Consider the following 65,410-nt stretch of genomic DNA (forward strand, 5'->3'; position numbering starts at 1 on the left):
TGCAGTGTGTGCCAACCCGGTCAAGAACTACAGGAAACGTATGATCTCTGTAATTGCAAACAAAGGTTTCTGTATTAAGTTCTGCTTTTCTGATGTATCAAATGCTTATGTCATGCAATAAAATGCTAATTAATTACTTAAAAATCATTAAATTTTTGGCTCATTAAATCCTTAAAAATTTTTGTTCTAGATTCCGTCACTCACAGTTGAAGAGTACCTATGATACAAATGAAAGACTTCTACATGCTTTGTAAGTGGGAAAACCTGCAAAATCGGCAGTGTATCAAATACTTGTCCTCCCCACTGTATATAAAAGTGTTCTTGAGTGTGTGCCAATGTTATTGGTGATTTAAGGTCAGGAATCCCCAGGACTAATGCTGCCTTCACATGCATCAGAGTTATTGTAAATACTAGTTTCCTAAATAAAAAATTGGACATGAACTCAGGTCAAAATTTTAATGCAATGAGCAATCATGACTTTAGAAGTGGGAACATTTTCTACCAACAGGAGCTAACTACCAAATCTAACCAGCAACATCTTGGAAATTGTGTTTATATTACTCTAAATGGCATTTTGACAGTAGCAGGCTTTATTTTGTGATACACACACTACTACTACAGTATACTAGATGTCTCTATATCTACGTTCAAGTTTAGAAACATGTAATTGAATTTACCAGGGTGACACAAACATTTAGCTCTTTTTGCTCTCTCCCTTGTACTCCCTTGTGTGTAGTCTTGAAGTGCAGACTTGACTACTTTAAATACAATGTAGATTTTTACTATGTGGTTGCTTTGGCGGTTATAGTGTGTTACGGTTTCTAGGGTGTTTTGGGTGGTTGCTATGACATATGGGTTCTTAGATATGCCAGTTGAGTCTGATGTGTAGTTTACTTGTTTTACAAAAAGCCTATTGTGAGCATATCCTTTTGGAATTTTTTGTCCAGTTATAGCATGGAAAATTATAAAAGGATTATTTAGCTTCTCATATTCCAAAATGGATATCTGGTATCTTCATCATCACAGAGCTAACTGGAAATCAGTGAGTGCCTGAGTGGGAACAATAGTTTGTTAATCTGTCAATCTGCATGTTTAATTGAGCGAACTGACTCTGTAACTATAGCCATTGTAATGTAAACTTTTTAAGGCATTTATGGACTGAGGAAAGTATGATGATTCTGCTCTTCTGTGCCAGAGTAGCTCCACAATGACCTGAAAGAGTTTATTAGGAGAACACAGACTTAAATATGTTGTTTTAAATGGCCTGAGGGATAATGTCTGCTAATGTTTGATAGATGGTCAACAAAGCCCTAAAACGGGTAGAAACACTGGAGCAGTTGTGCTAGAAAGCCATGCTCATTTCCTTTTTTTCGGAAAGCAGATGGGGGTTATTGGCTACTGACTCAAATGCTTTGTGTTGTGACCTTTTGGCATCTACAAAAGTTTCAATAAAGGATGTGCAGAACCCAGAGCTGATATAAGCAAGTTCAGCATACAGTTCTGTTGGTCAACTGAGACAAATGTCAGATGTAGTCGAAAGTATTCATATCTGCTTTACCGCATTAGGCAAATAATCTGATTAGGGGTGTTAGAGGATTGTTATTTTTAACCCTCTTTTTCATAATTGTGTTTTTAGTGGGGCTTTTTGTTTTGTTTTTTGGGCTGCACATTACATTTCAAATGGGATTATATTAAGCAGGGTTTTGTAACACTCAAATGAACACTCAATTTATAAAAAATTAAAATAGAGTTTCGGGTCAAAATGACCCGAACAGAGGATTAAGGTCTTGTTTAAAGGGTATACAAGTATTTCAAAACCACACTGATAAATTTTTTTTTATTCTGGCCAGGTAAATACTACAGAAAAAAACAATGTAATTTACATGAAAAAGTTAGTTCAGGCAAGAATAATAATAAAAAAAGTAAATTCTATATTAGTTCTCAATTCACGCGTGTAGAAATGAAAGCGTAAATATCAACATTATAAAATTAAGTAAAATTACTCAACTTTTCTGATACTGCATCATGCACTGGACCTTGAATAATTAATTAGGTTGATTTTTCACTGTTTTATCAAGATTGCAAAGCCATTGCTTTTGATGTTAGGATTAGTAATTTGCCATTTTGTCACATTTGGAGTTAATTTTCTACTCGAAAATGACACATTCAAACACAAAAACGAGAATGTTACCGTCATTGTGTATTGTCTACCAAGTATTGAGGTCTCTGCGTTCACATTAACTTCTGATAAGTGGATATGGTGTCACACACAATATCTATTGTATTAATTACTTAGATATTTCTAAGTAAAGCATATACTTAAACAGCGTGGTTTAATTCAATGTCATATTGTTTGAGTGAAACATATTGCAAAGGAAACGTCAACTAAATGGATATTACTCAACCTTTTACTAGCCAAGTTAAAATGACTTATTTTCTTTGTTACTTTCACTTAACTTAGTTAAGTAGAGTTTACTTAATTCCATATGTGAAATTTACTTAAAAAATATGCGTGTGAAATGCATTTTTACTTAAAAAATATTTGTGCAAAACCTTGCCAAAGAAATACATTTTACTTACTGTTTTTTTCAGTGCATATGACACCAAAATTAATACAATTACATTTCTAAGACTTCTAAAGGCCCGTTCACACCAAGAACAATAACTATAAAGATAACTATATTAGCATCTACACCAGCAGACGATATCATTCTGTTTATTCTACAGAATTCCACAAGTGTGCTTGTCTGTAGCTTTAAAAGCTCGAGCTCGTTACAGCAGGATGGATTCTGATTGGCTGTCAATGTTTTATCGTTCATCAGCTGGATAAAATGGCTCTGAAAGTGATTCTAACGATTGTTTCTCTGTGCCGTTATTATCATTATAGCTGTGGTGTGAACTCAGCTATTCTTTCATTTTAAGAACGATTTTTAGAACTATATCTTTATCGTTATTTTTATAGTTATCGACCTTGGTGTGAACGGTTTTAAACTATATTTAAAAAAATGTATTGAGAGGATTCTTATTTGTCATTGACCCTACTACAAAACACCTTGCAATTGTTTAATTTCATCTATAATGTTATTAGAAAATTTTAAGATTTATTTAAAACAACTAAAGTTGATAGTATGTTAAAGAGGCTACTTATAGACGCTTGGCCATTTTTTTTGTCACTGGACAATAAATGCGAAATCTACACACCATGAAACCCACCATATTTGAGCTAACATTAGAAATTCAAATGCCAATCAAGCCTGGATTTTTGAATAGAAAAACAGTAAGCACTGAAAATAGGTCAGGATGTCTTCTGAGCTACTGATAAGAACACAAAGTCTGCCTCCACCTTCAGGGCAAGAGCGGAGTATGTCGAACTGACCTGTGCTATGCCTGGGCATGCAAGTGGAAGTGTCTCTTCCACTCACACATCATATCTACAAGGACAGATTATGGTCCGACGAGGCTTCCAGGGGCACCAGCCACTTTGTAGATTCTCTCTTGTCATAAAAATCAAAATCAATACATTAAAAAACAATACTATGACTAATATATAACATCAAAGCTTTAAAAAAGTTGCGGTCACATTTACAGTTGGACAAGTTTTCAGTCAAAATCCACTCATTCCAATAGCAATCCACGCGATCAGGAATTCAATGTGACATTTTGCAACAGGTTCAAAGTTAGTCATGTGAATTCGCTGCACTGACCAACAGAAAGTTACTTGGTTTGAAAGCAACTTCTGTTTGAACTGCGCATTATGAATCGCCACATTATTGACTATAGACAATGGACTATTTTATCCACAAAAGATGGAACTCACCCGTGTGTGCATGATGGGACACCGTCAGTTTACTCATTTAAATAATTTTCCACACACTTGTAGAAAATTTGGGAAAAATCAATCAATTCTGCAGGTTCGCCTGATAAAAATGTGTAATGTGGAAAAGCATAGCTTTACTGATACAATAAAAAATGGAGTTCTAATGGTGCGTAGTGCAGAGGAGTTAATCTGAGGATCAAGATTTCAGTACTGCGATTCGAGTAGGCCTACTTGTCTTCCATGTAGGTCATTTCAAATTAGAAAGCTTCTGAAATCTGGCCACTGTGGTTTTTTGCAGAGAAGTGAATGCACATTAAATGCATTGAATTTTAGGAGCTGCATCCTTTTGTGCAACTCTTGTGGGCTCCATGCAAAAGTATGCACTTGCAAAGATCCTCTGAGTCTTTGTTATTATATACAACTATGAATAATAACTTTGTTATAAGCATATAACAAAAATGTGTGCAAGCATAGCTACCTAATAATGTTGCCCGTCTGCAAATGGAAAGACACTTATGTGGGTTATGTGGGTGTTTAAAATTGCTTCTGCTTATTTGCATTGCAATCCTTTTACAGCACCCATTTGGCTAATAAAAAAAAAAGTCGTTGACATAAACTTTGACCTCACTGGAGACTCGGTGTAGCAGCAGACCTCCAACCTGAACACCCACACAAGTATGAAACGCATTATTATTCCAGAAAATAAAGCCTCACAGTTACATATATGGAACCTTAGAAACTATTATGCGTATGCTGAATGGTCATACATTTTTTTTTTCTCTGATTAAATGGTTACTTATGGACCACAAATAAAGGAGAATTTTCCAGGTTCAATATTTTGGAAAAAAACTAACTAACTAACTAACTAACTAACTAACTAACTAACTAACTAACTAACTAACTAACTAACTTCATTTCTCTCTCTCAACAAATAACACCGTTGGCCATCTCCAAGAAGACAGTTGGGCCCTGACATTAAAAATGTATTGGACAGGAAATGGGTGTTTAGATAGGCGCCGGGCGGTCAGTCTTGTGAAGCACATGTACTGAAAGGAAATCCAATATTATATACAACATTTCAACACACAAATCTAAATTAATATAGATACAATTGACACACACTGCAGCAGATGAGTTGACAGGACGTCTTTATTGTTTGAAAGCAGCATTTGCTTACTTTTAACACAATTGTTTTTCAATATTGGCATAACTCATGTGGACCGTAAACAACGTTTAGCCCCGTTCCTGTTAGATTGTTACATGCTCAAGTACAAAAACCATTACCCAACTGCTTGAGCCAGGAATTGACATGATAGGACACATTTACAACTTAGCGGAGTAAAATGTACTTAAATACCTAAGATCCAGGCTCCCATGAGTTTCATCAATGAATTTAAGTGAATAAAACAGTTGAGGTAAGCTCAGTTTCAGCAGGGCACACACCCTCATATGGCTCACAGGGCAAAACTTAAAATACATAATAGTTAGTGAGTTTCTCAGTCAAAATCAGCTTCAAAAACCAATTACATATCACAGTCGTGCATGCCTACTTACAAACTACAACCTCACTCTTTCACAAAACTGAACAGCACAAAAAGTTGGAAAAAAATTAAGATAATCATCAGCTCCAGCATTTAACACTTTCTTAAGCTTCATGTACGATAAAGATGTGGATTTATGCCAATTAAGCAATGTTAAAAAAATTACAGTAATGTACAGTATGTTGGTCCTTCAACAACCGCATGCTAAGATAATGTGAAACTTCCATCCAGGAATTTAACTTCACTCATCATAAATTATAAGTCTTTCTGCATTGTTACACATCAGCCTTTGAAAAAAAACCCCAAAAAAACAACTGAGGTTAAGTTTGAGTTTGGGGGAATAAAATAAATAATCCTTAGACTCAAAACTTGTCCTTGATAAAAATTATGTCCTTGGCCTTTTTTAATACTGATAAAGGCACTCATTGGCTTAAAGTGTGAAAATATGGTAATGATAATTTCTCAATACTCAAGATACTCAAATGACGGCACACATTTCCTTTGCTATCAGGGCAAACCTCAGTTAAAAACACTCCTGGTCACATTCACCCCAAAATCTAAAGAAAAAAAATGGCCTTTTTAATGACAATCAATACTTCTGGAAGTACACAATTATGTATTTATGCAGCATTATTTGTTGTACATCCGTTCCTTTGTCATTTATTCCCCAAACACATTAAGATAATAAGAATATCAGGGAAAATTGTTAAATTGTCAGTTTTTTTCTTTTCATTGGGGTGAAATGTGACCTGGTTGTTTTTTGTCAACGATTAAATAGCCTGCAGTAGGTCTAGGCCAACTTAGATACATTAATGCACAAAACAGTCTACACAAGAATGTGTACACAACCACTTCTAGCTAAAAATGTCAACGCATTTCATAATCAGTTCCAAGTCCACTTTTTTTGCCACAGAAGGAGCCATAGCGCAAGTTTTCTAATTCTACATTTAGAAAACTGACTGTAGAATTAGATGATGGAACAACAGTTTGAAGAAAATCTCACAAACCAAGTTCGTTAAACTGACGACATGTTTACAGCTAGCTATCTGAATGCTAACACACCTTCTTTAGATGGCAGAAACATTTAAAGGCAACTCCATTGTCCCCTTTAAGAGGAAAAAAACAGTAAATTATATCATTTACACACTTCATGTCGTTACAAACCCTTAAGACAAACCTGAGAGATTTCGGTCTCTTCATTGAAAGTCCAAAACTTGGGCTACCAAAGTACACCAAACTATTTAAAAAGGTCCAAGCGATAACCAATGAGGTTTGTTCTCAGGTGTCAAGAAAGTACCATTGAGTTTCCGTTTATCATATTTGCCATGTTCCAAGCAATGTTCATAAATGAATAAAAGCCTAAATAAAATTATATGAAGCAATTGTGCGTCTTTAGTAGACTTGGATTAAACCACTTGATTGCTTTAACGATCTCTGTGAATATTTTAAAGCGTCAAAGTGGAAGATTCCCTCTGAAAGTCCATTCAAGTTTTTCCTTAGACTTCATGAAATCTCTCAGGTTTCATAAAAAAAACTTCTGTGCTTTGAAGATAAACAAAAGTCTTAGGGGTAATTGATGAAAGAATATTCATTTTTGGTACTGAGGTTTCTGGCTTTATACATTATAGTGCATATTTCCTACAACTGTCTGTCAGTGATGTATATTCAGACTAACCTGGAGTGCATGCATTACAGCTAGCACCTACAAGATTTAAACCTAATTCCCTGTGTGCAGTTTAACACACACACACGCACACGCACACGCGCGCACACACACACACACACACACACACACACACACACACACACACACACACACACACACACACACACACACACACACACACACACACACACACACACACGCCTATTAATAAAGTCAAGGAAACAAGTTACTGGGCAGACCACAAAATGGCTACCATTACATTCAGAGAACTCATGATTCTTGTGGAAACCGTAACAAAACTGGTGATTGACTATTTACATGTTCCAAACCAGGTGTCCAGCACCTTGGCAGGCAAAAAAACGTTTATCGTATGATTGGTGCCCCTTCAACCACGTCACAATGGCTCATTCCACCACTGCGTAACATCAATGCCTGATTACCAAACACATATAACACAAATGATAATTAAAGATGCTGCCACAGGAGTCACCCAGAAGGTTATCGCACTTTCATTGGCACGCGAACCATTCACTCCCTCTTCTATGGAATTTGTGCCTTTCATCCATTGTTGTGGAAGTCTTCAAACTGGACGTGTTCTCTCAACCCATGACTTCCCAATCCAAACATGACAAAACACATGTACGAAATCTCTCACGACCGATCTAGACTGTCAAGATGTTTCTCAGTAGAGGTCCCGTTTCATTGAACTTTAAAAATAAATAAAATCAGAAACACTTACAATAATACATGAACCGGCAGCCTTCACTTTAAACTGGTTTCAGATTTTTGAAACGGGTTTTTAAACGCTGGCTGTACAGCGTTTACATTCAATACCTTTTTCCCTTTTACAGGCTAAACCTGTTTTTACACTGATTTGTATAAATTCAGACACTGCAAGAACGATTTTCACATTATTCCTTTTCCCAGTTCCTCAAAACTCCAAGAGAATCAGTCCAAGTCAAAACAAACATAAATATGCGATCAAAGCATTGCTCTCCTTTTCTGATTTCCCATTTAAAGATCTTAAGACATTGTTTGAAGCAGCCCCTTCCCTAATCTATCTTTACATGAAGTGAACAAATAGCCCCTAGGTTCAAGGGTCCAACTGCTGGTAGATGCAGTTTAAATGCATCTTTTAAATGCATTTAAAAGATGCATTTATATGCACCCCTCCCCCAATCACCCCCGGTACTTCTACAGAAACACAAGCTTCCAGTGAGCGCATACATGAGGATGGGTACGCATGCAAGTCTTTTTCAACAGTCCCTTGGCATAAGAGGGAAGGGTTTTAGTAGCAGTTGAGGGTCAAGCATATATACCCCTTTTCCACCAAGGCAGAGCTGGTGCTGGTTCGGAGCCAGAGCCTAGTTTCAAATCGGTTCTTTGTTTTTCCACCGCCAAAGCACCAGCTCCGAACCAGTAAAACTGGTTCTTAAGTAGCACCAAATCATTGCAGGGTCTAGAACGGAGCCAAGAAAGAACCGCTTGCGTCAGAGGCTGGGGGCGGGGTTACCGTGGCCAACAAGACTGAAGAGAAACTTGTGACCGCCATTTTTAAATAGCAGCTAGTCGAGCTAATAGCAGCTCGATTATAATATCCGTCTATGTAAGTTACGGCGAGCTGCACGAACGCGTTGGATTCGCCGTGTTTGGATGCCGATTTATTTTCGCAAACCCATGAGCATCCATAGTAACGCAACGTCTATTATTGTTGATGCCTTGTTCGAGATGCATCGGAGCAGCGTGGACCGATCAGAGCTGCGGGAGTGTTTGGAGATCATACGACTCCTTGTGCTTTTTGATCGCTTTCGCAGTGCTTTGATTTCATGTGCTGATCGTTCTGCGAGAAGCCGATGCATCTCGAACAAGTCTGGTGTGTTTGTGTTTGGCGCTGCCGCGCTAGCGTTGCTGGGCAACATGATACGTATGCAGTGACGTAAGATATAGCTCTGTTGTGGCTCTCTGGCCGGTGGAAACGCAAACCGGTTCGTCAGTCGAACCAACTCCGAACTGGCAATAGCTCTAGCTCTGAACCAGCACCCGGTTCTTGTTGGTGGAAAAGGGGTAATAGACACCAAAGAGAGGCCCAGATTGGGGGGTGAGGCATCACTTCACAAGCCACAGTATTCTCATGCTAATCACAGGATGGCCGTCCTGTTCCTGTGGGGATAAATGGAGTTGCCCCTGGCAACCCTTCCACTTATTTTTCCCTCTTCAGCTCCTGCCCCTCTTTCTCACAATTGCCGACCCGCATGCGCAGTGTGCCGCTCTTGTGCAAGTGCCAGAGTTGCAGGAACTCCTCAGGCATGGCGTGAAATCTCGAGGATGGGAGAATGTTGTCATAATAGTGGTGGCTGACCGGTCGCTCATTTAGCCCCACCGAAAATGGCCAAAAACCATAAGTGGTCACCTCTTCACACAAGCCAAGGGCAAGGCTCACCAAGAACAACCCCGTGGAGAGCCGTTTGCCATGGACGCCGTGGTTCTTCCAAAATCGACCAACATTTTTAAGGAAGTCTGGATTAGCAAAGAGGACAGTCTGGCTGGAGGCGGAGTCTGCAAGGGTATGGTACGCCCGCAGGGAGGGGTCAGTGCCGGGCTTCATTGAGAATGCTGGTATGTAGATGTAGCTGGAACCATATGCCTTCATGCTCTCTACGAAGGATTTGCGGGACCAAAGCAGGTTCTGAAAGCTGATGAGGAAAAAGAGGAATGATAAGATAAGTCAAAATAGCCATAGAATATAGGATAATAAGAAGATAAAAGGATCCTAATAAGATCATAATATCACTACTTTGGTTAGAGTGGATTTTGCCATTTTTGTGTAATATCCCTGCCAGTGTTTCATGTTTGAAAACTATCCTTTAATTGTTTCATTTAAAGATTTTTTTTATTGTGTAATTTTCACTGTGGCCACAATGGATATGAATTCTTTGATGGGATTTTATTTTTTGATATAATCTAACTGTCGGTCCATGAGCCATGGCTAACTTTAGCTCTTTATTTATACTGTAGGCTATCTTCTTAGACATCCTGTCATTTCTTTGGCATTGAGTGAATAATAAAAGTTATAATAAATAAAGTGCTAGATTATATCAAAGATTATAAATCACAATTATTTTTGATCCAATGTTGAAATCACAATTATTGGTAGGCGATATGATCAAAGTCTTATTTCACAATACGAGTAATTTTTAATATCTGTAAAAATTCACAATTATCGATAATTCAGCAAAAACGAATACTAGGTTACTGAATACTGAGAAAAAGGTCCTCAATTACATAAGACGAGTAAACAGTCAGCAATACAATAAGAACAAAGAAACAAACAAAACACAAATAGATAAACAAATACTCTCCAATAAAAGGAATTTCGGTCACAAGATCCAATGAGAAGCGCTTGAATTCAGCGAAGAACGCAAATGTCTCAGTGATTTAAACCAGTTTAAAGGCAGATGAAACAACGCTGACAAACAGGAGAAACACTGTGCGCAACGATACAGTCAGAAGGCTTTTCCGTCTACAAATTCCCATAATATACCATGGATTTACTGTAACGTTAGCCTAGTAATATTAACCGCACCATGAAATGTGGGAAATACCTATTGAATTGTATTAGGCTATATTATTAATGTAGACAATGTATTAAAGGACCAATGGAATATAATTACAGTATTTAATAATGCATTTAGGCTACTGTTTTTCATACAAATACCATAGAAACCATAAAGTTACATTTTGCCATGATAGTGAGGTGCTATAAGCTATGCCTGGTTTTATCTGTGGTTATCATGATCTAAATGCATGATACTGGATGACCAATGGTTAATTTTAATAAAACTCAAACCAAATAAAAATGAGGTTGTTACATTTTTTAACAGATGTTACTGTTTTTGTTAATGAACATAAATTTAACATCCTAACTCAAGCTAATACTACTGTAAAATATGCATTTCGAGACAAAACATGTAATATTAATATTGCAGCCTGGACTGCAAACTGTGCTGAAGATACTGTATGTGCCATCAAAGTCAGGCAACACAAACCCAGGCAACAAACACAAAGTTTCAAGTCTTGAAACAATATACATTAGCATATGCAAAAACTAAGAAATAAATTTTCCAATAAAGATATTTTTAAAAATTACAAATGTTTGAATGTTCTACCTCAGATTTGTGAAATTTTCTCCTGTTTGGCAAGTGTTTGTCATGATGTGTTCTGACAATAAAGAGTAGTTTAAAACCACAATTAATGCTCTGGTTTTCACTTTCACTTAGGGGCAAAAATCTGCCTTTAAACTTGAAAGAAATAAAGATTTGACATTTATCGTGATAATTATCGATTTCGACTGATATAAAACAATTATCGTGATAATTATTTTTGGCCATATCGCCCAGCCCTAATGGTACTAACACCAATGCACTTGAGACTAGAGATCTCATGCCATTGAGACTAGAGATCTCATGCCAGCTAATGCAAGAAGTAAAAGGGATAATCCACTAAGAAAGGTCAATATCCATCCCTCAAGACATGTCGGCTGTTTGGAGAACTGAGAGTCCTTTTCGGACAATTCTGTCATGCAGTTTGCCGCATGCTATGGACTTCCCCAGAAGCCACAAATAGCTTCATAGAAGAATTATGAACTGTCAGACAACAGAATGCATTGTAATTAAAAAATAAGTTGAACAAGACATGGAACAGTTAGAAAAAAAGTGTGTGAGTGAGTGAAGCATTATTTTACTGAAACAGCTACAGTCTTGCGGGTGGACAAGGACAAAAATAAAAGTTCTGACGTTTGACTTTAGAGATGAAAAAATGGATTTATGTGTGCCCATTAATGATGTCAAAAGTTTCAATACAATGTTAAAACTAAAATAATAATCATAAAAAAGCTAACAAACAAAAGCTAACGATTTCAATTAAACAATTCCAATGTATGCCACTTTGGAATCCAAATCATTGTTATTGTTATCCAATATGGAATTGTTGGTATTGTGATTAAATAATCATATAACCCCCCCCCCCCCCCCCCCCCCCCCCCCCCCCCCAAAAAAAAATAAAGCAAGGAGAAGACAACATACCTCTTTTCAATAATGCTAGGATTTGCGCTCACCAGGTGTGTTCTGGTACCAACATCAGCGGTGTACTCTTTGGACAGAGGAGGAAGGTTACATCTAGAGGTACAGGAGATGAAGAGGGATTGAAGAAAAATGGTTGTTGGGAGTGATGTTACTCTGTCTATGTCATAAAACATGCCATTAAAAACAACAAAGTCTTACATTTATTAATTAAATACAGCAATGAAAGTCACAGGTTTTATTTTGTGTGATTCATCAATGCATGTTATTTGTTAGATTCTTACATTTCTCCTGTTGTGTTCCACAAAAGATTATATATATGGGTCTGGAAGGACATGAGCATCTAAATAATGACAGAAGCATCAGTCTTCAGAATCTAAACACTGCATGAAAAGTGGCCCTCCAGGAGCAGGATTGGACACTCCTGGGTTAGCACATAGCGACACACTCTAGCCCCTGGCTCACTGATACTCTGTGACTATCGGATCAAACTCAGCACTGCCGAGAAGAAAATGGCCAAATCAAGAGACACAGCTGACCTGAACAAGTATCAATCTCTCCTGTCCTCTTCCTTTGTTTCTTTCAGCAACCATCAGTGACCGCTTTTCTATGCCACAGACCCACAACTAACCACTGTTCTTCTCTTTCCCTCATCTCCAATCCCTTAGACCAGATTCTCTCCAATATTCTGCAGGAGACTCCAACGGTCTAGCTCTCACTCATGCAGGGAAAGTTGAAAGTCATGAGAGATGAGGTTATGACATAATTCAGCAGACTCAGGTAACCCACTACTCAAAAAAGTCAACACTTCACCTTACAGCAGACAAAAATGACAGACTACCCTCTCTCCTTCCTCTTCTATCAAAACGCCTAGGTATTTAATCAGTTCTATGTTTTTCTTTCACAAAACAAGCTATTTGATAACCAATCTTGCTTCAAAAGCAGACATTCCACCAAGACCACCTGCTGGGTTTCAATATATTTCTATAATGGCTGGCAAGAGCGAACTCCAGGTCATCTGTCCTCATTGCTTTGCTGACTTATATACTGTAAATCACCAGATCCTCCAGTCCAGCAACTCTGACCTGAACATCACAGGTATGGCACTTTAGTGGTTTCAGTCTTACCTCACAGGCAGATCCTTCAAGATTTTCTGGAGAGGAGGGGTGTCTGAGTTAATCACTGGGGTGCCTCAAGGTTCAGTGCTTGACCCTCTCCTTTTCATGATATACACAACCTCACTAAGCTTTATCATAAAAGGCACATAGCTTTTCCTGTGGAGATGATATGCCTATTGTTCCAACCTGACAACCCCAATGCCCAGCTTCCATCTCTGCATGTCCTTCAGACAACTTGGCCTAGATATAGAAAAAGTTGTTCTCACTCCACTGTCTACTTGTAGCTGCCTAATACAAATTCAAGGATTTGATTCTGGCCTTGAGGACTGCCCTTTCACTCCTCTTACGCCCGTTTCACACATACTGTGCGTTTTTTTTTCTCCATCTCATTCGTGGAGGTGGAAAAACAAGTTCTTTGTGAAATGCAAGATTTATTGTATTAAAATTTGAATGCAAAAGAAAAGGCATGAGAGTCGGCTGTTTTTGTCCATTTTAAGTTTTAATTTAAAATGTTTGCAATTTTAATATAAGTACATGGTTAAATATTCGACCACTTGCTTGAGCAACTTAATATATATATATAGAAGTAATGCATGGAATAATACGTTGTTTAAATTTTAACGTGTTTAAACGTGCATACGTCCATTAAAGAGTGTATATGTGTGCAAAGAGAATCGCAATGCTGACAAAACTTTTTTTTTCTAATAAAAGTTGCTGCATAACTTCTCCATTTGAAATAACAATAGTGAGAATGTGTTTGTTGTACAGCCGTGGATCAGTTACGCACTGCAAATGCAGCATATGTGAAAGCACTATAGCGCGTGCTGCGCATATGCACTGCAAACGGAGTATGTGTGAAACGGGCGTTAGATGGAACGAAGTTCAACGAACTGCCTACCTTCACGCAATTTGCTGAAACCATCACTACTTTCAAGAAACAGTTAAAGTCATTACTTTTCTGCAACCACATTCATAAAGAAATGTACTATTAAATAAAAGATTTACTATTATAAGAGGGTTCTCTGCATTTCACCTTTGCTCTAGCTTGTGTACTCATCTATGTACATGCAAATATGTTTATATATAAACTTGACATGCATGTTCTGCAAATATTAGAGAAGTAACAATATATCGAAATACAAAAACGTGTATCAACAATATGCATCATGTATAGTTCGCACAAAATGAAAATTACTGAGAAAAAAAATTCAAGTTTTCAGAGTTAGTCAGTACTACATTAAACTGCTATACGGTATATAATGTTGAATATAATGCATAATAATGCAATGGGGGAATATTTGTGGGTCCTGATAATGCCAAATGTCTGATGTAACCAGTAAAAAGTGCCATTATTTTAAATATATCTAGTCAGTGACAGAGTGCAAGCATATTCGTCTAAAATAATTCTGTATTTTCAGCTTCAGAATCATGAATATTTTTGTTTTGGTGTCACCATTGTCCTGTGCATTGGGTTTCCAGCACCAAGTCCAAGCCTATTCATTTCCACCTCCAATGTTACACCAAATTTAGCATTTGAACCAACAGTAAATTTTTTGTTAACCTTTTACCATGTCTTCAACATCAGTATCGCAATAATACCGTACTGTGAGTTCAGTATTGTGATATGCATCGAATCGTGACATGAGGGTATCATTACACCCCTCCTTTTTTATATAATTTGACACATTCAGCCAGTCCAGAACAATAAAATATTACCATCTTCTCACCTCATGATAAAGTCAGCTTGGTCAATTTCATTTCCACAACCACTGTGTTTCAGGACCCCTCCATTGCCCACAACCGAACACTTCTTTAGAGGAAGATGCAATGGTGTATCCTAGCAACACAAAAATCGTGGGAGTTACACAAGTGGGTCAAAGAATAAAGAGTCGCACACAAATTACATTTCCATTGTTTTCTTTTGATGAATACATATTCAAAACAAGGATACTTCAATATTCATATACTTCAAAGAGTAGTGAACCTCAATCAATTTCAATCAATGAAAAGACCCTTTGTAAAACCCCTGGTGATCCATTAGCATCACCACGCATACATAATTAAACACTCATCATCAGACATCTGCATTCTAAATGAGTTGTAGGATTTCCTTGGTTTAAATCTACAAATCAAAACCAGATTCTGACATTTTCTGAAAAAAATTGGCTGTTTGCCAGGTGTTAGAGTGTTGTGGGTAGTTGATACACTATCTAAGGTGCCCCGAGTAGTTATTCGTGTATTGCAAAGTGGTTGCTAAGGTTTTCTGGGTAGTTCCTATGGTATTGCTAAGAGGTTTCTTACTGGTCCAAACCAAAAGAGCTTTAGCTTGGGTCTTTTTATTTATAAATGTGTCAATACAGAAGTAATAAGAGGTGCAGCTACATCATGTATTGGCTCTCTCACAGTTGGTATATGGTTTGAAAAGTGGCTCATTTACCGGTAGTCATAATTATGATGCATTACTGTTTGGAGTCTTACCCAATACATACAATAAATCAAGTACAAAACTGGACACTTATAGAATTATAATCATTCAGAGTGTAATTTTGACTGAAACAAATATCCATTTGCTCAGACACAAATACATATACTATATATATTATAATATTTATAGCACTATTACAATATTATATATATTTTGGAAGATAAAGAAAAGTATCTACCGGGCAGCGCAGTATGTGTCCTCCTGCCATCATATGCGGGACAAAGGCTGAACACTCTTTTTCCTTTATAACTGCTCTCTGTATTCATTTACTTAGTCTTTTATGTTAATTGTGATAACATTTATGTATAATATGATTATGTACACATATGTTTTCCCCCCTTTTATTCTAGATGTTCGTATATGTCTATTGCTTTGGCAATATTGTGCTATTTCACACATTCACCCCAATAAAGCTAATTTGAATTGGAAAAAAATATACATGACATTACTATAAGCATATGGTATTTTGACTTAAGCGAGATTATGTGATGAATCACACCTTTAAATCCCACAATCAATCAATAAACCAGCCAATCAATCAATCAATCAATCAATCAATCAATCAATCAAATCAATCAATCAATCAATAGCATTCACTTTGAAACCAGTTAGTCAACATTCATGCAAAAATCCCTCAGGAAAAATAAGCTCTTGTATGATCAAGTGCGTATGCTATGATAAACACATTACGTGTTTTTTTTTCTTCTGCAGATTAAAAGGTTAAATTCAATTACAGGAAGTCTGCCGTATACTGACAATCTTGTTCTTTTGAAACCTAATACTGAGATTGTCAGTGAGCATCGTGTAGAGCGTAAATATTTTAATGGGTTTTCTGGACACAAAATGACCAATTTATAACACATTCTACTAGAAAATTCAGAGGAAAAAAAAGACATTGAGTCCACAGTAATAAGTCCTCATTACCCATAGATCTCATTGAATAATCACAGTGTAACTAGATTAGAACAAGGCGGGGGCTTTTGAGTGTGTGTGTAGGATATTGCTTTGCGCGTTTGTGTGTGAATCAATGGCCACATACACACTGCAGCCAAATTCGGTATACAATTCACCCTTTTGTGCTGTGAACACAAAGTTCAGTTATTTACAGAAGGAACCAAAAAATGCAGGTAGTGACAACCGCATTTACAAAAATTCTGCGCAGTAGGGATGTACTGTCCCAGTCGATTAGTCGATTAATTGGTCGATACGTTCTGGTTCGACCAAAATTCTGATTGGTCGATTTTTTGCCGCGTTCATTTCATCAGTTTTGCCGCGCTGAGGCGCGCTCATTTCATCAGGTGGAAAGCACTAACTGCTAATGGGGGTGTTTTCAGAGTACCCTTGTTTCACTGTAACAGTCTGTCTTCAGAACACCCCCCTTGTTTTCACCTTTTTAGGATTAGCCCAACCCAAGAAAGAGCGATAACTATAGAAGGTTTGATGCTGAATATTATTTATTTAATTGTGAGAGCGTTTAATAGTCAGTCCTCTTCTAACATGTCAACAACAAAGAAATCGACAGTGTGGCAGCATTTTGTTAAAATTGATAACAGGAAAAAGGTCGAATGCAAAGTTTGCAAGCAACAGTTTTCCACAGCTTGACGACAATCATGACATATCATCTAAAAGTGGTAAGCTCACTTGTCTGCGTTAGCTTGCCCTGTCTGTTTTGAGTAGGCAATATGAACATATCAGAATTTTGCATATTTCAATGTTTTAGTGTTATAACCTAACTTTTTTATTTTTATTTGGAGCCTAATGCGCAATTGCGCTGTGCTGTTGGTTGTGTTAGTTTTGAGCCTAGGATGCTTTATTTTTCAGTTATGCACTTTATTTCGTTTCTGCTCTTGATCTGGTTTGTTTAATAAATATTCTTTTTTTATTAAAGTGGACGTGCCTTTTGTGTTTATTAAGAGTAAAAGCTTTAAGTTAATAGTCTATTTGTGTCTCAGCAGCGAAGCTGAGCTCATTTTCAGCCTCACTCGGTGCGAGGACATGCACGGTGAAATGATAGTGTCTGACAGTTATAACTTATTATAACATATGACAAAAATAATTGTCTAAATTATGTTGCATATTCCTCAACAGTTCTTGTGATGATATCACTAGTTGACAACATAGTACTATTTTCGGAAATCATAAGCTATGATATTGCGCAGGTGCACGTGATGCAACGCTGTCAGAGCCGACAGACTCGAGTGTCAGACTCATTTCAGTGCAAAATAATTAGGTCAAAAACGATTTAATATAATGCAAATAGCCTACTAGTTTTTTTATGTTTATTTATAATTCATTTAGGCGGACAACAAGGCTACCAAGTACTGCGCACAGTGCGCATCTAATTAATTCAACGTTTTTTTTTTCTACCGTCATTTTTAGTCGATTTTAGTCGATTTTTTGTCGAAAATTTCAGGACTTCAGTCGACCAAGATTTTCTTTGGTTGAGTACAGCCCTACTGCGCAGTGCGTACGAATTGAACTACTAATTGTTAATGATGTATGATGAGAGAGATGACAGATGAGATACAATGATGCATGTTAAAATATGTATATAAAATAAGAGATGCATCTCTCGTCTGTATGTGCTATGAATCACCTGAGCCTGAATCACGTTGCCAGATCTTGCAAGCAAATCAGCAAAGAAAAAAGCTAAATACCAACTAAATCAATGAAAATACTTTGTTGAAAATAAGACCGAAACATCGCGACCCTTTCCCCGCCATTGACGTAATTTTTCCGGCTTTACATGTTTTCACTGTTATACAGTAGGGGGCGCTATGACACATCTTCTGAAAGAGTACTGAATCTCCTGATCAAAACGCATGCGAAGACGACGCAGAAACAAGCAATAGCATAATTAATCATATGCATATGTAAAATAACGCGATCATCAACAATAAACACTACCTAAATCAAAACTGCCTAATGTTACTGAATGAAATGTTGACTAAGGACGCGGTACAGGACTGTGCTAGATTTGAGGGTGTCGATGGACTCGATCTACTCGATCCACGTTTTGGATCATCGTTCTGAATCCCATCCTGACGTAGTCTGACAAAAAAGTGATTTTCTCAGCTTTTTGCTCAAAATGTTGCCTTTTTTTAATGAAACTCGACCACATTCAAGTGTTGATAAAAAAAAGAATGCATTATGCTAGAATAAAAGGGTCTGTTCTTTCTTTTGATATATTGCATGTTCAGATATTCATACAACAGAATATACTGGGGGCCATAAAAATTGTGAAAATGATCAAAAATGCACTGTAAAAAAAAAAAAAAAAAAAGCGCTGGTGGGGAAAGAGTTAATAACTGCATAAACTGAAGATGAAACAACAACCCCAAAAAAGCTTATAATAAGTGGACACTGTAACACTGCGAGCGCGTTCTGTGAAGCAGCCTCTACAAACATAAAAGACAATCATTGCAGTTTCGGGAGAGTCATGTTCAGCACACAGAATGATAATTTAAGGGATTCAATCCTGCATTTAAATGCGGTTTTCACTCCTGAAACTTTAGTGTGTATTTGGCCCAAAATGAGTGTGGGCTCTGAGACAGTGTAGGAGGAACATTGCGACTGAAAGGCGGCATGGTGCCCAGTACAATCAGGACCCATGCGAGTGTCTCTCCCATGCCTGTTTATTTTTAGAAGGCAGAGTGCAATGCTGAGCCTCATGAAGAGTGGGGGTGGAAAGAAAAAAAAAAAAATCTGGACCAACTGCTTCTCTTCCAAACACTTCCACATTCATAGCTACATTTTATAGTAAAGAAAAAGAAAAAAAAACACAAATTGTATCTGTGTTAATTCAGGTTACTGTTAGAAGCAACATGGGACTTTGATTTAAAACACCACGAGTAGAAATATGCCATTGCTTTTCTAAGCTAGTCATTTTTGGAGGCTCTTCTTTCTATGAAAGACGGTACCTGAACAAATAACGGGAAGGTTTCATTGTTGACCGTGTGGTAATGGTAGATCTCCCCATCATACCACAAGACTTTGCCTATTGGAGAGTTCTCCTTAGTAATCGCAAACATCTTCTTTGGATCACAGCATTCTGTCAGCAGCTTCCTGCCAAACAAGACAAAAAAGCAAACCAAGTGACATTAGCAGAAGGAACAACAGAAAAGGGCTAGTGAAAATGCCCTTTCTAATTGACTGAGAACAAGCACACATTCTTGAAAGCATAAAGTCTTTTATTTAGCAGAACAATGGCTGTGCATTACACAAACTAATTTGAAGACCAAATTGAAAGCAAGCACAAACGGAAATCACACAGGCAAAAGAATATTGAAATGAATCATTTTGGCATCCACTGTCCAAACAGGTTCCAGTAATGTTTCACAGCCGTTTTTTTTTTTATTGTGACCAACAGATTTATTTCTAATTTAACAAAAGCTGTGCGATACTGACATGAATCATTTTACAACTGTTAACTTGTCCCAATAAATTTCAAACCAAAATCTAATGACACGCACACAATATACCAGGTCAGAACATTATAATTTTTTATGTTTTTGAAAGAAGTCCCTTATGCTTATCAAGCCTGCATTTATTTGATAAAAAATACAGAAAAACAGCAATATTGTGAAATATTATTACAATTTAAAATAACTCTACCGTTCAACTGTTTGGGGTCAGTAATTTTTCTCTTTCTTTTTTTTTTGTGAAAGAAATTAATACTTTTATTCAGCAAGGATGTGTTAAATTGATTAAAAAAAGTGTTAGTAAAGATTTATTGTTAGAAAAGATTTCTCTTTTGAATGTTTTGAAATGGCACACGCTATTTTCTGACATTACTTTTATGTCAATTAAGTACATTCCCCAATAATTACTTTTTTTTTCCTATTAATTACCATGTCTAATGGAGTTTCTCATAACTGAAGCCTTTTTATATTTAAATAAACTATTAAATTAGTTCAAATCAAACTAGGGAGCACAACAAATGTTTTAAATAAAGATTTTTGCATTCCAAAAGCTTTTTGCATTCCATTCATGAGAATGATATTTTTGTGTTGTGCATTATGGTAATAAGAATTTGGAGGGAAAAATGTGCCTAATGGTTATGAAATTAAATGCCACACTGCAAAATAACCATGCTTCGCTTTCTTTGTAAAATATAATTCAATACATCAATCATGAGATTGACCAAACAGAATCAACCTATTTATGACGTCACAATGGCCACCCTTTCTGGGAGTTCAGAGCGGGGACAGATAACGTTTCAAACAAATCTTCCCCCTCTGCGCATGCGCGTTCTCATAATCGGTTTTCCTGGGAGATGTCTGCACTCTGCAATACTCATATCAGCATGAAAGCCAGATTACATGTACGAGATACTTAGTGCATTCAATCCATTTACTTAATTACAGTTAAAGAGACAATTGAGATTAAAATGCCATTTAAAATTCCATCACAGATAAGTGGCCTTGCCCATCATAGATGACTGAATAAAATGAAAGCATGAATGTGATATTAAACGAATGGAAATACCTGTACAGATCTACTCCCGTTTGGTTTCTGCTCCATGTTTGTCCCTGCCGCAGAACCTCATCCACCATTTCCTTGTCACTGGGAATCCTATACACGGGGAAGATATAGAGCCACAACAACGCCAGCACTCCCAGAGTGGCCCACATATACCTGCTCCTGTGACATCTCAAAGACACCATTCCGTCGGTCTGATCAGACAAACGTCTAGTTCAAAAGCACGTGCTCACGACCGACAGGTTTATTTTGGTGCCACTGCCAGCAAAAAGCCGCTTGAATACCGTTATCCTCCTATTTCCATAACGCGGCGTTACAGAGGCCAACAGTGGTGCATCAGTGTCAGATTTTCATGCATGCACGCCTCAAATTCCTCCTCATTCCCTGCTGATTTGCTGATGGATGTTCTCACAATCACCGTCAGGATGTGGTGGATGAGGTCGGTTCCGTCTGACCAAGCGGTTGGAATCTCACGGGGTTTTATACGGGATCCAGATATCTTCTCCCCCCATCACTTCTAATGCAAACCGTCTTGAACTCCCCAACAAATCTGATGCCTGCGCTAACCGGCTTCATTTCGCCTTTATCACCGCATCACGGTCATAATTTCACTGTGCAAATTATTTTTTAAAGGCCTTCCCTCCCAAACTGGCCGTGTCTGATGTAATCTTCCGAATGAATGAGAGACAAAGCTCAGTTTGTTGCAAGTGCTTTAGCACGCATCATTGCCCTCATTATTTGTTATGGTGCTGCCCCCTTCTGGTTAATCTAGTCACATGACAACGGATGTGCAGCCTACCTAGTGTATTTACTGATAGACAGTCCAGGCAAAGTAACTCATTTTGGAGCCAAAAATAGAACTAATTGTGACCCTGGATCACAAAACCAGTCTTATGTTGCACGGGCATATTTGTGGCAATAGCCAACAAAACATTGTATGGGTCAAAATTATTGATTTTTCTTTTATGCCAAAAATCATTAGGATATTAAGTAAAGATCATGTTCCATGAAGATATTTTGTAAATTTCCCACTTTAAATATATAAAACATTTATTTTTGTGAATGGATGCAGCACTATCGCCAATAGAAATGGACAACTTTAAAGGCGATTTTCTCAATATTTCGATTTTTCTGCACCCTCAGATTCCAGATTTTCAAATAGTTGTATCTCGGCCAAATATTGTCCTATCCTTACAAACCATACATCAATGGAAATATTATGTATTCAGCTTTCAGATGATGTATACATCTCAATTTAAAAAAATTACCCATAAGACTGGTTTTGTGGTCCAGGGTCACAATTGTAAAATAATTTTTTTCAGCATAGATTATTTCTATAAGCTGTCCAGAACAACATACTACAAGTCCTAAGAAATCCTAGTTGAGGAAATATGTTTAATTCTCATCAATCCAAGATGTGTGCCAGTAAGGCCAGACAACAATACACCCCAATGGGGCAATTTTTTCCCCTTTACTCTTATCAAAATTAAAGTTTATACAATGAAAGTATCCATGAAAAGTAAAAAATGTTGTATTACAAGCTTCTTTGAAAATTAATTTGAATATGCAAATGAGCTATACACTAATCGAATATAGGCTACCCAAAATACACCCTAATGGGCTTATTTTTTCCTTTACTCCAATCTCAATCAAACCTCACACAGTGAAAGTATACATGAAAAGTAACATTTTTGTTTTACAAGTTTTTTTTTGAAAAATCTATTTTAAATATGCAAATGAGCTCAACACTAGGCCTAATTGACTTATGGCCAAGAAGCCATAAGGTCACAAGTAGAAAAAACAGGGGCCAAATAACGAACACATTTATGTCCATTCAGTAATTTAACCTATGCATAAACACGATAAATTTGAAGTCACTTGCCACACTTACCTGGGTCACTTATATTGACCTTAAGAATTGATTGCACAATCTTGCCTCCAGTTGCTTTCTAAATTCTTTTTTTTCTTTTTTTTTTTGCGAACAAGCCTTACCTAATGACATTCCCCCACAGATAACATCAGAAGAAAGTCAGAATAGCCAACTAAACGTTTCACTCTCACACAGAAGACAGATGAAAAACCAGATAGACACACTTTCCAGACATTCCAGCTCTTTAAAATAATTTTGCCAGACACCAAAACTGCTTCAAGTATTTCAGACCAGGCGGGCCACACATCAGGCTTCCACCGTTTGTCAGGGCCGCGGGAAGTGGGGGTGCTGGGGGTGCTGCAGCACCCCCTGTTTTCACAGAATTGTAAATGCAACGCATATGTTTGTTCATTAAAATGTATACATTTTTAGCATTTAGTCATTTATTTGTAATAAACACTTTAAGTGGGCTATTTAAAAATTGTTATTTATATGTTAAATTATCTTTTTAAAACATAAGCGCAGAGTGTTACGTAATATTGTGTGTGTGTGTGTGTGTGTGTGTGTGTGTGTGTGTGTGTGTGTGTGTGTGTGTGTGTGTGTGTGTGTGTGTGTGTGTGTGTGTGTGTGTGTGTCGAAAGAATTTGTCCGCAGCTGCTCAAAAAACAAACAAAAAAAACCCGTCAAAAACCCCACTGTCAGTGTTTTGTAAGGAACAGGCAAATATGTAAAATATAGCAGGAGACATTTTAATTGTTTACTAATAAAACAGTTATTTTTTATGTCAGTGTCGGCTAGACATGTGAAGTTGACGACTCGCGATCTTCGCAGCGCCAGAGAGAAATGCACATTTCATACGAATTACATAAGCAGCGCAGTCTGTTTTCTTTCGTTTTGAATTGTTCTGCTTAAAAGTAGACATTTCAAGCTATCTATATGTCTCGGTCTGTGAGGCAATAGGCTAGCCTACCTTATAGGCCTACGCTGAGTTTCATTATGAGACGAGCTCCAGGTTCGCCAGCGCCTCCGTATCCTGATTATTTATTTTCTAATAGCCTATATTTAGGCTACTTCTTATTAAATCCAGACAATTTGTTGATGAAACATCGATTAAAATTAAGATACAATTAATACAAAACGAAATTAAATTTAAAGACAGGCTTTGTGCTTTCAGTTTGAGGTCTCTGTGAAAGTTTTAAAACATTATTTTAGTGCCGCTTTAGAGCGCTCACGTCCGTAACGGAGAACTGTCTGTAACATTTTATTTTTTATTTTTTGAGAAATAAATTTAAAAAAAAATGCGACTTAGTCCAGTGCGACTTAGGCTATAGATGTTTTTTTCTTCCCCGTGGCGCATTTTGTGACTGATATGCGACTCCGGAGCAATAAAATAAAAGGGACTCCGGAATAAAAGCAGAATCAATAAAGTCAAAAATGTGATGTGCAGTCAGGTTTGAGTGTGTGCGCTTTTTTTGAGGAGTTTTATAGTCTTGATATTGTTTCTTATTCAAAAGTGGTGACGCCCCTATCCCCCCCCCCCCCCAAAAAAAAAAAAAAAATCAGCACCCCCAACCTAAAACCTCTTCCCGCGGCCCTGCCGTTTGTAAAGTAGTTTTGCAGTGTTATGAGAAGCTAGCAACAGCAATATCTAGGCTAGAAACCCAATCTGAAAATTTTAAGTTACCAACTCCTTTTTAACTATTTTACTGTAGACACATTTTGCTTAAGGCCAACACTACTTTTCATCTTGAAGTAGCATCGTCATAGTCTACTGAACAAACTAACAAATTCTATTGGGCCTCATTTCATTGCTAGACAACACTGTTTTCTTTTCTTTTTCATTCAGTGATGAAAACACATCGGTTGTTCTACGAGCAAAAGGCAGAAATGGTGTGAACCGTGCCAGTGCTCAACGTGGAAGTAGCTTAGTGACAATTCCTGGAGACAAAGTACACATCGAATGCCGCCGCAGCTATTGTAAAGCAGAAAATATTGTACGTGATAATGTAATACCATCTTTGCAACAACCACAAATCGAACATAATCTCCGCTCAGAACCGAACTTCAATTTTCAAGAGCATGCTTGTTCTGTGGACAACCAACTGAAATAGATAAGAAAAATAAGCAGAGAGAGAAAATTGATATCTACCCAGTAAGAACAGGAGACTTCCAGGAAATGATTGTGCAGGTTTGCCACTTAAGGAACGATGAATGGTCGGATACAGTTTTGGGGAGAATATCATACCTTCATGACCTTCATGCAGCCGATGCAATGTACCACAACATATGCAACACTAACTTTTGAAATATGAAGAATATACCGAGTCAATTCTCTGCAAACCCTGGCAACAAACCCAAAAGATTCAAAGTCGGAAGACCTGAAGATTATGAAAGAACAACAGCATTCCTAAAGGTGGCAAACTTTTTAGAAGAATACGATGATGAACAAATGACTATTCAAGACTTTATGGTAAAGATGACAGAGTACTTGCAAGACACAGGTTGTGAACCATATTGTGCAAAGTGGATGAAAATTAAAATAAAGGAACACTTTGGAGATAGAGTAATAATGACTGGCCTGGAAAATCAATGTGTGGTCACTTTGCGAGACACAGCCCACTAAATTATTCATGAATTTCACAAGCAACAAAAATCTAAGAATCCAGAAGGCGAGAAGCTGAATATAATTAAAACCGCTGCAAAGTTAATTGGAAGTGATGTCAAATTCATGGAAGTCCTAAACGATTCCTATCCAGAGTCACTACAAGTTCTACTGAGGAATATGTTTGCTGGTAAAAACATTGATTCAAAGGTTGCATCAATCGGACAGTCCATCATGCAAGCAGTAAGACCAAGGATGATGATTGCACCTCTTCAGCTTGGCCTAGGGGTCCAGATGCATCACCATTTTGCGTCACGCTTTTTGGTAAACACACTCCATGAGCATGGTTTTGCCTGTTCCTGTGCAGATGTGATGAAATATGAACAGAGTGCAGCAGTGGCACAAGGGACTGAGATCCCTGGATTCACAGAAGAGCATCATATACAATATGTTGCAGACAACGTCGACCACAATGTGGCAACCATTGATGGTACTGGGACGTTCCATGGAATGGGTATAATAGCTTGTATTACACCAGGAATGCAACAAAACAAACCTGTTCCAAAGATCCAAGTGACTGCTGCAGATATTGCTGCGGTTGGTCACATAAACATTCAGTACTTTAAGATTGTATAGGTTCAAGGTCTATACGTGAACCTATTGTGTATCAGCCACTGGCTCTGTTGCCAGCAGATAACAAAACATCACAGCTGGATGTTTTGTGGAAGACATCCCTACCCCTTCACTCTCAAAGGCCATCATGGTCTGGTATGATGCAAATGCTACATCTAGGTGAACACCCTGGGAGAGCCTCAGTAACATGCCATCTTGATCCCAGTGAGGAATCCTGCATATACTCAACATTGAGGTTTGTGGCAACTCAAGCTCTGCAGTATGATGTGACCCCTGTTCTGACGTTGACCAACCCCTTTTCTGGAAAGCCTTGACCATTATCCAGTCTCAGCCAAGCAACAATGAACTCAAGCGAATAGTCCTCAGGCTTGGGGGATTTCACACGCAAATGAGCTTCTTGGGTAGCATTGGACATTTAATGGCAGGGTCTGGACTGGAGGAGCTACTAGAGGTGGTGTATGCTGGAAATACAGTGTGCCACATGATGTCTGGCAAGGCTGTGTACAGGGCAGTTCGTGGTCACATGCTAGTGGATGCCACACTTAACACCATGTTGCTGGCTGATGCTTACAATGTGCCACTACCAACCAAAGACACAGTAGAACAACCTCCAGTTGAGATGACGCCTGCCGCTGATACTGAGCCAGATGAGGAAGTTCCCGATACCAAAGAAACAGTCACAACTGACTTGAGTATTGCAAGTGAGCTATATGACCAAGTCATGTCCTCTAATATGCTGCAGCGTTTATACGCCCACGTATAAATATAATTAATTATTATTCATAACGGATTATGATCAATAATTAATATTTTAATTATTTTTAATTATTTTCAGAATTTACTGTAGCAGAATCAATTGTATGATTAGTCTATCAGTTCATCCCATGAACAGAAAGCATAAACAGTTATTAACTCTAGGAAATATAATATCTTCCTGGCCAAGAAAGAATTAATCCCCAGCTAACAATAAATTAAGAAATAATCACGGGTCAAAGCATCGGTAGCTTAGATCGAAGTTCAAGACAATAAAATGTATTAAGCAAATTAACACAAGTAATCTCTTTGTTCAAATACAAACAATACTTTATTGATTATATACTAACATAAAAGCTAATATCTAACAAAAACACACACACACACACATTCATACGAGTTGCAGAAGGAAAAAGAGTAAGGAAAGATTAAGTTTTAAGAGTGAGTTTAAGAGTGAGATGATGAAATCACAAGTTTCTGCACTTATAAGGCATGACCTGGAACGAACCTTAAATCATTAATTTAACCCTTCTATCGTTTCTTAGACAGGTTATTCAATTTGTCTCCATACACCAGTTCAGCTCTTAGTCTGGAAATACTTGCTTGTCTTTGCTTTTGGGGATTCCCTTGTATTGCGTGAAAGGGGTTTTCCCGGTCCGTTCTTGGCTGGTGTCCTTGTGCCTGGGTCTGGGGCGGCCAGTCATGTGGTGTGCTGGCGGAATGAAAGTCTTTGTTTGAAGCTGGCTTTGCAGAAGACACGTGGCTCGAAATCTTGTCGCAAAACTTAACTTAGAACCGAGACTCAAAACGGAAAATAAAGGAAAACTTAGAAAAGAAAAGACAACTTAGACGAGAGTAGTAAGATGGCTTGAATAAAACTGTTGAACCCGTTCTTCTGATCTTAATTTGGGTTCTTTGTCTCTGCGTTTACATGGTTACTCGTCTGATTGAGATCTTCATCCTTTTTCTGCCCATCTCTCTTGAGAGTGGTAGCAGAGCGTTTCTTGGGGGTGAACCCAGAGAGCTAGAGTTAGAGAGCAGATCGAAGAGAGAAGAGCAGAGCTCTTCTCTATCAGAACATTTTGAACGAGCAGAGTTGGAGAGCCGAGAGAGCGCCTAGAGAGAGAACTTTGTTTTGGGTCTAAGATTTTAAACTCAAAGTTGTCCAACCTCCAAGGATGAGTTCTGGCCAATTAGACACTGGCTAACTTTAGGAGGTGGCGTTCTTTTCAGTTCTGATCGTAAATTATCTTATCTGGGGGGTTTTCTTGCTAACAGAGAGAACAGATGCCACAGTTTAGACATGATCAGTATTATAAGAATACGAAACATTTTACACAGATTTCAATCAAGCCATCTTTTGAATCAAGAGCATAGGATCATACTGATATGAAACACAACATACTTTCATTCAAACATCTAACAGTTATAACATTACATGAGTTATATGGTATCTAAGCATATTAAACACACATATAAGTTGCAGACACAAAATAGAGTTATGTAGTTGCATGATGTTTGATTGTAAGTCCATTGAAAATTGTTCTTGAACGAGTTTTATGTATACTGTAGGAAAAATCTCAGTTTTCTGGTTTAGAGAGAAACGGACTCTGTTTGTTCATTCAGAGGTCTTAAAGGGGGAAGGGGTCAGGAATGTTGTGGGGGAAAACAACATCTGCTGGTATCGATCCGTCTTGCAAACTATCGAAGTTGACCAATAAAAGTCGTTGGTCCGCAGACTTCCTGGAGACTGTGAATGATTCATGGCTTTCGGTTTTCTAAGTTGAATCTGGAATGTGAGGACTCTTGTGTCAGACCTTGGTCTCTGTCTTTCTCTTAACCAATCAGTAATTTGGCAACAAAGCTAGCATTTGACCAGTTATGTGTTAGTGCTGGGGGCTCTTTTAAATAGCCAGACCGGTCGGCGCCTGGATCCTGTGACAAGATGGATGAGGATACGAAGTCCTGACCAAATCTTCCTCTTGGTTCATCGAGAGTTTGAATTAATATTCTGGATGAAGATTAGTCTGTGTTTGGTTCATACCCATTGTCGCTACAATGCCGATGGAAGAACTTTGTTCTGCTGAGGTTTTGGAGAGAATCCAGAGTGCACTCAACAACAAGAAGGAAACAATGCATATGAGGACAGCACAGCTTTGGCTGCAGTACAATGGACATGATTGATATTCTGAGAAACTTCATCAAAGCTGAGAGGACAGGCAACTGGAGATTGCACCTTCAGTGTGTTCATGATATGCTACCCTACTTTGCCGCTTCTGGACACAGACTATATGCAAAGTCAGCCTATGTATACCTGCAAATGATGACAGCCCTACCTGAAACACATCCAGATGTCCACAAGAAATTTGAGGAGGGATTTCACGTAGTGAGGCGGAGCAACAGGTATTGGGCTGGACTGTCCACTGATCTCATTATTGAGCAGGTGCTCATGAGAAGTGTAAAAACACATGGAGGCTTAACAAGAGGAAAAGGATTTACAGAGACTCAACGCTTGGTGTGGGTCCTCTCAATGCCAGCATGTGCAAACATCAACAATGCTATGCAGTCCTTCACGGGTGTCTCATATGAGACCAGTGACCAACATAAAGACCTGTCCAAGGCAAGGCAGACTAGAGATGTCAGTGACACTCTTGCCCTGGTCACCTATCTCAAAGAGAAAGACCCATTCACTGAGAACCCTTCCCTGCACAACATTGCTAATGGTATGACAGCCCAGCAGGGAGTCAATTTTGAGAAATCAAGGGAAACTGGGTGCAAGATTTTGGAGTCTATGGTAGGGAAACCAGTGGAGGAATTCACCTTCAGGAAAGCTGACCAAGCAGTGACACTTGCATCTAGATCAACTGTCAAGATCAAAGGAGAGACAGTGGTAGTGGATCCACAGCTGTTATTCCAGCGGCTTGTAGCAGTGATAGACCGTTGTGAAGATTTGCCATCACAGTTCAAGTATGAACTCTGCAGTCACCCGCTTGCTTTGTTTGAATCATCAGATGTGCTCATTGTCCAAACTGCCATTGCCTCTGCCAGAACAAAAGACACAGTCTTAGTAGGTGATGACACAGACTTGTTAGTACTCTTGTTGCATCATGCTGATCTGAATGCACAGGAGCTGTTTCTGGCACCAGAACCAAAAAAAGCAACAAAAACAAGACGGATATGGTGCATAAAGCACCGTACTTGGTCCCAAAGTGTGTGACAATCTCCTCTTTATCCATGCCATTTTAGGCTGTGATTCTACGTCTCGTCTATTTGGCATAGGAAAGGGAATGGCACTGAAAAAGTAAAGAATGACACTAGCTTTCTCGAACAAGCTAAGGTGTTCAGCCAGTCACAGGAAAATGTGGGAAAAGGCATCATCATTGCAGCAGGTGAAAAAGCTCTAGTATCACTGTATGGGGGCGAAAAAGATGAATCACTGGATATGATGAGATACAGGCGATTCTGTGATAAAGTAACTCAGAACTCATCTCCAGTGGAACCTCAAACTCTCCCTCCGACGTCAACAGCTGCAAATTCGGGTCTTTTACCAAATGATGGAGTGGAAAGGGGGAAGTGAACGTGTGGACCCAAAAGACTGGGGGTGGCATGTTTTGGATGGGAGATTTATGCCAATAATGACCGATCAGCCTGCGGCACCACCAGAAATACTAGATGTAGTCCGCTGTAGTTGCAAGAAAGACTGCAGCACAAAGAGATGCACATGCAAAAAACATGGACTCCCTTGCACTGCCATTTGCGGAGAATGTCGTGGTACTAGCTGCACAAACTCACAGTTGCCTGAATATGAATATGACCGAGAGGGGAAGAACTAAGCAAAGAACAAACCAGGAACTGATATAGGGGGTGCCAGAACCAAGAGCCACAGAGAAGGGTGGAGGATCCAGGTTGAAAAAAAAGATTTAAAAAAAAAGATAAAAAACACACCAAAAAAACCCTCCCCTGTTGTTGCTACCTTGTCGTGGTGGGGAGGCTTGTGTGCCTCCGTGACCCTGAAGACTACCGGCGCTCGAGCACCTGCCCTTGTGCCCCTTGGTGCCCAAAGTTCCCTTTTGTCAAAGCAAAATTTCCTCTCCTTTTTTTGTAATTAAATGCCCTTTTGTGGATGCCTGCCCAATCTAACTATTAGTAAAATTAACAAATAATAATTTATCGGTAAATAAAATGACCCACATGATGACCTTTCACCTGACGAACTCAACCGGGACGATTCCTCACGCTGCACGCGCATTTTTTAATTTCGCGCGGCTACGCGCACTACCAGAGGATATCTTCAACTCTGCGGCTGCTGGTAAGCTGTGTTTCATTCTCAGCGAAGTGCTTTTGATGTTTGTTTACTTATTATTATTATTTTACAAGAACGACGTGAAGAGAGCATGCATAAATGTTGTTTATATTGCTGTGTGTAGGCTGTAGAAGTAACGTTAGCTTGCTGTTTAGGGAGAAAAGTTTCACGGGCGTCGAGGGGTCTGGTCTTTTTATGTTATTTATACTTTAAACTATTATTATTATTGTTACAATATTTATTTTAAAAACGTAGAGTGCCTTAAAAATGATCACAACACTGGTAAGGCTTACCAGTATCTTATGTTCCCTGCTGAAAAAAACAATAGAAACCATTACAGAATTGCTAATGGTTTCCACTACAAAACCATTACAAACCATCAGCTGTTAACCATTAAAACCATTACCAAGTGGAGTCCATTACGTAGTGTGTTTTGGGCCATATTCCATTAGGATTTATTGGTTTTAAGGGTTTCCATTACAAATTTGTATTGGTCTGTATTTTAATGGTTTCCATTACAGTTTTGTATTGGTTCTGATGGTTTCATTACAAATTTGTATTGGTCTTGAATTGCACATATTTAATGGTTTCCATTACAGTTTTGTATTGGTTAAGATTTGTAGGTTTAATGCTTTTAGCTGTTAATAATCAGGACATTAATTATATTTTTTATAAATTAATTTGAATTATAACTACTATTATACACAATTGATATACACTTCACACCAACTTTTCAATAGCTTACAGCTCAGGTTTTGTTTTACAAAAAGAACATGCACCTGACATACAAATTATATACAGTATTAAGACCTGCTTTTTTACTCAACCCAGCTGGAAATAAACATCTGACACAAAATATTAATATTACATTTTTATTAATTAATTCAGTTTTTTTTACATTAACACATTGTGTGGCTTCACTGGGGCTGACTGATTAGACCTGCAAAAAGAAGGAGAATTCATTAGGACAATGTACCTCTTAAACCACATTACCAGTATATAAGATTATTCATACATTATATATTTATATATATTCATCCAACATCTTTGGGCGTACTTTGAGCAGATTCAAGATCTTTGTAAACTTTGTCCACTAGTCATTTAAAGTTCAGCATTAGTCATCTTTTATTTAATCTTCTCCAGGTGTAGGTTTTAAATTATAAAACAGATAGTTCAACTAGGATGCACCGAAATCAATTGTGTGATAAATAAATAAATAGGTAAATTGGCTATTTGGCTAAACTGATTTACCAGTATTTAAAAAAAAGTCCTGTTCACACACGATCTCTTAAAGGGTTAGTTCACCCAAAAATGAAAATTCTGTCAGTAATTACTCTCCCTCATGTTGTTCCAACCGCGTAAGGCCTTCGTTCATCTTCGGAACACAAATTAAGATATTTTTGATGAAATCTGAGTGCTGATCACTTCTCCATAGGCTGCTAGTTGGCCCAAACTTGCTGGCCCAGAAAAGTTATTAAAGAGATCGTTAATATAGTCCAAGTGACTACAGTGGCTCAATCTTAAGTATATCAAGCGACGAGAATACTTTTTGTGCGCAAAAACAAACAAAAATAACGACTTTATTCCACTATTCATTTCCTTCTCTCTGGGCCTCGTAGTGTTTTTGCGCTGCGCGTCTGTGTTATACGTCATCACGCATCACACACATGACAAGCGTTGGCCAATAGTGAGCCTACGTGGTGACGTGTAACACAGACGCGCAGCGCAAAAACACTACGAGGCCCAGAGAGAAGGAAATGAATAGTGGAATAAAGTTGTTATTTTTGTTTGTTTTTGCGCACAAAAAGTATTCTCGTCGCTTGATATACTTAAGATTGAGCCACTGTAGTCACTTGGACTATATTAACGATCTCTTTAATAACTTTTCTGGGCCAGCAAGTTTGGGCCAACTAGCAGCCTATGGAGAAGTGATCAGCTCTCAGATTTCATCAAAAATATCTTAATTTGTGTTCCGAAGATGAACGAAGGTCTTACGGGGTTGGAACAACATGAGGGAGAGTAATTACTGACAGAATTTTCATTTTTGGGTGAACTAACCCTTTAACAGTAATTCACCAGTGAGGACTATGTGTGAAAGGGGCTAATGATGTAACGAGGTCCCAGGTGTTTGTTATGTTTTAAGAGTTTTACAGTGGCTTAGAAAAGCAATTCAGCCAATCATGAGGACCCGAACCACCCATTTTACAACACTACTCAAGCACTCAAGAAGTGTAGGAACTGATGTGTCAAAGAAAGTGGTCAAGCTTTCAACAAAAAAAGCTGCTCAACAGTTACCCAATGAAATGATGAACATAGAAATCTACAAAGATATTATTAGAAAACATTTCTAGGGCTGCAACTAACGAGTCTTTTAATAAGTAATTAATCTGTCGATTTTTTAAAATTATTAATCGATGAATTGGATAAAAAAAGTATAAATTTTCAACCCTTTATTCAAAAACAGAACTGACAGTGCAAATTTACAGTGCAAAAAATCTCCCGAAAGTGCACAAACAACAGGTTGCTCCTTGAACATCCCTGAGCTGTTAAAGTAATAAAATAAAATAAAATAAAATAAGTGGACTAACACAAAAAAACATACATATATGCTTTACATCTGCCAAATATATAGGCTTTTTTTAAATAAAGTGCACAAAAAGATGTATATATTTTTTTTATTTTTTTTAAAGGGACCTGAGCTGTCAGAACAATAAATAATTTATAAAAAATAATGAACAATACAAATCAGAAAACTTAACAGGATTTGTTCGAACGTCAGAACTTGTTCTCTACACTACACTCACAGATGCACACACTCACAAACTTGTGTTGTTGTTTTTTTTATTTTGTCAAAGATGTTATAAGCTTTAACAAAATGTTTGACATTATTTGACAAGCACATGCACACAAAAGTCTCACGCAGTTGGATAATAGGTCATTGCAATACAACCCCATCAGGCTGATTCAAGACAGGGTTGTATTCGCTATAACAACCGCCTCGCTATACATTATCCCTTACTTAAGAAATGGGTATTTAGATACTTACCACTGATGGTTTTTGTCCTGTTTATATCACTGATCTTCTCAGCCAGGTATTTCCGTACACTTAGGAGGCGCTTATTTATTTCCTCTGAGGTGTGACCCCTTTCCTCCAGCCTCTGAGACAGACACTCTGTTTAGAACACACACACACACACACACACACACACACACACACACACACACACACACACACACACACACACACACACACACACACACACACACACACACACACACAAATAAATAAATAAATTTTTTACTTCAAGTACTGATCATGACTAATGATTTACCAAATAATTTGTAAATACAAAGTGTTTCGTGTACAATGTGATAATGGAATGACAATAAATCATTAATAAATGCGCAAGATCGCTGTGAAAATACAGACCGGAAGACAAAAGACAAAGAGTGCAGTGCTGAAAAGGGGCAGGGCTACATAAGGTCTATAATGTGTCTTGTAGGGCCGTAATCAACCAAAGAAAATCTTGGTCGACTGAAGTCCAGAAACTTCTACTAAAAATCGACAAAAAATGACGTTAGAAAAATCAAGAACGTACCAATTAATTGACTAGTCAACTGGGAGATTACAGCCCTAGTGTCTTGTGTTGAGATTTAATTATAGCTAAATTTGACAGTTTTACCTTTGATAGCTGAGATTTTTTCTGGACTCAGAGGTGGTTTTGCCTCAGCCGTTTTTATTGCGTTACATTTCATCCCCGTAACGCTCCTCTGTTTGAGGACTGTGGTACCCCATATGACTACAGCCAAGCTCTTGCAGAATTTTGAGTCCCCCTCTAATCTCCTCACGACATCCCACTTTCCTGTGGGTATCAGGACTCCATGTCCTAGATCCTGAAAAAAAAATTATAATATGCATAAGACCATTTTAGCTCATTTAAAAGTAGAGGTCAACCATTATCAGGGATGCAAACACATGTATGGTCAAAAAAGAGAGAGGTTATCGAAGCCCTCGCCCCGCGGCAAATATCCAGCTACTTACATAATTGTGATGAATTTAATCCTTTGTAAGTTATCATTTTGCAGTGTAAGATTACAGTTAACACCTTTAAATATTACATAAATGTATTATGTATTTTTATTAAAATTAGTGAGTATATAAATCAGCAGCAAAAAGTAATTCTTGAGAAAATCTGCACAGTAATTTTATAAAATCTAAACATGTTAATAAAAACAAATTACTATTAGTACTCTTATAAAATTCAATCAGGCAATCATACATTTCACAATTTTGTATGAATGTCAAGAATTCAGAAGTGTAGGCCTATATATTTATATAGCCTACACTACACAGAAATAATATACAATTAAATTATGCTTATTTTAAATGTATTGTGCAGGCTAGGTATAAAAAATATAGGCTTTAAATAATCTTTCAGTGCGCAAAACCATGATAATATGAAACGCTTCAAAACAGAGCGCACAAAGCGCGTATGCGCATCACGGATGCAGAATGATGTGCTCAAAGCAACATGGAGTCACAGTGTGCAGCGCTGCGCTGCACTTAAATGCGCACATTGGAGAGAGTTTTACCGTGCATCCTGCTGTAACCGGACGAGGCGCGCGCGCTGTTTGAATACTGAATGGAGAATGATTGACAGCCACAGAGGAGGGAAAACGAGTTTCTGTAAACTTTAATTTAATGATGTAAATAGACTTCTGACCCTCACATTAAGCTGTGGAATGGCTTCAGATGACTTTGTGAAATTATAATCAGACACTCTCAGACCCAAGTCACCCAAACTGACGCGAAAAAAGCGGGAGGCGCCGAAAAGCGCACTGTTTGCATCCCTGCATTATATTGGTTTTACGGATTACTTGGCACCAATAGGTAGCAGGTAACTCAGGGGGCCATGGCGATGCAGGTAGTTTGAGGAGTCATGTAGGACTGGCCTCCGTGGCCTTGACTCTTGGCCACGATGGCTGGAGAAGTATGTACTTTTTTGCGTATTTCGTGGTTGGGTATTATTTAAATGAGGAACATTATGACTTCATGAGATCCAGAAAAATTGTATTATGAATTTATAATGCATGACTACCGCGCTGTTTCATTGTGATTAATCGTGCAGCCCTAGTTTAAAATAAGAATACTAATACCACACCTGAATAAAAAATGTTGTAAGGGTATACAGGGATAAACTAGATAACCTGGCTTCTCGAGACTCCCCTGCTTTGCATTAAAATTAGGGATGTCCCGATACCGATACTGGCATCGGGGATCGGGACGATACTGTCCTCATATACTCGTACTCATAAAAATTCCTGATTTTAAGTATAACGCGTGGTTCCCTACATTATTACAGGACGTGTGCAGGTCAAGAGGTTCCATGAACGCAAACATCCGAAGCGCGCGCCCCGCAAACCAGCGTCTCAGCGCACGAATACTGATTTAAATTGTCTTTCACGTATTGCGCTTGTACGGACGAATTCACACAAAATTATGTAAAAACTGAGAGATGTTTTTTTTCTCTGCACACATACATAGAGTAAAGCCGCCTCACAAACAGCTTGCGGGTAACAAAAGTTATTTTTCGTGGATTATATCGCTTTAACAGTCAAAAACATGCGAAAATTATGTCAATTTTCGGTCTTGGTGAGTATCCTCTAAACACAGTCGGTTATGTCTTAAGCATAAATCGCACTTGACCGTATCCGATTGTTAAGTCTGACGTCACGCGTGACGTTTAGCCTTTTCCGGGTCCAAGCGCTCCTCTCGTCCAGAAATAACAATGGTGGAACCTGTAAATTTATTTACGATCACGTCCTTCTTAGTGAGGCACCCTTGGCGGTCAAAAAGGGTTTAAATTCCTTTAACACCAACAGAGTGGTTAGTGTAGCTCATCACTCAGGTGGCATAATTAAGGGTAGAGTCCAGGCATCAGTGAAAAAGAAGATTTACGAGGTTGAAGTGAGTTAGCTCGGGACACGGGACACAGCACTGCGGCATTGTAAAAACACTCAATAATAACCAAAACACTAGCGAAAGCGGTAGGTAGGTAGAGAGGACCTGGACTTTGGACCCGGAAAGAGTATTATCGGAGTGGTTACGTCACGACTTAGCAACCGAATAATGAACACAGGATCCGTGCACTAGCTCTTAAAGGGACAGCAGCCATATGTGTCTGTCATTAATTTGGTTGTTAAAACAACAAAACATAGCTTTCATTTGAAGGAATCAGGATTAATAGCCTGTGTAATTTATTTAGTCAGGACTAAAATACTACCCAGTGTTATTTTACATTTGATTACTTTATTCAGTCTCTGTAGTATTTCTGAATACTAGTGTTAGACCTAAGCAAAAACTTTTCTCTTTATTTCTCTTTATTGGTATCTTTATCTATATCTTTATTGTATATATTTGTGCTACTTTTTTCAATTTAATTCAAATATTGAAATCAAGCTTCCTTGTGTTGTGTAAATTCTTAAGAACAAAATTACCCCATTGTAAAAATGCAATGAGTGAGCATACATTTAGGCGAGATAAATGTAATAATAATAATAAAAAAAAGTCTAAACTCCCCCCTCAAATTAAAAATTCCCCCCCATAAGAATCACCTAAGGGGGGATTTCCCCCCCCATTTTCCAAAACGAAATTCAGGCCCTGGATCGGTTACGGTATCGGTATCGGCAAGTACCAAAAATCAAAGTATCGGTATCGGACTCGTTCTGCAAAAAGTGGTATCGGGACATCCCTAATTAAAATGATAGGAATATTTAGAGTTTGTGTTTTACAGTCTACGAAATACTTTGTCATCCCTGTGTCTTATGCTCTGCTCCTCTGCTGGTTCTTCTGGACCGTGAACTGGCTGCTGTGGGAGTGGAGTCTGGCCTGCAGAAGAGGACTGTGGCTCCTTTTGTGTTACTGTAATATCAGAGTAAAGGCCCATTCACACCAAGAATGATAACTATATTAGTTTTTTTTAATCAATCACCGCCTATAACTTACATTTGAATGTGTCCAATTCTTTCTAAGAACTTTAAAAACATGCATGTAAAATTAATAGTCAAACAGTTTTAAAATGCTCACGTTTGAGTATTATAGCCGTTTGCTCCTCTGCTGGTTCTTCTGGACCGTGAACTGGCTGCTGTGGGAGTGGAGTGTGGCCTGCAGAAGAGGACTGTGGCTCCTTTTGTGTTACTGTAATATCAGATTAAGCAACACTTTTAATAGTTTTGTTGCAATAAAAGTGTAAAAATCACAGGCTATAAGTTGCATTTAAAAGTGTCCAATTCTTTCTAAGGACATATGATGATCTAAGATCTATGTTAAATTAATAGCCAACCAGTTTGAAAATGCTCACTTTTTTTGTTTTGGAAGAGCTCCTCTTGGAGATGAAGGTTTAACCGCCTTAGTTGCTGCAGTTCAGCTTTCGTGTCCCTATTCTCTTCTTTTAAACATTTAATTTTCTTCTCTTTTTCTTCATTACTCATCTCCTCCTCTCGCATCCTTTTTCTGATGTTGTAGTACTTGTCTTGCAGTTCCTTGTGTACATCCAAGGGGACATACTCATTGTGTGTTTCGTAACTGCTCTGGACAACTTTTTTCTTTTCTTTTAGGATTTCCATTAAAGTTTTCCGTTTTTGTATGCTTTGGACTGCTGGCTTTTTTTTTGTCAGGTCATTTCTCTTGTCACACTATAAAATAAACAAAAAAATATTTTTTTTACAGCAGAATTTGTGATTAACCTCATAGCTTTGATTGGTTTGGTTCATGACTTACAACACTTTAATGGAGACTATTTTTTAAATCCCTATTAGTGTTGCACGGTGCACCGATACTTCAAAAGTATTGCGATTCTCGGAAATTAAAAACGTCACGATTCCTAAATTTATTAGTATCGATACTTCTAAGAATGACAGCGTTCCAGACTTGTAAGAGATGTATTTCTTGTTCGTGTGTGCAACGCATGCCTCCCTATGGACGTCTGTGTTTTTTATCCTCACGCACGCAGCAAAGAAGCTGCAGCTGTCATGTGACAAACACTACAGCGAGATGGCTGCATGTGCGAGCGCAAGTGACGCCCGTTTCACACATACTCCGTTTGCAGTGGGTATGCGGTGCGTATTTTTATCCGTACCCATGTTAACAGGTCAGAGCTTTCACACTGCACGCGGTTGCAGTCCGGCGATGCGTATACAGCAGTGCAGAGATCGTTTCAGCACAGAGTCTATTTCTGCTGTGCTGCACGCGCTGAATTAAAGTGACAGCGCATGTTTTGTGGTCAAAATTAACACAGATTGACCTGAAAATGTAGTAATTTCACCATAAATGCGTTTAATTAAATAAAATGTAGTAATCTTACCATAAATGTATTTAATTTAATTCTACTTTTTCAGTCATCTTTTTTACTTTAAAGAATCAGAATCAAGATAAAGTTATAACCGGTAACTCTTACGTTTCTTATGATAACTGAGATAATGCTGCTAAATTTATTATTTTTTTACCTTGAATGTCATTGCTCTAATTTATTTTTGATATTTTGATATTTCATATTTTGTTCAAATGTTTAATCTGCTGTTCATATGTTCATTTATTAGAGTGTTATATGATTAGAATGTTGTCCCGATTTTAAAATAAATCACAACAATGATATTTGAGAGTGTTTCTTCCTTTTCAGGAAAAGTATTGAAAAAGTATCGAAATCGCAATACTTGACTTGGTATCGGTATCGAAACAATAATTTTGGTATCGTGACAACACTAATCCCTATGGGATAAATTTATGAAAAAACTACCTCCGGAACTACGCTGCTGAAAAATGTGCAGCAATAATGCACTCAATTGTATTAATTAAGAGATGCATTACATAGCTTACAGATGGATTCGTGGAGCTTTTGGTAGATGACCAGTCTTCCTCATCACTGTTGAGTGGAGGTATTGAGATTCGCTCACGCTTTAATTCCTCTTCAGATTCTGAAGAATAGAAGAAAGAAACAAATACAAGTAACAACAAACCAACAAAAAAAACTCACACAAAAATAACTACAGTTGTTTGTCGCCAAAGATGTTAAAGATGTTAGTGGTTGTTTAAGAATCTTTTGTAACAGTAACTGTAATACCCACATCTATGTTTAGAGCAGTGCAACAAATATTTTGACTGATATACTTAAAATTAAGATACAATTAGGGGGTGTAGTGTAGCTTTAAATACCTACCAGCCAATTTTAATATCTGTGCTTTGTAGTATTGCCCCTGGTCCTCTGGCGATTTCTTCCACAAAATACTGTATTTTTTCTTTGTTTCAAAATCTTTCACATCTTTTGGACAGAAGCCTTTTATGTTGTCCAAGGGCACTATCTGTCGGATGTTGTCATCGATATACCGGACGTAGGCAAACATGCTAACATACAAGACAAATGACAATTAATAAAAACACATTTTATTTCAATTAATTTGTATTAGCAATACAAAATGTCTTATTTGTGAATAATTACCTTGCAGCCACTCTCTGTTGCAAGCCACTACCTTGCTCTCTGTTTCACTAGAATGCAAATAACCAAATTACAAGAAACATGACAAAAAGGTCAAATAAAACAAATGAAATAGCATGTTTATAAGGCTGCTGTCGACCTAAAGCACGGATAACATATCGGATTGTTTACCGGTTTACGTTCACTTAAGACATTATATTCTCAATCAACTGTATACGTGAATACTGGGCAAGACATTGACTGAAATTAATTCGGTAACTTATTTGACTACTTGCATGCTGTCTGTGTCAGCCTTTAACATTACGTACGTTATCAGCTAACAATGGCTGGCGGTCAACCAGCATTTTTTGGGCGGCAAAAAGTCAGCGGCTTGACACGGTCGGACCTCCGGCGAACACCATCGGCAACCCGACCAATCTGGACCAACAGTCTAAACCGTGGACCGACCGTGGTCCGCCAGAAAACACTTATTATGAACCAGCGGCTCGGTAGCGGACCACTGTCGGGAAGGTGGTTCGCTGGAATAACGATGAGCAAAACGCCAGTGGGCCGCCAACTTTGCCACTGGTGGGCCGCCATCGGCCCGCTGGACCTATATGTTAGCTTAACGTTAGTCTACCTCAATAGCTGACAGGACAGAAAAGTAAATATTGCATCGAAAATAACAGGAATGAAAAGTATTAATGACACTTACCTGACAGAAAAAGTAAAAAGGGTGGTTAGCGGGCAGATCAGTTTAAATTATTATACCGTTATTTCAGTTGGCACTCTGTCACGCGCAAGCTAAGCTCCGCCCCCTTTTGACGTGATCAACATCTCGTCTCGAGCACTTTTTTCATCATTATTTATTTTTTGGGACAAATATGCGTAGAAATAGGCAAAAATATAAGCTATACCTGGAACCTCAAAGTAAGACAAAGATACCTCGCCAGACACTGTGTCGATATGACAGGCCAGGTGTTGATGTTGACGAGGAAGAGAGCCAAACAGCCAATGAAACAGGTACCGTAGTCACGCTTATTATCCAGTAGGATTGTCCCGATTATTTGAATACATTTGATTATTAAAAAATGTAAATAAAAACGCTAGTACATAGGACGGAGGTGATCCAGCAAAGTCTGACATACTTACTGAAGAATAACTTTTGATTTTTAATAGACAAATAAATAAATAAAAACCCAGAGAAAAGGAGAAGAATTCTCATCAGATATCAAAATAAAAGTCCTCACACAACATATACCTGTTAAATAAAAGTATTAACAGTGAAACAGAGATAGTGGTCATACGTTTCATATTTCTTTGTCATTTAATTTTTTTGTAGAAGGTTATTTAAATATTATAAAATACATTATTTGTGATATATTTACATATTTGTATATATGAGATTTCTTCAGCTTGTTTTTTTCTTGTTGCTTATGGTATTTTTAATAGATATGCTCTCAGAGGCAGGGAGTGAGACAAACAGCATACAGAACAGAGAGAGTGAGAGAGACAGCATACAGAACAGTGAGACGGAGAGCATACAGAGCAGCCATTCAATGTTGAGTACACCATTTGTGGTATGTGAAAGTTTTGTGATCTGTTTTCCTGATGTATTGAAAGCTATAAAAGGCCATAAAGTTACACATTCAAAAAAATAAGCATGGAAACAGGCAGCTACAGAGTCAGATGAAGTACAATTATTCACAGTCCCTCTTGCTGTCAGTGCAATGTCATGATTGTAACATAACTGTAACATTATTGTCAGAATGGTCCAGAAAGTGAAGCCACGATAACAACAATTAACTCCATATGCAAATTATCTGAACTGATGACAGATGAGTACAGTAGTGAGGTAGACATTGTACCAGGCTCAAGCAGACCTTCAGAAACACATGTGAGTACTAGTTTAGCTTGTTCTAATAAACATTTATAATGTACACTATAGTCACAAGTTTTAAAAACAATTGACTGAAATGTTTCTCTTGACATTAAAAACCTTTTGATCTAATTTGTTACAGTATTTATTAATCTTTGTTAACAAAAGTTTATAAAAATACAACTGTTTCATGATTGTTACATAGATGTCATGATTGTTACATAGATTTCATGATTGTAACACGGATGTCATGATTGTAACATAACTATAACATTATTGTCAGAATGGTCAATGGAAAACAGCTGAACTGATGACAGATGAGTACAGTAGTGAGGTAGACATTGCACCAGGCTCAAGTCTGTACTTTAAAAAATATATAACTATGAACCTACGTGCATATGTGTATGAGCAGACCTACACACAACAATACCTTTAACAGAGATGTTGCTTTTTTAGAGGCATGCAGTGGAACAGAGTCAGAGTCTGAGATAGACCATAGGACAGGCAGCACGAAGCAGAACACTCCTGATCCCCTGTCAGTGATTGACCTACAGCCTGACATGGACACTGCTTTGACTGCCACAGGAACTACCACAAAAGCTGAGGCCATGCTCATGATTATGAGCCATGCAGCAAAGCATAAAATAACTGGTTGCCAGTTACATGATTTACTGCAGTTGATCAATAAATTGTTTGGGCAAGAGGTTGTACCTCGATCCAAGTATCTTTTTTACAGAGTGTTTAAAAACAGTTGTGAGGGAGTAGAATTTCAGTTCTACTGCAAAAAAATTTACTTCAACATAGGAACAGTCCAGGAAATCAGTGAAAAACAAATTGATGAATGTGGATCATGTGGCAGCACTTTTGATTCTGGTTCTATGAATGGAGGTAACTTCTTTATCAATGTTCCTCTTGCCCCACAAATTCAGACTCTGCTTGAAAGCACAGAAGCAAGTGCCCATTTGAATTATAGGTTTGATAGGCAAAAGAGTCATAATGAGATGTTGTCAGACATCTATGATGGGGAGAAGTACAGACATTTGTCTGGCCCAAATCAGATCCTCTCAGATTCTCACAACCTATCATACATATTCAACTCAGATGGAAGCCCTGTGTTTAATTCTTCAAAGTTCTCTATATGGCCCATCCACATAATGATCAATGAGCTTCCCCCTGAACTTAGGTTTAAGAATGTATTGCTTGCTGGCCTTTGGTTTGGGCCAAAAGAGCCTGTGATGGAAATCTTTCTCAAGTCATTTGTGGACCAGGCCAAGACCCTAGCTGACACTGGTGTCACATGGCATAAAGAAGGGTCCGTTATTAACAGCAAAATAGTTGGCCTCTGTTGTAGTGTTGATTCCAAAGCGAGACCGCTGATGCAAAACACTACCCAATTTAATGGATATCATGGCTGCGGATTCTGTCTGCATCCTGGGAAGCTGGTTGATAGGGTAGTAAAGTATCCAGTTTCAGAAGAAGAATATTGTGACAGAACAAATGAGGAAATGGTTAGGGATATGGAGTTGGCTGTAGAAGGTGGGACAAATATTAGGGGCGTAAAGGGTCCTTCTCCACTAATCAACTTGCCATACTTTGATGTTGTCTGGGGTTTTGTCCCAGACTACATGCATGCAGTCTTACTGGGGGTTTCAGGGGTGGTGGCGCAATGGATAAGACACATGCCTTTGGCGTGAGAGACCCGGGTTCGAATCCACTGTGAGACACCAATGTGTCCCTGAGCAAGACACTTAACCCCTAGTTGCTCCAGAGGTGTGCGACCTCTGACATATATAGCAATTGTAAGTCGCTTTGTATAAAAGCGTCAGCTAAATGAATAAATGTAAATGTAAATGTAAATGTTTCAAGACAGATTACTAGACTCCTGGTTGAAAGTTCTTCATCCACACAGCCATATTATGTAGGCAGACCTGCCACTTTGAGAGAGATCGATGCTAGAATTGTTGGTATCCAACCTCCACACCTGATTACTCGACTGCCTAGAGGGTTGTCAGATAGGGTGCACTGGAAAGCCTCTGAGTGGCGATCCTGGCTCCTGTTCTACAGCCTACCATGTCTTGAAGGACTTCTTCCCCAAAAGTACTTGCAACATCTTGGCCTACTTGTATCAGCCATTTATCTGCTACTGAAGGATGAACTAAAACCTTGTGAAATCAACAGAGCTGAGATCTTGTTGCTTGACTTCATGTTCAGGTTTCAGATTTTATATGGCGAGTCACAGATGACATTTAACATTCACCTTCTCAGTCATCTTGCCAAGTCAGTCAAGTTGTGGGGCCCATTGTGGACACATTCTGCATTTCCTTTCGAGAATGCAAATGGCAAACTCCTGACTTTGGTAAAAGGAACAAAAGGAGTGGCTAATCAGATAGTTACCAAGTTTCTTCTGTTTAGATCAATTCCTTACTTCTCATCCAAGTACACAGTGAAAGAAGAGGTGTTACGGTTCTGTTCTGATTTGAACAAGTACCCAAGGGTCCAAAATACTGTCAAATGTGACAATACTACGCTACTTGACAATGGGAGCGTGCATGTTGTTACACAAGAAGAACGGGCTGCCTTCTGTGCCTCTCGCGTGTGCATACCTGATGAAGTTGTAGTGCACAAGCGCATGATCAAAGGTGGTCTGGTGTATACTAGCAGAGACTACACCCTATCTCAGAGACGAGATGAAAGCTATGTGAAACTATCAGATGGAACATGTGGGGTAATCGATAAAATTATTTCTTTCTCTGACACGGATGATCACATAGCATTATTATTAACAACATTTAAGGTAGCTCCCGTATTTCCACTACCACAACCTTGTGGTTTTGTTCCACACATTTCCATTGTGCAATGCTGGGAATCATCCAAGACAGAATTAGTTCCTGTTAGTTGCCTTCAGGGTAAATGCATGTGTATCAAAGTGGAAGACAAACTATACATTTGCAGTTTTCCAAACATTTTTGAGAGGGACTAGTACAAACCCTTGCCAGACGCGTGTGTGTGTTTGGCTGATGTTAAGTCAAGTTATGTTATCTCAAGATGTTTTGTATGTACAAGTGCTTGTAAGTAAAAAATGCAGTATGTATGGCAACAAACGTAAATGGCAGGTAAATGTTCTTGAGCCATTATTTTTCTGTACTATTTTGGCTTTCATAAAGTATTATATTTGATTCACTCCTTTTTATCTTTATCTTTAAAACAACCTGATGTAAGTGTTTTAAATAACTAGTTCGGCATAGTCTTGCGGCTGGTCATCCAATATCACTCCAAGATTTCTGACCGACCTTGATGGGGTGATTGATGATGATTCTAGCTGGATAGTGAAGTCGTGCTGTAGAGACGGATTGGCAGGGAGGACGAGAAGCTCAGTCTTTGCCAGGTTGAGCTGCAGGTGATGTTCCTTCATCCATGTCGAGATGTCCGCCAGACAGCTTGAGATCCGTGCAGCTACTGTGGGATCATCTGGTTGAAATGAGAAGAAGAGCTGTGTGTCATCAGCATAGCAGTGGTAGGAGTATAGAAAGCACATGTTGAGTAAGGTGAAAATAAGATAAAAGTGGGAAAGGAAAGGGAGAAGGAGATACTTAAGTGCCTTTCTGGTGTCCTTGCTCGGTGGAGTCGCGCAGGTAGAGTCGATGGTAGCTGCTGGTAGGCAGTACTTAAGTGCAATAAAACTGCAATCATTTTCACTCGCTGTTGTTAAAGTCAAAACGTGTCTAAATAAAATAAAATTAGAAAGTTAAAAATGAAAAGTAAGCAGAGATTCGAGGATAGGTTTACCTCGAGTCAAATAGAACACTGAACAATGGGAGAACGGGGTATTTCAGAAGAAACAACTAGCGCGCTCTTGCCGTCTCCACCAACTGACCGCTTGTCTGCTGGTTATGAACTGAATCCCTTTATTTATATCTTTCAAACAGTTGCTGTCTCGGCCCAGTAATTAAAGCAAATAACTCGAGAATGGGCTGGTAGGCAGTACTTAAGTGCAATAAAACTGCAAGAATTTTCACTCGCTGTTGTTAAAGTCGAAAACGTGTCTAAATAAAATAAGATTCAACTGACTGCTTGTCCCGCTTGTCCTTTACGTATAGTGGCGGGCAATAGCCAAGTATTTTAGGCTATTAGATTTTTTTTTTTTTCATTTGGAGAAACGTTTGATTTTACCTACTCCAAAACATAAACAAAAATAATAATACAAAAGTCATTTTTAAATATATTTTTGTTGTAATAATTGTAAAAAAATAATCTGCATCTAGCCTATTAACGTACTCGGTTACTAACGTAACCTCGGTTCTCTCTAGAAGAGGGAACGAGTACTGCGTAAGATATCTTACGCTAGGGGAAAATCCTTTTCCGCGAGATATTGAAGCCAAAAATTATCCTTAATTTTGTAATAATGCAAAACGCGTTGCAGCAGCAATGCAGACATAGGCGAGACAGCTCGCGCGCCTATTGGCTGCTCTGCGGCAACTGCAGCAGCCTATCGAGCGAGGCCTGGCGTGACGTCAGACCCAATCAGGGCACTTCGCGCCCGCTGCGTCACGTCCCGCCGAAATGGGCGTGGTCTAGGCCTATAAATATCGCTCGCAGGCAGCTATTATCTGGTTTTTCATCATCGAAGCAACCAGAGCGTGTGCATGCACGGCAAGATACGCAGTACTCGTTCCCTCTTCTAGAGAGAACCGAGGTTACGTTAGTAACCGAGTACGTTCTCTTACGAGAGGTCTCTCGTACTGCGTAAGATATCTTACGCTAGGGGACCCAGTGTAAAACGCCGTGCATGCTGAGATCTGACACCAAAGACCCAAGGGCGAAAGCCCGGGGTACATATAGTGCACAATCACTCAGTGAACTCACAGAGAGTCCGGGAAGAAGGAGGGGTGCAGCCTCACTTTTCCACATAAAGTAGCGTCGAAGGGACGCAAATTTCATCATACAGACAGGGCGGGGTACGGCCTGAACTGATGGGAAAAAATGTGGGTCTTACACAGTTTGCCCAGCTTTAAACTGTCGAAAATTGAGCTGTGCTCAGTAAACGCAGCATTCTGAGCTGAACGCATCAGGTCAGATAATACTGGTAGTTTAGACCGACAGCAGCCTGGCCTGCAGGGCGGGAACCTCTAGGTTATAAAACCTTATAAATGTAGACGGGGAGGCCCAGCCTGCCGCCATACAAATATCTTGCAAGGCAATCCCACTTGACCAGGCCCACGAAGAGGCCATGCCTCTTGTGGAATGCGCTCTGACACCCAAAGGGCACTGCATGCCCTTGGAGGCGTATGCCAGCGCTATAGCATCAACTATCCATCTGGATAGGCTCTGTTTCGACGCGGCTAGTCCCTTAGAACGTCCGCTAAACGAAACAAAGAGCTGTTCCGTCTGTCTGAAAACAGACGAGCGAGACACATAAGCTCGTAATGCCCTGACTGGGCAAAGGAGGCTCGCGTCTCTTTCCTCATCAGGGACCGGTAGGGCTGACAGAGAGATAATCTGCGCCCTAAACGGTGTGTTGAGGGATTTTGGAACATAACCGTGCTTAGGTTTGAGTATAACTTTTGAGTCATTGGGCCCAAACTCCATGCACGCCGCGCTCACAGAGAGCGCGTGCAGATCCCCTATGCGCTTCACTGAAGCGAGAGCCAGCAAAAACACCGTTTTGAAAGACAGGTGTTTCAAATTGATTGACTGTAAAGGCTCAAATGGCGCACCTTTCATGGCTTCCAGAACCGTAGAAAGGTCCCATACGGGGACTGAGGGAGGTCTGGGAGGATTCAGTCTCTTAGCTCCTCTAAGGAAGCGGATGACTAAATCGTTCCTTCCTATTGACTGACCAAGCGTTGTTTCTGAGAACGCTGCTATAGCCGCCACATAAACTTTGAGCGTGGAGGGGGCCCTGCCCCCATCCAACAGCTCTTGTAGGAAGGAAAGCACCTCCGTCACATCACAGTTTGTGGGTGACACACCACGGGCTGTGCACCAGCCCGAAAACACTGACCATTTCGAAGAATAGAGTCGTCTTGTAGACGGAGCTCTAGCCTGCGTGATCGTGTTTAATACTCCTTTAGGGAGTCCAACATGTACCCGTTGATGGCCCAGACATGAAGGGACCATAGTTCCGGGTGAGGATGCCAGATCGAGCCGCGGGCCTGTGAGAGGAGATCTCTCCTCACTGGTACTGGCCACGGGGCAGTACTTGCTAACTGCATCACGGCTGGGAACCAAGGTTGGTTTTTCCAGAACGGTGCTACCAGCAGTACTGAGCATCCTTCTTCCCTGATCCGTTCTATCACCTGAGGCAGGAGAGAGACGGGGGGAAAAGCATAGAGCGGGCGGCGGGGCCACACATGGGCCAGCGCGCTCCTGCTCTTGGAGAAAAATTCTTGACAGTGAGCGTTTTCTTGAGACGCAAACAGGTCCACTTCCGCTCTGCCGAATTTCTTCCACAGCAGTTGGACTGTCTGTGGGTGTAGAGACCATTCGCCTGCCGGAACATTGTTCCTGGACAGTCTGTCTGGTCCTATATTCATGATCCCTGGCACGTGCGCTGCTCTGAGCGAGCGCAGGTTGCACTGAGCCCATACCAGGAGGCGTTCTGCCAGCCTGTACAGTTTCTCGGATCTGATGCCGCCCTGGCGATTTATGTAGGACACCACAGACATGTTGTCCGAACGGACCAAGACGTGGTGACCTTTTATTTGGGGACAAAACGCGTCAGTGCGTTGTCTACTGCCAGCATTTCGAGGCAGTTTATGTGCAGGAGCTTCTCCCGTTCTGACCACTGGCCGAAGAACGGTCTGCCCTCGAGCAGCGCTCCCCATCCCGAGGTGGACGCGTCCGTGGACACCACTTTCACCCTCGGGGAAGTCCCCAGGCTTACACCTGATTGGTACCAGTCGTTCGCTTTCCAGGGTTTCAGAGCTGTAACATTTCTGATTGACCCTGAGGCGAAGCAAACCGGGTGCCCACGCTTCGCGTGGGACTCGCGCTTTCAGCCAAAACTGCAGCGGGCGCATGCGGAGCAGACCCAGCTGGAGCACTGACGATGCTGAGGCCATGAGACCTAGCATCTTCTGAAATCTCTTGAGCGGGACAGACGCGCCGCAGCGAAAAGAGTTCGCTGTGCGTCGAATGTCTACCGCGCGCTGTTGTGATAGTCGCGCTATCATGGATAGTGAGTCCGGTTCTGTGCCCAGGAAAGATATTTTCTGACTGGGAGACAGGGAGCTCTTCGCCCAATTGACACTCAGACCCAAATCCTCGAGGTGATCGAGTAAAATGGTCGTGTGTTCTATGAGCACTGCGCGAGATTGCGCTAGAATCAGCCAATCGTCCAAATAGTTCAGCACTCGCATGCCTCTCATTCTGAGGGGTGCGAGCGCCGCATCCATGCACTTCGTAAATGTACGGGGTGCTAGGGACAAACCGAACGGCAGGACTGTGTACTGATATGCCTGGCCCTCGAAGGCGAATCTCAAATATCGCCTGTGACGTGACGCTATCTGTATTTGAAAACACGCGTCTTTCAGATCTATTGACACAAACCAATCTCCTTGGCGAATCTGCACAAGGATTTGCCTGGTCGTGAGCATCCTGAACTGTCGCTTCACAAGCACTTTGTTCAGTTGCCTTAGATCTAGTATGGGTCTGAGACCCCCGTCTTTTTTCGGTACCAGGAAGTATCTGCTGTATAGCCCTCCCTCGCTCTGATCTTGAGAGAGAGGTTCTATGGCCCATTTGCTCAATAGTTTCGTCACCTCGGCTCGAAGTAGATGTGCTACTTCTGTTTTTACCGTGGTCTCGACGCGCGCCACATAGCGGCGAGGGCGTCGGCGAAACTGCAGCGAATAGCCTCTTTCTATAATGTTCAGCACCCACTTCGAAACCCCGGGTAGCTTTGCCCATGCGTCTGCATGGATAGCTAGGGGTCGAATACGAAGCGCGCTCCGCTCGCTCAGCGATGGAGAAGCTTCGGTGTGCTGTAACACAAGCGTGTCGCTCGTGACATTTGAGGCATGGGGCGCGCTGATGACAGCGGGCAGATTGCCCGCGCTCGACTCCTCTGCGGTGGTTAACCGCGAGGGGGAGGGCTGGGCGGTTCCCGTGGGAACTGTCATGTCTATGTGTGGATGTGGGCGCGGGACAGCGGGCACATTTATCACACCGAAAGCATCGTTCGCTTGCGTGAAGCGAGTGCACGTTGGTTTCGTTTTTACAGAAACCGTGAGACATGCATAACGTGGTGTTAGTGGGCACATTCACCATGTTTGAAGCGCAATCGGTCTGAGCCGATTCATGTGCGCGAGCCCTGTGTGACGGGCTGTGCTTGTGTGTAGAGATGGGCACTGGGCAGTGGGCATTCTTCTTACACATAAAGCACCATCGGCCGTGGCCGGGACACCAGAAAAAATTCACACTTATGGGATTTATCTGGGTAGCCGTAAAAACGGCGTTTGTGTGCAGGCAAGCGGGTGACAGAACCGACTTGTTTACTGCAGGATACACTGGAACAGTCACATTTACTGGAACTGAACGAGCGAGAAGTTGCCATAGAAACAGAGAGCGTCAACATGCTGGCGTTTATTGCAGGCCTGCGTGCATTACAACAGGCTTGTTCACTGCAATATTGACATTTCCAGTCGCCTGAATTCCAGAGGGGAATGGGAAATGTATAGGAAAAAGGAGGTTGGTCCGTCCGCAGCGGGACCAGAAAAACTCCCTTTTTTCCTTACGCCAGTGACGCACGGAACACCATAGAAACGGTGTTTGGGTGCAGGCGAGCGGGTTGTACAACGCGCTCGTTGGCTGCAAAATACACATCTGCAGTCGCCTTTTCAGGGAACTGACAGAGCGAGCATTGACGGCATAATTTTATCTGCCGGTAGACCCGGGGATCGAACGCGGGTCTCTCGCGTGCAAAAACCTGAGAGTCTGCCACTGGGCCACAGGGGGAGACACATTGTAACTCAGTTAGCGCGAGTATTATAAGAGAGCGTCAACGTGCTGGCGTTTGTTTGCAGGCATGCGTGTATTACAACAGGCTTGCTCACTGCAATACAGACATTTCCAGTCGCCCGAACTTCAGAGGGGAATGAGAAATGTACGAGAAAGAGGAGGTCGGTCCATCCGCGGGGGGACCAGAAAACGCTCTTTTCTCCTTTCGCCAGTGACGCACGGAAACCATAGAAACGGTGTTTGGGTGCAGGCGAGCGGGTTGTGCAACGCGCTCGTTGGCTGCAAAATGCACGTCTGCAGTCGCTTTTCAGGGAACTGACAGAGCGAAGCATTGGCGGCATAATTTTAACTGCCGCTAGACCGGGATTCGAACTCCGGTCTCTCGTGGGAAAAACCAATGATTCCGCCACTGAGCCACAGGGGGGGAACGCAAAGGTTTTCGGATGCACGAGCATATAAGAGCGTCACATGCTTTCTTCGGCGTATGCTTGCAGGCGCGCTTGTATTAAAACAGGCTCGCCTGCTGCAATATTGATATTTCCAGTCGCACGATCAGGGAACTGGGAATATGTATGAGCAATTGAAGGTCAGTCCATCCTCGGAGGGACTAAAAAACACATCTTTCTCCTTTCGCCGGTGAGTGACGCATGAATGGGGCGCAGAAGGCAGGGTAGCTTTCTTATAACGTAAAGAAAAACTAACCCCGACCGTCCGCTTCCAGCCTCCCTTGTGAGCGGCGCAGTTTGCGCGGCTTGAACAGAGGGAGAGAGAAAGCTAGCCCCGTGACCGCCCGCTCCTGACATCCTCTGTGAGCGGCGCGGTGTGCGCGGCTCGAACAGAGGGAGAACAGGTATCGTCCCCAAGCAGGCAAGGCAAGCGGGCGAACCGGCAAGCTTTGCGGGTTGGGGGGGGGGGGGCGGAGGAGCAGTCTCGGAGAAGGATGCCAGGTGAGTCCTCAGAGTCACCATAGGCAGTACCTAACTCGCAGTGAGGGCAGTCGCCGTCAGCGAGTGCGAGAGCTGCGTGATCAGGAAAAGGGGCGTCTTGAAAAAGACGCCCAGCTCTTTTAGTGCAATGGGAGTGTGTGTCGCGGCGGCGAGCACACACACATACATAAACACAGTAGCAGAGAAAGGATATAATGCCGGAAAGCGCAGCAGGAAGGCAAGGAAGGCGGCGCGGCCAGCGACTTCAGTGACTCGTCCCGCTGAAGGTGCTCTCTCTCGACGGCGCGGCTTCTAATCCAGCTCCAGCGATGCGTGTGCTTCGCTTGAAGGATGAAAAATCAGATAATAGCTGCCTGCGAGCGATATTTATAGGCCTAGACCACGCCCATTTCGGCGGGACGTGACGCAGCGGGCGCGAAGTGCCCTGATTGGGTCTGACGTCACGCCAGGCCTCGCTCGATAGGCTGCTGCAGTTGCCGCAGAGCAGCCAATAGGCGCGCGAGCTGTCTCGCCTATGTCTGCATTGCTGCTGCAACGCGTTTTGCATTATTACAAAATTAAGGATAATTTTTGGCTTCAATATCTCGCGGAAAAGGATTTTCCCCTAGCGTAAGATATCTTACGCAGTACGAGAGACCTCTCGTAAGAGAACTATGTGTATATGTACATTAAAGCATTATCATCAAACCAAAGAAAACACTACATTTATTGGAGTCTTAATGGTTCATACTGGTGTCCAGTAGAACATGTAACCTTGCCAAAGGTGTTTTATTGGTCCTTAATGGTATCCAATAGAAAAAAGATGCCACCAATAGAAGAAAGCAAATTACCAATAGAGAACTACTAGGACCATTACAGTTTCCATTAAAACCAATACAGACAAATAGACAAAACATGCCACCAATAGAAGAAAACAAATTACCAATAGAGACCCACTAGAACCATTACGGTTTCCATTAAAACCAATACAGTTTCCAATACAACCATTAAAACCATTAGCAATTCTGTAATGGTTTCTATTGTTTTTTTCAGCAGGGTTTTGTGTGCAGCAGCCTCTGTGAACATCTCCTCTAGCAGCCTGGGCAGAGTCTGCAGCTTTACAGCAGGTCCGTGAGCTAGTGAGCCAGTTCCAAACACTGTCAGCAATCTTTACATCTTGTCATGGTCACATAAAAATTGTTTAATCAGCTAATATATCCCCTATATGTTTGTTTTAATGTCTACAGTCTCAGATCAGCTCCAGCAGTATCATCATCTTCATCAGCATCATCAGCAGCAGCAGTAACAGCAAAGGCAGCAAACTCACGTAAGGACTTTAGTAAGCATTTACCAGAACAGGTATCACATTAATGTTAAAAATATTGTAAAGTATTAATTGCTGTATTTTTTTCTGTTTGCTTTGTTTTTATTTTCATTGTATAAATGCAACTCTTGTATTTTTGTAAATCAGTTTATGCCATGAAAGTAGTCACAGATGCTGACATGGCATTAAATAAAACTGTACTGTACTGTACTGTACGAAACATGGGCCACGTTGATTTGGTCTTACACAGTTTACAGCTGTTCTTTATTATTCTGTATAACAGAGAAGAAAAATTTCGGACAATTTAAGATACTTCAGTTTCTAATCCCAGAGTTATTAATAGGTGCACATACTTTGTTTTTGTTTTTTTACTTTTAAACGTAAAATTTGTCTTTTCTGTTCTGTTTCTTTTTCAAAACTGCATCAATGCATTTGCTGCCGTATCGATACAGAATCATCCATATTGATATATTGCTGTATTGATATTTTGAGCACAGCCCTATTTAAAGCCTTGTTCCATGTGCCCCCTTTTATACTTTGAGCACCTGCCCCTCCAGAGGTCTCTGCACGGCCCTGAGCTTAACTCGAGAGGTTGAAAATCTGAATGTGAGAAGTCATTTTAACATTCGTATTTGTAAGTTGAAATTTACACTCACAGCTCTGATGTGAAAAGCTGAATCTTTCAATTTGCACACACAGACAATGATCAAAACATCCGTGTTTTGAATTGGAAGTTGTAGATTAATAGTCACAAATGTGTAAAATGACATTCACACTAGGGCTGGGTATCGATTCAGATGTTACAATTCGATTCGATTTTGATTCGCAAGCTCTAATTCGATTCGATTTCGATTCTCGATTCGATTTTCGATTTCGATTCTCGATTCGATTTTTCCAATTTCGATTCTAAATTAATTTCGATTCGACTCACTCAATGAATATTAAATACAAATCCTATATTTATTAAAAAAAGAAAAAGAAAAGAAAAAAAAGTGAACAAGTTTTCAAGTGTTTAATTAATAAAAAGAAATTAAGAGCTACAAACCTGTATATTAAACTCTTTTTATTTTAGGTACACTTGGGTACATTAAAACAGAACCCAACTCTATATTTCAAATGCATACAATGAATAGACAGGATTTTGATGCAAGATGAAAAATTGATGCTGAAAATTGGACAAGTCAGAACAGTCGAATGTCTTGATCAAACAGGTTAACAATCCTCACATAAACCCACATATAAAAACGTTGCATATAATATAATATGTGCCCTTCCTGTCTAACAGCTAGGCCATACAGAAATTGAATAAAATTATCAAACAGTCTGTGTTGCATTAATTATAAATTATATATTGACTAATCAAAGTTACAAAAGTTCTTTATTCAAGAGCAGTAAGTGTTTTTCTCTGTTCTCTTTGTTCTTTGATTAACTTAAATGACAGAGATAATTAGTGGCTACAGTGTACTGTCCCTTTAAGACCAGCCGCTGTTGACAGAGACGCGGAACTCACACGCGGACTCATTCTCTCACGAGGCACAACTCTTCACGTTCGTCATAAGACTGCTCTTATGTTATAAAGATACTCGACAAAAATACATTTTGGCATAATTGTGTGTGTTCTTCGTTCAAGCGCGAAAGATAATTCTATTCTGTGCTGTCTTGTGCGCACGCACGATATCATCGCAAGTTTTTCTGTCACAGTCACGACAGCATTTTGGCAGCATTTTGGTCATATAGCCTAATTGCGTATAGGCTTGTCATAGCGATTGCGATATGATTAAACGTGCAGCACTAATTGAGGTTATTTTATGATTTAGATAAAACTACCATAAAATCTCACAGCATTAGCTATAAAATTGAGTTTGCAAGCCTATGAACAGAGGAGGAAAACTAATACATAAAGATGGAAAAAAATCGATTCTTGGCGTTTGAGAATCGATTTTGAATCGACCACATTTTAAAAAACGATTAATCGAAAAATCGATTTTTTTGCCCAGCCCTAATTCACACAAAGAAAATGACATACACAAATGTTTACGACATTTACTTTTGCACTTTACTTCAGTTTTGCTGCACAATGTCAAGTCGGCACTTACAACCTCTCAGATCTGGCAGTACAAGTTCCAATCCTAGCGCTCTGACTTTTGCTACTCCTTTTGCGGTATTCCTGTTGCAAAAAATTGATTTTTTTTAAATGTACTTTTATTTTTACAGACTGGAACCACCATCTCCAGCCTCCTGGATAATTCCATCTGAAGACTCTGACACTAGCATGAGTGAGAACTTCTCAGCTGCATCTTGCTCTGCTGCTGTTGATATTCTAGAGACTAATTTTGATGGCTCCAGTTGCAGCACTTCTGACTACCAAGGCTGTGCAGCAGCATTTGTTGCAAAAATGTACTCCTCTTCAAATTGTTCCCTGACCGATGTGCAAAGAAGCATCACATGCACAAAAGAACTACTCTGTGAAACCCTGGACTGTTTGCAAGAGAGAACCACATCTCTGCTTAATCGTTACTCTATACCCAATGATGAATTGCAGACTTTGATGAAAGATTTTGAAAGAGGACGAAATACGTTTGAGGAAGTTGATACCCGTACAAAATGACCAAGTATTTTGCTGAAAACCACTCTATCAAGCCAACAGAAATCTTCCTTGGAAACAGAAGTGACACTGCAAGAAAGCAAGGCAATGAACAAATGCAAAATCTCTTTGTGGATTCAACCGAAAGTGATGGTAAATTGCGTGACTACTGTGATGGCTCACATTTTAAAAATTACAAATTGTACTGTTCATGTTTCTCACTCTGTTAGTGTGTTAAGTCAGACTTTTCAAACTGGTTGTGTACTTGCTTTAAACTGTGACTTAAGAGAAGAGCGTCTCTTTGGTGAAGTTTTACACATAGTTCCACAATGTGAAAAAGAAATTGTTTTAGTTTTTCTTAGAGTATATCACAAATGTACTTTCACCCACATTTGTATGCTTATGCAGTCCAAAGAACAAATGAATACAAAGTGATTAATTTGAGAAATGCTGCTGATGTAAAACCTCTTCACATGATTTCCAAAGAAAACCTTTTTGTAAATCCAAGATATAAAATTGTTTAAAAATGTCTTTATGAAATTCAAATGACATGTGAATGCTGACTTTGTGAAAATGTAGCAGTTAAGATTTAATAAATATATATTTCTTAAAATGCTTTTTTTTTTTTTGTGTTCATTTTACCTGGTCAAAAATAGCACATCTATGACACAAATTGTGTGATTTGACACATTAGTGTGTTAATTATTTTAACACACTCCCTGTGTTAAGAACAATAACACACTGGTTGAGTTAAAAGTAACACAAAATGTTTTGTCCTTAACTAGACACACAGGTGTGTTAAGATATAACACAGGTTGTGTTGTTTTTAACACATCCGTTTTAAGTGTACTATTTAGCCAGATCTCGTTAAAGGTGCTCTAAGCCAGGGGTTTTCAAACTTTTTCAAGAGCGACCCTTTTTTTAATTTTTTTTTTTTTTTTATTGACGCGACCCATAGGCCTATATAGGCCTATTCTTAAGCCTTTTGTTAAAGGGATAGTTCACTTTGAAATTAATTTTTGGTATTTTTTAGCTTACCTCAAGGGCATCCAAGATGTAGGTGTCTTTTTTTCCGCAGTAGTTTCAATTTTGATATTTTTAGGTCAAACCGTTCTTGTCTGTCAGTCATATAATGCAGGTCTGTGGTCACGGTCTCAAAACACAAGCACAGAGTCCAAATTAAAACAATTCCCCGTCGTCCAAATTAAACAATTACCCATCGTAAGTACACATTGATGGCCTAAGACACGAAACGAGCGGTTTGTGTGAGAAAACGAACAGTATTTATATCGTTTTTACCACTTATACGCAGACATGTCCAAGTGATCTGATCTGACGTGTGCGCAGACTGGTAAAATGGCAAAAGTACAGAGATAGTTGAGAATTTAAAAGCTGCACTGATTTTGGAACAAAGGTTGCTTTCCTCCTTTGAGTCCTACAACATGGACAACGAAGCCGTCGCCCTGAAGGGAGCCACTCAAAAAGAGAGAACATGACATGTGAAGTGTCTTGTAAAATCCTTCCAGACAATCTCAATGTTTGCTGATCACTTATAATAGAAAGAGCCCTAATAGGGAGTCCAATTATTTTTGAGCGGACTTTAACCGTGCGCTCCAGACTATCTCTATTTTGGAGGCTAATAGAATGAAACCAGCAGACAATGGAAAATGTAGTGACACTTTCAATGTAGGAGTAGTAGAACATGATAAGAATGTTCTTACTAACTCCAAAGGAATTGAGCTTCCTTAAAAAGTGCTGCCGCTGCTGGAATTTCCACAATATCTCCTCTGTATTAGAAGCAAATTTAAGCAGACTGTCAAAAATTGTCCCCAGATACTTGTACTCTTTGACAATCTCAATCGGTTTTCCATGAATAACAGTAGGGACTGCCATAGCCATCTGCCTCTGCTTATTAGAAAAGATTACTACCATCTCTTTAGTCTTTTTCACGTTAAGTTCCAAACAGGAGATGTCACACCACTCAACAAATTTCTGAAGTGTTGGGCCATGATGCTGTGAAGGGCCTGAGAGCAGAGACAGTAAAACAGTGTCATCAGCAAACTTAATTAGATGGCAATCAGGTAGGTTGGATCTACAATCATCAGTATACAAAATGAAAAGCAGAGGTGAAAGGACACAACCCTGGGGAGAGGTGTTGAAGTATATAGGAGGTCAGAAAATATGTTATTGACCAGCACTCTCTGAGACCTATTGGTCAAAAAATCAATTATCCATAAAATCAATTGGTCCTCCAGATGAAAACGACATCTGTGGCTTGCTGAGAAACTTATCAGTCGTTTTCATCTGGAGGACTAATTGAGGGCCAGTCATGAAACCTACTGGATTTCTAATCACTCTACTGTAGCCTTAGAGGAGAGTTTTCACAGTAGTCAGGCAGTTTATCCCTGGTTGAAAAAAAGGGGAAATGTTGCTGTGATATTGAAAAATATGTAACTGTGGGTAATGCGCTTTTTCATAACTTTTTGTAGTCTGAAGTGAACAGTTTTCAGGTAATGTTCATCGGTACAAAAGATATTGTGTATTGCTAATTGTTGAGTTGTGTTCTAAGCAATGTCTATTAAGAATAAGATTTCAATAACTCAACGCTATGTTTTTCATTGTTTTCTCTTTGTTAAAAGGGGAGATGTGGGATAATCTTTGTGATAAAACTACATAATGATTTACATGGGTGAACCCTGAATACTGTTTCTGCCCATGAGGGGGCGTTGTTGGGGTGTGGAATAAATGAAAGGCTAGATTAAGAGTCCAAAGGTGTGTATGTGTGTGCTATTTACTCAAGTAATACACTAGAGAATACAACAGTTGTGATATATGTCAAGTGCTGAGCACATCCGTCTCTGGCTCTGCGCCAGCCAAACCTCAAAAGCACATGAATTTAGCAGTTGATCACGTGATGCACTGAACCTTATAATAATACTGGTGTGATCGCATGCGTCAAATGGTTAATCTAATAAGTAGCCAGGTATTCAGTTACTTTTAAAAAGGACAAAACAAACGGTTGTCAGTGTATTTCGTTGGACTTTAACTTTGCCAGCTATAAAAACGTTGCATTTCCTCATTGCATTTAATGAGAGTCGCCATGGGCCACTAACAGATGACAGCTGCTCGCCCCCCTCTTCCTCTCCTGCCTTGCCCTGCCCTGCCACACCCTTCTTCACACAGCCATCCACGCCAGTGTTGTTTTTGGCAGCCCTTTCAGTTTTAGTCTTAGTCTTAGTCTTTTGGACGAAAATGCTTTTTAGTTTTAGTCACATTTTAGTCACTTATAAACTTGATAGTTTAATCAAGTTTTAGTCGACGAAAACACAAAAAGGTTTTAGTCAAGTTTTAGTCAATTTTAGTAAAAAAAAAAGAAAAAAAGTAGTCTTTAACAAATTAATTTAGGTTAAAAAGTATTGGAAATGGGCTTAGGTTTGACAGGTTGTAGCAAGTGTTGCAATTCGAGTGTTGTAACTCAATTCAATTTGAGCTACTACAACATTACACACAGATAAAGTGGGAACAGTGGAATCACTGTTTTACTCCAAAAAAGCCAGGAATAAAAACATTCTTACTTTGGCAATTGTGGCTTTTTTTTATATAATTAGTTAAATAATAATTTATGTTATAATTTATGTTATAATCTAAGTTATATAATAATTATATATTACTTTGTACCAATTAGCCTACTAAACTAATGCTCGGACACACTCGGTCTCTCTCGCGCGCAGACACACTCGGTCTCTCTCGCGCACTGTCGCTTGCTCGCGCAGTTCGTTTCGCTTTTGTCCAGTCCGGCGCCTCATATCGAAGATGTGTGGCGAGTGACTAGCCGCAGGTGTGTTGTTGTTGTGTGGAATCTGGTGCGCGGCATGGTGGCAGCCGGGTGGTGGGCGTGCCCAAAACAAGGATAGGAAGCGGCAGCATTGCTGATACTTTTTTAGCTCTAAACAGACAGATTTCACGCAAAATAGGCAGAAATGACATGCATTGTGAACGTCAGACTTATAATCATTTTCGTTCCGTCTCGTCAACGAAAACTCGAAAACGTCTCGTCATGTTTTAGTCACCTTAGAGCCATTTTTAGCTAGTCATCGTTGCGTTATCGTCATAAAAAAAAGGTGCGTCAACGAAATCATTTCGTTATCGTCATCGTTGACGAAAACAACATTGATCCACGCCCATTTAAGTTGTATTTTTGAGGTAGGCTTGAGCTGAAAACTTCAACATTGCCAAAGGCTACAGAATTAGAACTGAAAATTAAAGCGAAATTAAATAAATCTATTACATTTATTGTCGAATCAATTTAAGGACGAATTAAGGCCCATAATTTACTCACCCTGAAGCCATCCTATAGGTGTATATGACATTATTCTTTCAGACGAATACAATCAGAGTTTGGACATACAATCAAAAAATTTCCTGGCTCTTCCAGGCTTTATAATGGGAGTGAATGGGTGTGTGTCTTTGGAAGTCCATCAAAGCGCATCCATTCATGATTAAAGTGATCCACACGTCTCTGGGGGTTAATAAAGGCCTTCTGATGTGAAGCATTGCTTTCGTGTAAGAAAAATATCCATATTTAAAACTTTATCGACTTAAATAAGTAACTTCCGGCAGACGGCCGTACACATCAATTTACGCCAAAGGAGTAACCCTTGAACTTGATGCATAACATAATGACGAACACGGTTGCCCAGCCCTGTTTGTTTGAACCGCGAGAGGCGTCAAAGTGTACAAAGCTACACCTACATCATACATCGTCAAGTGTTACTCTTTTGGCGTAAGCCGACTTGCTTAGGCCATTTACTAGTTATTTTCTACATGATTAATTTAAATGCTTGCCTCCCATAAATTTTGCGTCTGAAAGGGAAACTTCAACAAATACATATGCAATAAAGTCAGTCGCAAAAATACTCAGCACTAATTTTTCACTGCGTGTATTTAGTAAACCCTGACAGCAGCTTTTTAACGCCAAAAGAAGGTTTGCGCTGGGGCAAGGTGTTAGAAAATCTGGCCCTTATATATTGATCTACAGTATATATTGCAGGGAAACCCAATGTTCTATTCAATGAATATTACAGGCTAACTATGTCAAGCTGATCTCTATTGAAAGTTACTGTTTATAGCATCAATTCAAACAAACTAAAAAACAAAACAAACAAACAAACAAGCAAAAAATAAAATAAAATAAATTAAGCAAAAAAAAACCTAAAAAACAATAGAGACAGAAATGCAGTTACATGTCTCTGTCAATGTGTTTTCTTAGGCATAAAATAACTTGTGGGATAGATTTCACTCCCATATGATTTTATATACACTGACATTATAAACTTAATACATGATTTTTATGTTTTTATTTTGGTTAACTCATTTCTAGTGAAATCCTAATATTTAAAGGAGTGAACCTCCTCGGGTAAACATATGCATCTTTGTCATTAGTAGCACATCACAGTGCAATGGAATCACTGGTCTAGACAAGAAAGTGAATGAATAAATAAATAAATAAATAAATAAATAAATAAATATATAAATAAATAAACAGATATAATTGCACATGAATCAAATGAAAAATTATTTGAAAAACATTTGAATTTTTTTTTTTATTCATAAATATGAATATTGGATATTGCTTTTACAACAGTTCTATAAATAAGTAATGTACCTGGATTTATTTGAGAAGATGAATAAACAATTTAATTTAGCATAGACGATTTTATTTTTTCATTTTAAATGACCATATCCAAAACTGCTTGAATAGCCATAAATCCTTCAAATATTTGAGTGAGAGGTGTTTAAAGGCAGTGATGCATTGAGCAATCAGTGGTCGCTGAGACGGATACTATAATAACAGTGGTGAGCAAGTTCTCCATAACTGTGTTGGGATCATGTTTCAGAATAAATAGCTGAGGCACCTGCTCTGGAACAATAGCTGCATGTCAGCAAGGTCATTAGTTTGCTTCTCATTGTTTTCCTTCCTTTGTGCTTTTGCCATTGCGAACTAGTGTGTTTGAAATGTCACAATAAAGCTTACAAAGCTTTCCAGTCTCATAAATGGTTCTCTATAATGGTTTCTTGCATTCACTGTGAAAAACAGTCATGTGTTTGTTGGTAGAGTAGACGGAATTCTTGCTTATTACAAATGCAGACATCTGACCTCTAAGTTGATCACTTCCTCCACAGGCAACTTTAGAAACATGCGTTCCGTGCATATAGAGTGTCGCTGGGTCTGATAATTTAGCAGGTGAAAACAGGCACCTTTTCTTTAATTCTGAATAATTTTTTCTAAAACAAAATATGTACCATTGTTTTTATTGACATTAGTCCGGAATTTAATGAAACATCAACTATTCACAACACATAAATACCATTATGGCATTGTAATGACCTCAAATAATTATTTAATTTGTTTTATGTCCTTGTTTATTGTAAAGATAATTTGCACTAATATAATGTAAAGGGGATTAATATTGAGGGCCTCGGAGAATATGTATACTGTTGGGGGCGCTGTGAGAAGAAAAGAGTGAGTAAAAGGGAGAGAAGAAGCGCAGTTAACGCATGTTGTTGTTCATGTTAAAACCAGGGGGGTAATCGAGCGCTCGATTTCCGTACCACCCCCGGGAGCCGCCATTGGCTAACAAGCCTTCACCTGCTGTTAGCATCCCATTGACTCCCATTCATTTTGGCGTCACTTTGACAGCGAATAACTTTACATCTGAGGCGTTTAAAGACTCCATTTGTCCATTGTTTATTTCTAAAGAAACACGACAATGTATAAAAGGCTCCATTACCTTGTATCTTACGTTATGGCCCCGTAGAAGCAGTTTTTGTAAAAGTAGGCTAACGATTGCGTCATAACCACGCGACTCTCTGGAAATTACCGTAGAGACAGGAAGAGAAGCTCGCAGTCAATCGGGGGGACGTGGAGGCATAAAGTCCGATAAAGTCAAGGGAGAAGCCCATAGAGAGTCATGACGTTGCTCCTGCTCCTAGCTCATGGACAGCTCCTACTAGGCTTGTGCAAAATTCTGAATTTCAGAATTGGCCTCCATTCAATTCATGAATTGGAATTTGAATTGAATTTACTCTGCCCCACAGGACGTTGAATTGAATTTGAATTGGAATGACAGGAAGTGGAATTAAATTCATGGCAATTCAAAGAAATTCCACACAGTCACACAACAGAAAGAATGTGTTGAGTCTTGCATGCATTCAGTGTTAGGAAGGTTACTTTGGAAATGTTATTGCTTACTGTTATTAGTTACCCATTATAAATGTGGTTTGGATTACTTTATTTGGATAACTTTATCAATGCAAAGCAATTTCGTTTTAAGTTGATTAGTAACTAATTGAATTAAACATTTTACCTCAGTAATACAACTAAATACAATTACATTAATTTTGTAATTTAATAACAGAAATTTCATTTCACGTAACTATTTACTCCTCAACCCTGCATACATATTGTTCTAAAATAGATATTGATCAAATTCTTGAAATAAATTACCCCCTCAGTGTTGTTTAATTAGTTTTGTTCCAATGTAATTTTCATTTCAAAGTAATCACACAAACACAAAGTTGTTGTAAATGCAGTTATCATTTATTCCAATGCAAAAAATTACTGAGCAACACTGTTGCATCTAATTCTCAATAGCTCAAATGTTTTTTCATTGAGTCTGCACCGTTCTGGTCTGAATATCTTTCCTGCAACACTAAAGATTCTCTCAACAGGTGCAGAGTGAAGTTGTAAGGGACTTCTGAAACTTAAAAAGTCCAGTGTTGCCCATCAAATTGTGCTTTCAAACAAATGTCCACCTCAAATTGTTTAGCAACCATTTTAAATACTTGGTTAAAGTAAAGCATTCTGGGAAATGGAGTCATGTTCCATCATGTTCCACAAAATTACAATTACAATAAATCAAACTTAATTATTTGTTCTGTGACTAGAGCTTTTAACATTCATTGCTGGGGGAAAACAGATCCTTTTAATGTAATCTGTACAAGTAGTTCAAACTAATATCATTTATAATGCAATCATATCTGACATTTACTGTAAAGCTTCATTGTTAAACACTTCACTTAAAATATGTATATGAATTTCTTAGAATTTTTATTGAATTGCAATTCTGCTTCCTTTAATTCAAATTCGAATTGTAATTCTAGATCCTGTTTTTGACATCAATTCAAATTCAATTCAAATTCAAGAATTGAATTGGAATAAAGGAGTCATTCTCAATTCAATTCTGAATTGTGCACAAGCCTGGCTCCTACTCACACTCTCCGTCTCTGCGAAATTCGGAAGGGAATGGTTCAGATTTCGCTTGGCACAACTACTAGAAAACTTACAACTGTCAGGCAGGCTGCTCACGTCACATCTACGTCGTCAAGCTCAGTTTGAGTCTGCGCAGTACGCTCAGCCATCAGGAAGTGAGGGCTTCTAATTTGCTTCACTTCTCTCCGTTGAAACCTATGGGGTCACTGTGTCCAGTTTATATACTGTCTATGGTTAAAACTTTCAGCCCCAAAATCTGTCGCAAAAAAAAACGAAAGAGAAAAACAACCGGGGCAAATAAATCTACAGAAAAGAAAAGGTTGTCGTTGTTATTGTCCAAGGGGGCAACAGCATGTTCTATCTATTTTAATCAAAATTATGACAATACTTACCTCAGCACCACCTCTTTAATAACTCAGTATGTCATTATGATTCAAATATAGGTAACACTTCATTTCTATAGTTCACTATAGACATTCTACTAACTATAAGTAACTTTTCAACTATGTCAACTACCAGTCATTAAGGCGAGACACTACAGGTGAATAGGGTAAATTTTTTAACTAGCAGATATCACCATGAAACTTTCCCAGTTGATTACCTACATTAAGATGAAAAAAAAAATGTATTACAAGTTTTCTGTAATTTAA

The 65,410-nt window shown here is 39.3% G+C and overlaps 3 protein-coding genes across 3 annotated transcripts; all 3 read right to left on the minus strand.

Annotated features, from left to right (window-relative positions):
- Window positions 1–4,948: 4,948 nt before the first annotated feature.
- st8sia1 (ST8 alpha-N-acetyl-neuraminide alpha-2,8-sialyltransferase 1) lies at window positions 4,949–21,888 on the minus strand. Its single transcript, XM_082167451.1, has 6 exons — window positions 21,193–21,888; window positions 19,626–19,770; window positions 14,948–15,057; window positions 12,106–12,198; window positions 9,100–9,717; window positions 4,949–8,345 (listed from the first exon to the last, which is right to left on the minus strand). The coding sequence occupies exons 1-5, from the start codon at window positions 21,369–21,371 to the stop codon at window positions 9,225–9,227; spliced, it is 1,020 nt and encodes a 339-aa protein (XP_082023577.1). The 5' UTR covers window positions 21,372–21,888; the 3' UTR covers window positions 4,949–8,345; window positions 9,100–9,224.
- Window positions 21,889–32,160: 10,272 nt separating this feature from the next.
- LOC309495997 (uncharacterized protein) lies at window positions 32,161–42,021 on the minus strand. Its single transcript, XM_082165911.1, has 10 exons — window positions 41,533–42,021; window positions 40,842–40,888; window positions 40,563–40,747; window positions 40,223–40,320; window positions 38,709–39,042; window positions 38,435–38,545; window positions 38,154–38,269; window positions 35,031–35,241; window positions 34,394–34,519; window positions 32,161–32,287 (listed from the first exon to the last, which is right to left on the minus strand). The coding sequence occupies exons 3-10, from the start codon at window positions 40,744–40,746 to the stop codon at window positions 32,265–32,267; spliced, it is 1,203 nt and encodes a 400-aa protein (XP_082022037.1). The 5' UTR covers window position 40,747; window positions 40,842–40,888; window positions 41,533–42,021; the 3' UTR covers window positions 32,161–32,264.
- Window positions 42,022–47,771: 5,750 nt separating this feature from the next.
- LOC309496516 (uncharacterized protein) lies at window positions 47,772–49,550 on the minus strand. Its single transcript, XM_082166498.1, has 2 exons — window positions 49,479–49,550; window positions 47,772–49,067 (listed from the first exon to the last, which is right to left on the minus strand). Exon 2 carries the CDS (start codon window positions 48,964–48,966, stop codon window positions 47,785–47,787), a length of 1,182 nt encoding a protein of 393 aa, XP_082022624.1. The 5' UTR covers window positions 48,967–49,067; window positions 49,479–49,550; the 3' UTR covers window positions 47,772–47,784.
- Window positions 49,551–65,410: the final 15,860 nt, after the last annotated feature.

The sequence above is a fragment of the Leuciscus leuciscus genome (genome assembly GCF_965113295.1).
Source record: "Leuciscus leuciscus genome assembly, chromosome: 4".
Classification (NCBI taxonomy): Eukaryota; Metazoa; Chordata; class Actinopteri; order Cypriniformes; family Leuciscidae; genus Leuciscus; species Leuciscus leuciscus.

Bases quoted from the DNA above. Each gene is read 5' to 3' on its own strand.
- LOC309495997 (XM_082165911.1), bottom strand. From the start codon at position 40,746: ATGTTTGCCTACGTCCGGTATATCGATGACAACATCCGACAGATAGTG. The intron at 39,043-40,222 runs GTAAGCTATGTA...TTTATTTTATAG, and splicing joins AAAGCTCCACGAATCCATCT to TGTGACAAGAGAAATGACCT. The intron at 38,270-38,434 runs GTGAGCATTTTA...CTGATATTACAG, and splicing joins AACGGCTATAATACTCAAAC to TAACACAAAAGGAGCCACAG.
- st8sia1 (XM_082167451.1), bottom strand. From the start codon at position 21,371: ATGGTGTCTTTGAGATGTCACAGGAGCAGGTATATGTGGGCCACTCTG. The intron at 19,771-21,192 runs GTATTTCCATTC...CTTGTTTGGCAG, and splicing joins ACGGGAGTAGATCTGTACAG to GAAGCTGCTGACAGAATGCT. The intron at 15,058-19,625 runs GTACCGTCTTTC...TTGTGTTGCTAG, and splicing joins CCTTCCCGTTATTTGTTCAG to GATACACCATTGCATCTTCC.
- LOC309496516 (XM_082166498.1), bottom strand. From the start codon at position 48,966: ATGCTCAGTACTGCTGGTAGCACCGTTCTGGAAAAACCAACCTTGGTT.